Source organism: Odontesthes bonariensis, chromosome 3 (assembly GCF_027942865.1).
Source record: "Odontesthes bonariensis isolate fOdoBon6 chromosome 3, fOdoBon6.hap1, whole genome shotgun sequence".
NCBI classification, from domain to species: domain Eukaryota; kingdom Metazoa; phylum Chordata; class Actinopteri; order Atheriniformes; family Atherinopsidae; genus Odontesthes; species Odontesthes bonariensis.
This window is the reverse complement of record NC_134508.1, coordinates 21,067,144-21,138,139: the sequence shown is the minus strand read 5'-3', so window position 1 is coordinate 21,138,139 and position 70,996 is coordinate 21,067,144. Positions and strand designations below refer to the sequence as shown.

The following is a 70,996-nucleotide window of genomic DNA, read 5'->3' as shown; positions in this document are numbered from 1 at the left end:
CAGTTCAGTATAACCCAACTCAACACTTGTGTTACACAGACAGACAAAATACAGACTTGCAGTGTTTAATGCTGCAGCCACAACGGAGAAAAAGTGACCATCTACTCAAGCAAGAGCAAAAATACAACAAAACATAAATACATACAATATATATACAATTTATACAATATCAAGATAAAGATATTCAGAGTTATATTCTCATGTTATTTAAACAGTTACCTAAAATTAAATGGTGCAGTTGGTCAAGCTGGTGATAAATTTAGTTTGAACACTTTTTATGTTTAAAAAAAAAAAACTCTTTTTTTTCAAATAAAATCAAATTCCTTTACTCCTAATTACATCCATGTTTTTTTTTTTTAAAACAAAAAATAAACAATCTCTGATGTCATTGAAATAATGTTAAAGAAATTCAATAAGACTTAATATAGCCAACAAATCTATTTCTTTGTTTTAACTCAAAAATGCTGAGGTGAATGTGCGAAGCACTATCGTATTTCCCCTTTAATTAAAAATTCTACAAAAACTCTCTAAAGCCACACATAATATGCTGTAATGTAATAATATGGCACCCAAAAACACACATCAAAGTGTTCAGGTCTTCATCAGTTTTTACAAACAAATCTAAAAATCATTCACAGAACATGTAGAATTCAAGCAAATGTCGAAACACAGTTATCTAATCAGTCTGGGCTCTCAAACAGCTGAACTTATCATTTCTGGTGACTTGTAAAAATGACTAAAGTGTCAGTGTTAATGGGCTCCTACAACAAAAGAAATACATTTGTTACCCATGTTGTACCTTACAGCATTTCTCTGTTGAAAATACGGAATTAACAGAACACCCTGAAACTAATCAGAAAAAAAATGTAAATAGAATCTGTGTTCTCCCTCTTTCTATGAGGTCCTGCAGCACACGCACACAAAAAGATACCAACATCACTGGTCTGACCAAGCTTAATGATGACCACCCCCTAGAGGTTCATAATCCTGCACAAGAATATCTTGAGGACAAAACGGAGGTATTGCTGAAACAGTATAGACGATACACATAGATTGAAATAACAGGACCTCCAGCCCGAAATCTGTGTTCTCTTTGGCTATTATATAATAAGGCAATTACACGAATCATAGCAATTTACAACCAAATTGAACTGGAAATGAAAGTTGATATAATAAAAGTTCACTAATTTAATATATTATAACTCATATCAGCTGGAAATAAGTTCGGAAAATCCAGTAACTGATTTTATTAGATTTTTCTGAAAAAGTAACAAATTAACAACACAACAAAGTCTATGTAATCTTTTTAAAAATAATATCTGAGCTATATCATATGAAAATGAGTAAAATAACCTATGTGGGTCTGCCAGTAGCAGATGACAGTCAGCACATAATGTTGAGTGTTGTCGGTGTGTGTTGGGGCTGGACTCTGCTATCGGTGTGTTATCAGGACATTTATGCTCCATTGCAGTAAGGCGTTATGACCTCCCAATCCGAGGCGGGTTGGGAGATAAAGGCCAATCAGAGCTCAGAGAGCTGATTAAAGCCAACCACAGAGGTAGAAAGTGATAAGAAAGCAGACCTGGCCACAGAACGTACATGCAAACACACACAAGCACATTTTTTTTCCTACTATATATAACACTGTAGGTACATTTCTCTTGTCTAACTCAATTTATAAGGTGAACATCTGTAAATATCACTTTTCAGAACAAAACTTGGGTAAAGTACGTATGTAAAAGCTGGTTCTATGAATACTGGTCTCATTACAATACAAACCAGAATACTAAACTTGCCAAAGAACATGCTCAATTAGTCTTTGAAGAATTTGAGTCATAAGAAAGACTGAATAAAAAGGCATACACCCGTCTCATCAGACGAAGCGGATGTAGTGTGTTGTTCTAGGCTTATCAAACTTGCATTGCAAGCTTAGAGTCGAGTTTTAAGTGAAGTAATGTGAACACTTGTCTCACGTGACATTTAACCAGTTTGTAACTGAAATGTCGATTAAAAGTCTAAAAAATCTTTCTGGAAGCACCTGTTGTTTTCATTGTTAACAGAGAAATAACAAATGAGCAAGGTAGATAGAAGACACAGCTCCATATTGAACAATGACTTTGTTCAATGACTTTGTTCCATATGTATAAAGTATATTTTAGATGCATGGCACCAGTGCAACCTTAAAGCAAAGTGTGTTTTCTCTGGAAGACTGTGAGACTATGTAACAAAGCATCTCAAACACTCTTCCCACGATATAAAAAAGAAAAAAACCTGTGATATGGCAGCATTCAACAGAATAAAGACATGTCAAGCAGAATAAAGCCCTATCAAACCACACTGCTGTTAGGTTGGTGTCATTTGTAAGACGTTCACAATTAATCACACATGTAGCTCTGACAAAGTTTAGTTAGTTTGGCTTTTTTCAACATCTGATTTTCTTTTCAAGTATCCAAAGAGAAAGGTTAAGAGTTGACTGAGGAGGAAAACATTTAAAAGACTTTCAAAAATCTCCGCAGAGGAAAATGAAAGCTCGTCCAGAAAAGGATCAGAGGCTGCAATTACAGCAGCGTGCGGCAGTGATTGAGGAGATAACACAAACTCCAGCCTGAACGCAAAGCTGGCACTCTGAACCTCAGCTCACCCCGTCTTCCTCCACCTCCAGCTTGGAGCGTCTGAGCAGGAGTCCCTGACTTCTTTCAAAGGGGGTGTCCCTTAGGTCAGGCAAAAGTCAAGTACAGGAAGGAGTTGGGAAGTGCACAATGCAATCAGAACTTCTCATCTAATGGTAAGTCTGCTTCAGTTTTTTTCATGTTTTTCTTTTTCTTGTGTCCTGCATTTTATTGGGGGTGGGGGGCTGAGACTTTTGGCAGAGGTGTTTCATGCAGGCGTGTACTGCACAGTTAGTCACGCTTGCTAAAACAAAACATTGCACTGTGGCTGCTACATCTGTGTTGCTTTACAACACAAAGAGAGCAGATTTGCATATTTACAGAAAGCCGTCTCTGTGAAAAACATGCTCTTAATAATGGACTCTATGTACGTGTGCAAAACAAACAAAAGTCAAAGACCAACTGAGGATGAGCGATGCCATTGGCTCTGCTGCCATGGTACAATTATGGCCTTAAATCTCACTAGTAGCGCCCATTGTCAATCAGCAGGCTGCCATGAAATCAGAAACAGTGAAGTTCAACTTCACCTATCGCACAACTGCGGTGCACAAATCATTGCTATATGTAGTTCAAAACACCACAATATAAGTAAAAGGCAACATATCACTCCAGACACAGCGATACAATGCATGTGTAGTATATGCATGTGCATATACATGCAAACACACACCTCTATGTGCACAAAGTCACAATTCACCTCCCTCTCACCCCTCTTCCTTGGGTGGGAGCCCATTTCCGTCTCTTGATACATAAATAAATAAAGGAGTATATAGCGCCCCAGGACTGGGGATGGAAGAGACCGTGTTAAAGCAAGACAGAGAAAGAAAAGACCAGCCCTGGACAGACAGCGGAGAAATGAGGAGGAGGGTGAGGATGGGGGAAGTTGTAATTGTTTCCCAGCTCGGGGAAGTTCAGTCCCGATGCGACTGAGCCGTCTGTCTCCACGGAGCACACCTCCTCCGTCTCCCAGACACGAGAGGGAGGCCTCAATCAAACACATGAGCCACAGAACATGACCCGGCAAGTTCAGCAGGAAAAGAGGGGAGGAGGAGAAAGTTAGTGTGAATTGATTGAATTACACTCAGCCAAAAACACCATGTGTGGGGCTGAAAGTGGAGAGACTGACAAGCAGTGGTTTGTAATGATGGCATACACTGATTGAGACTTTTGTTTCAGCTACTTATTCAACAGTAAACCTCCACCACTATAGCAGCATCGAATTAAGAAAATTAAGGGGGACAAATAAGGTTAATTGAGTTTGTTTTGTTTGGTGCCAATCTAATGATGGGTGAGAAAAATAAAGTTATGCCTGTTGGCAAAAAGAAAAGGGTGACTAAAGAAGTGAGAGATTGTGAGCAAATACATCTGCATTTGTTTTCTAGGGATCATGTATCCCCTCTTTCTCTCATCTCATCCCTCACTTTCTCATAGAGATGAATAATAGCTTACAGCATCAAAAATAATTAGGCTTCCAAATTTATTCATCTAATTTAAAATGGCTGTCTGCACAAGAGCATTGGTAGGAGGGTGCTTTTTTTCAACACTAATTCTAGCTGTAAGTATTAACTGCCATATCTCCCACAGCCATATCATTATATGGAACAGAAATAAACTTTTCCTGCCAATCATAAACAACCCGTAAGCCACATTAATTACAGGCTGACATTAATGGAAAATAAAGCATTTGTGTGAAAACAAAACCCGCTAAAATAAATGTTTGGTTTAGAATTGTGGACAGTTTGGGCATCAGTGTAATTATCAATGATAAAAGTTTTACATATTTTTCTGCACTAACTCGCTAAATTGTTGTTCTCCGTGGGTTTTTAGTTTTTGATGCAGACCGACAATATTGTTGACATGGTTTTACTGGTTCTATATATGTGTGTGTGTGACTGCTAAAATGGTTAAACCCACTGACACCAACAATGGTGGTGACTTTGGAAGTGTTTTCAGCAATGGTTTAGGCACTCCCAAAAGACTTTCACATCACGATTAAAATGGCAAGTTAACAAACTGATGTCACAGGAGTTTAATCAATAATGACAATTAGAAAAATATTGAAATATCATCTAGAAAAAAAAGTATGTGTAACTTTGTGCCAGTATGATCTAGCCTGGCTAAGTAGCTTTTGTTTTCGAGGAAAAGCTGGTTAACCTACATTCTTACTTTCCACTCGGTTGAAATTCACTTGATTTGGAAAGAACCTTTTAGTTTCCTGAAAAAAGTTCCAAGCTTTAAAAGATAACAGATATTTTAGTTGGCATGCAGCTTACATGAGTGTTGTGCATTTTGTCCACACTTTTTCCAACATAATATCTAACAACTGTGTGGATGAAATCACAAATGAAGAGTTTGAAGGACGGTGTGGCCTGACAATTGTGTTCAGCTGTGGATATGTATAGTAAGACTACAGGCAACCTCAAACTAGTATCAAGAAAAGTACTGTAGCTGTTTTTACTGGCATATCCTCTTCAAGTCCACTTGTAGGACCACGTTTCATACTTGAGCAGTAGATCGGTATCTACAGACTGAGATACAGTACTCTGTGTGTGTCCATGCAAGTCTGTGCTGTCAAAACAAATTGATCAGTAAGTGGACATGAACACCCTCTGATGACCATAATTAGGTCACACAGACCCTAATGGAGTTTTATGTGCTAGTGCACTGGAAACAAGAGGTCAAGAAGCCATTGCCCCCACCCCACTCCCACTTTTTACACCCCTGTCCAACAGTATTTTTAGTTAGTAATCTATCTGTAAATTTCAATGTGAAGTTTGAACAAGTATACTTGTCAGGTTTATAAAAATGCTTTTGAATATACTGGTGTCTGCAAACTCATTGGTATTGCAGCCGATGTGATCGCAATGCATAGAAGGTCTTCAGTTCTTTATGAAAATATCAAAACATTCATTACATCTATTTATACAACTAGAGAGTATTCAAATTTCAGTCCATTACTTTGCCTCTCCTATAGCAATACCATAAAGTTGAAGCCAATCAGGGATCGCGGTTCACCATCAAGGCCAGTGACCAATCTCAGTTTCACAGAAAGCAATCCAGAACCACCTCACAATTTACTCACAAGTCAATTCCTCCCTGTTCATCTCACCACCAAGTAACACAAAATTTGGACTTGCTGTGTTTGCATAATCCTGAAAGAGAAATACACAAACTGCAATTAAAAAAATAAACCAACTCTATCAGTTCAGTCGGGAATCTGTGTCGGATTTAACGTGACATACATTTGTTTGACAGTGACTCTGCTTTGATGCTCTGGAACAATTTGAGCAGGCATGACACCGACAGTCCTTTAAATCACAAACACATCAGGAGAGCCTAGGAAAGGACTCCTACCAAAACCTTAATCTAAACTTGAAAATGCTTAAGATGGAGGCATCATTGCAACATAGCTGAGCAATTCTAAGCATGTGAATGAATGCAGTGTGAACGAATGAGAGCAGCTACAGTATACTGCACAAAGAGGCTGGAGTGGTGAGGGAGATCTTTTTTACTACTTAAAGCACCAAATGGGGGAGCAATGGGGTGAGCACAGATCACGCAGAATGAAATTATGCTTTCACTGTTTTAAAACATTCTTACCGGGCGGGATAGAGTGAAGTTAAGGGGGCCGAGAGGAACTTTTGATTAGCACTGACTACAGGCTTAACCAAGCTCCATTAACAGAAATACAATGGAGGACAGGGACAAAGCCTGAACAAAAATGCACAAACATCATGGAAATACACTCAAAATAGAAAAACACAGGCAATTTTAGATGATGAGTGGCTGAGTCCAATGTAGAAATGTCCTCCTATGTTTTTTTTTTTTTACATACCTAAATAAGGTATATAACTGCTAAGTTTTTTATGGTTGATAAGAGTGTGTTAGATCATTTGAGGTCATGAAGCGATTCCACCTGTCAGACCAGTTCTTATAGACAAGCGCCAATAGATAACATGATGACTTGCATTTGCTTACATTTGCATGGGGCATGTTTTGTACTGGAACATCCAGAACACATGAAGCCTCTATTGTTCAATGACACCTCGGGTCATCTGAAAACGTATTTTACTGCAAAACAGAAACTACCCTAAAGCATTCTCCACAAGATAACACGACGAGAGGTTTGTTGGAAGTAATATCCAAAAACTTGAGGGTGAACTAACCAGTGAAAGAACTAACTCGGCCCCCGGAGAGTGCAGTCAAAAGCACAGAAAAATCATTAAGGGACACTGCACCAGTCTAATCTGAAACTGGGCCATACAAACATTTTTTGTCCTGCAGCAGTCATCCACAAATCTCCAGCATCAGTGGGATATTGGGGTTTGAATGTAATTACTCTATGGCGCCTTAGTTCAGGCTGTCACTGCTAAGGTCACATGAATAAGCCTCCATATTTGTCTCTAATCGAGCTACTAATCTCAAAGATCTAAGAGCCTGAATCAATCCCCTATTCTGCTTCTATTGATCTCATCTCCTCCATCTACCAACTTCACTCCCGCTCTTTCCTCTCTGTCTACTCCTCTCCATGCTCTTTGCAGTAATAGACACTGAAGATGTCAGGCAGATTTAACATTTATTGCTTATTTAAAATGGCCTCTGACCCACACATAAAACCCTCCACCACATATCTGTAGACATGACTTAAAAGAGGAAGCTGTGAATCTTAGTGGGCGTAGTTAAGGGGCTGTCACTCTTATTGTTGCGGCAGCCATGAAATGATCAAGCCTGGCTAATGGCTGCCTTATCTCTACAGCAGGCTTGATAATAGCTGCTCAAAGACTGCCTCTCCAGGTGGGAGTTATGTCATTAAACCTCGATATTACTCATTAGACTAACCACAATAACCATATGTTTTGAGCTAAGAGCAAGATACTGAAAGGTTTTCAAAGCCTCAAGGCCTGGACTAATGGATCAAAGTGGTAGAAAACCTGATTGTAAATGTCCACATGTGTCTGTCTCTCCTGTGTTAGCGATTATGTGTGCGCCTATTTATGGGAGCACGGACAGTTAGACTCACGTCGCTTCATACCTTGCCTGCAGTCTTTTTCCAAGCAGCAGAAGTGAGTGACATTACCTCCCTTTTCCCTACATGTCATAATAAAAGAAGTTGCCATGGTTGTATGATTGCAATTGCAAACATGGTCTGTGATTTCCTATGTGAAGTAATGTCACAAGTCAAGAATGAGGACCCTAAGTAAACTTTGAAAATAAAAGTTTGTCTCTTCAGTTTTGCCCATGCCCCTGGCAGTATTACATGATTTATCCATCAGTTAATTGATCTGCCACTTTATTCAGAATGAAACATATCAACTCTTGTATTAAATGGTCTTTTCGTGGGGCTGCACCATGGTGTGGTCATTAGTACAGCACGAAGGTTTTTGGTCCAAATCTCATCCGGGGCCTTCCTGTGTTCTCCCGAATAGAATAAAATCAGTATAGAAATGAATGAATGGTGTTACATGGAAATTTGTACAGACATGCATGATCTCCAGAGGATAAAGGCTCATGACTGAGGATTCCCTGTCTTCTCTTTTGACTGGGCAATGTGCTTTTAATTGAAATTTCTCTGCAAATAATGGATTGTCATGACATTCAGATTCATTCACGAGCCACTAATGTCCTTTCCCTGCTGCCTTAGTGAAAAAAAAAAAACAACAACAAATGTCAAAATACCAAAGCAAAATGATTATGTAAGGATTAAGCCTACCAAACATCCAACCAGATGAAAAGTCTTCAGTTGAGTTTGCATTTGGAGAGGTGGTGGACAAATAAAACACATACAGTTGGATGAAGCTTTAAGTCCCATGTTAAGTTAAGTCCCAATTGCAAGCATGCAATTCACACATGACTTTACCCAGACTGGGGAATAAAGCATAACAATTTTTGATACAATACCTCAGTTTGAACGGTGTGTGTTTTGCTTGAGGACAGACGGCAAATAGCTGACAAATATACTTTTGGAAATCAACTGTAAAGTTTGTTCAAATGTAGTTTTAAGAAAATCAACATTGGATTGCCAGAATAAAATGCTTTCAGGAGGAAGGGTTTAACAGAGGCTGCCCTGTAAAAGAAAAAAGATCATCAGAACAAGAGTGGCCATGTATGAAAGCAGTTTTTGCTTCATTAGTAAGAAGAGGAATAGAAAACAAAAAAAATCAAGAAAATGAATCAGTGAGTCAAGATGTGTCTTCCATAAAACTACATCCAGATGAGTGAGCCAGTCAGCTAACCCTTTCCATATGATATCTCTCTGCCTGCTGAGTTCACAAAGGTTTCAAATCAACTACGTATTTTCTTAAACAAACACTAAGATCGAGTTGATAAATACACAGAGAGAGCTGTTGATGAAGAGGAATCAGACAAAGACGATCATAGTTCTGGTGTTTGGGCCTATTTACATCAATTCTGGGGAATACATTTTACTGTTGCAAAAATGAACACTGCAAAACATAAGCATTGAGGACACTAGTGCCAAATGTTAATGTCTCAGCTCTGAATCTCCAAAATAGACCAACAGAACATTTTCCTCATCAACTGTTTCTTTTCTAGAGTTTCTAGCGTAATTTGTGTGCGTGAGTTTTGTTATTTGGGTTAGCATTCATCAAAAGTAGCAACCGCAGGTGGGGCTTTATCAAATACTTAGTTTGAACAATGGGTTGAAAGTTTTGTTCTGTCTGACAATAATTTCCTTGTCATGCAGTCAGGATGCCGTCTCTGATCCTTTTGAAAGCTTAAGTTTTATAAATGATGCGTTAAAACACGAAAGAATAACTGAAAAAATAAAAACTTGGATAAAAATGTTTCAAAAAAGCAACTTTTGCTAAATTAACCGAGAATAATTAAAGCAATATCAAATCTAAGTAATTTAGGCTAAAAGAAGAACTGCTGGAAAAAAAATTAAATTGAATTGAATAATTATAGGTATGAAAAGGAATCACTGTATTTTACAGTGAATAAATGTAATTGAATAAGTCAAACTGTGTGTAATCGGTCTTACAAAAAGAGGGTCACCACACAACTCAGTGTGTGAGAAGTATTACAATAATCACCTGGGATGAGTCTTACTGGAGATTGATGCACACTGATTTACACAAATCATGCTATGTTTATAGCATATTCAAATTATAAGCACAAAACGTTGTCTTTAAAGGAGTGTGAAAAGCACATCATTATTTGTTTGCTGTATCATAGGGGTGACAGCCAAACAACAGAACTGCTGAACCAAATGTGTGCAAAACACATACAAGTAAAGTCCCCTATGTCTAGATTTTCTGACGCTTGTGATTTTTCAGTTGCTTGAGTTTCTGTGCTGTTCGTCTGTGTCCTCACGAGGCCTCCTTTCTTCATCGTCCCTCATTGCTGCCGTTTGAAAGCTCACCTCCTCGCTGTCTGAACCCCAGTTCACGTCAAAAGTACGCTCAACACGTCAGTCCTGGTCTGGTTCCAGCTTATATAACAGTTCCTTATCTGTACCTCCAGCATAATTCCTTTCTTCTGTGCTATCAGCCTATCAGCTTAAAACCAGCCTGTACATGTACGACTGGGGCCCATTTTCAAGAATACAAAACAAAATGGCTAAAAACTGCTTGCAAGTGGAAAGCTACACCAGAAAAAATAGGGGACCACTCAAAAAAACAGCGGTGTGCAGTCTTAACTTTGCAGCACGGCCTGATGAAGACAGGAATGGATCAGGTTACTCACTTTAAATGTCTGAGCAAATCGGAAGCACATAAGACACCCAACCCCCTTCCAGATATTGCTGATGAAATAACATAATTCTGCTAATCGAAGCCGCATTTCCATTTATGAAATCTGACTAATGGCCTGGACTTCATATGAGGGCTGTCTAACCTGTCCCCCAAATCATTCCCAAACAGCCTGTCTGCGTTCGGCACCCTGTGCCAAATGCAGACAAGGAAAAGGAGACGAGGAAAAATAAATAAATCCTCAATTATAATGGCTCATTTCCATGGGAAACTACCCTTAAGCCTTGGGCCTGACATCAGGGTAGAAACGACTTCTCAACCCCCATCCGCCATTAAATCTCAACATCTACACACAGTCTGAGCTGGAGCAAGTGAGGAATATGTCTAATCTTAATCTTTAAGGTTTGGCCCTCCTCCCCAGAGAGCAGACGGTTGGCCCTGCTGGTGGCCAGCTCAGTCTCATGGCAGAACATGAAATATTCCCGCCACAGAAAACTTTGTATTTACGCTAATGAAGACGTTAACTGTGTTTTTTGTGTATTAGTGCCTTTAAGTGACTTTGAAGGTAATATATTCAAAGAAGGCTGTTTTGCACTAAACATGCAAATGGGTGAATCCTGGCAAGATGTGCCAAGAGGAAAGAACTCAGCAGCCAGTGATCGAGTACCCTCTGCGCTACTTTTGATACGGTCAACTTCGCCCACATCCAAGTCTTTTGTCGTTTTACTTTAGGTTCTACACCCAGTTGAGTTCGCTTTGGGTGGTGTTGGATGGCCCAGCAGCCAAGAATAGGATATTTTGATGCAATACATTGTTTTACAGAGTTTGTTTCAATGCAAGTTGTGATGTCTTCTGAACCTTAACCATTTAGTTTGTCAAGTGTAAGACGGTGACCAAAAAAAGCAAGGAAAAGCGCAAGAAAACACAACCAAGCGCAAAACGACATTTCAAAGTAAATTTGCTTGAAAGCACAAGTGGACAGGTCAGGACTCTATTTTGGCTCTTCCACTTGGTAGCTGTGGCACCATTCTACAACCCATTTGACCCCCAGCTGTGTTTTTTTTTTTTTTTAAATGTGATGTTAAATGCGATGAAACTGTACGTAACAATTTGCTGTGACACTGTGTTACTGTTATGTGACTATTTCATAGGATATTCATTTCTTCCTGCAAAGAAGTCACCATGATGGAGATAGTCAAAAGCGCACTCAATGTACGTCTCAAAATTGAATCTGCAATTTTAGGAAATGTAAATGATCCTGTGTCCATGGCATGATGAGGATGGTTGAAATGTAACACATTGCGAAAAAAAAGAGACTTTAAAATTCAGAAACTTGAGCTCTTGACTCCTTACAAAAGAGTTATTTTACTTTTATTTGACAGAAGAGTTTATGTCATCTTGTATTTTCAAAAATCGAACTCAGAAATGAAGAAAGATTCGAACTTAGAAATACTTAATAAACTGATGACATTCTTACATCTTGAGTAACAAATATTCAGATTTAAGCTTATCAGTGTTGGAAACTACTATCTGTCAATAAATCTGACTCACTGTGTGGCTTTATACGGTGAGGGGATGATTTGTGTACAAAATGAACACATTTTCAAATATTTGAGAGATTGATTGATTTTTTTTTTTACATTTTTGGAACTGGAACAAATGCTGATTGAAGAAGCAGACAAACCTATATAAAAAAGACTTTATTTGTGATTTTTACTGTCTAAATTCAGCATCTTAAGTTGTGAGCTGAAAACCGTCCTTTTCCAGTAATACTACTACTAATAATACCCATATACATTTTTTGATTGTACAGTGGCACTCGATTATAAACTGTCATTTGTATTTTTACAACTATGAACTTGAGTCAAGGTTTGATGTTGGTTTTGAGTTTTGCTTTTTGTTTGTCTCTTGAATAGTTTAGCAGTATTTCCAACTACTTAACTGTAGCAGGATACAGTGACTCATGGAGTCTGTTTTGAAGATGATAAATATTTAAATAGCATTTAAATAGATAACCAACCAGCAGAAAACCAGAAGTTATCTTCAATTGTATGATAATTAAGCATGCAGTATATATTGCTGCACCCAAACTGGCTCATTCATCATTCACAGGGATTACAATTACCAGCCCCTTCAATGCTTCAAAACATAGATGTCGAGTCGGATGACTAGAAAGAAAAAAACTAAAATGAATTGGATATTCTGCTCTGCATTATCAGTGACTATATCTCCCGTTTACTGTCACCCTTTAATGGTCTCTGCTCCTCTGTTGTTTCCACACTTCTGTGTGTCTTTATGAGAGCTGTTATGTACACACACCTGATGATTAATATGCAAGGAAAAGATGGACGGCGGATAAAAGAAAAGCAGAGGCGAGAAAGGCCTGATGGGAATCTTTTCAGGACAGTAAACATTGCATGAATTAATTCATCAGAGGTCTGACAAGATGCGACGTGAAAAGAAAACGAATGATTGAAAGGGTGAGAGCAAATAGTATACAGTGTGGTACAAAAGTTTTTAATTCTGCAGCATTATCAATGACCAAAACAGAGACACTGAGACAGATGGTCTGACCCTCACAGAGACCTGATCTTAGTTTGATTGAGCCACTCTGGAACATGTGAAGAGACAGAAGACACTGAAGAAGTGTGAAGAGTTCACAGAAATACTTGGATAAAACCAATGTGGTCTTATCAAATACTGATATAATCTAAGTTTTTCCACTCTATCACACAAGTCAGAGGTGTATCTTGCTGTATCACAAAATGCTTATGTATGCAGGTGTGTAGAAGTTAGTTTAGTGTATGCTCAACGTCAATCACTGGTTTCTAATTAAGAGTAGCTTTGCAAGGTTAGCGATAGTTGCCAGGGAAGGAAATCACTATCAGCTTCCCATTTTCATATGAATGAGCTTATTTAATTAAACTGAACAGCTAATGAGAGCCTATATCAAAATAATAGAATGTTTTACCAGCTATGTAAGGAGTGAACAAAAAGCCTAAAAGGATGACATATAAGACAGAGAAGCTGAAGAGAGACACAAACAGAGTGAAACGCTCAGAGATTAGCTGGTTCTGAGCAGGAAACAGATAGCTGTTGTCTTTGAACCTGTAATGTTATTTTAGCTCCGACAGAAGTTCAAAGAATCCGAAGGCTGAGATTGAGTTAGACTTTGGTGCACAAAAGAAACGAGGAGGAGGAAGAAAGAGAATAAATGTCGACTCGCATGTTGTCTGGTATGTGTGAAAGAAGCATGGAGGGAGATCTCAGATGAAAAGCAGTGGAAAAACTCCCCTCCATTGTCGATTGTGAGCGTGTGTGCTTGTGTGGTCGTAGAACGTGTACGCACTGGTGTGCCAACCGTAATTTCTCCATTTGAAGGTTAATTAACGCTTGGAGTGAAAGCTACGGGACTGCGAATCAAAGACAGTAAACAGTCTTTCAGCTGCCTCAGGGGATTATTAGAAAAATAAATGAAAGCTGCATAAAACAATTAAAATTTTTGAAATGTGAACTTTGAGAAACAGCCCCCCCCCCCTCCGACTTTGATATAACTAAAACGATCAAGGACAAGTGAAATAAACTTCGAGCACAAGTGCGAGTGTGCGATTGTACAGAATCATACAAAAACTAAAAGCTCTGGCATATCCTGCCCAACATATTCTGTACACTAAAATAAAGGTGAACTTAATTTCCAACATCTTATATGGCAGTATTATAGGCAAGGCAAGTTTATTTGTATAGCACAATTCAACAACAAGGTGATTCAAAGTGCTTTACAGTAAAGAAAGAAATAAGAACAATAGATAAAATCAGATAAAATCAGTAGTTAAAATGTGATTAAGTTTTGAAACTCAAGCTTCAGATTTGGAGTATTCAAGTGGCTCTGAGAACCAACATAGAACAATGGACAGCTGCCACAGTTTGCAGCAAAAACTAAAGCAACGGTCACAAAAATGACTATTTCAACCCCTAGAAAGAAACAGAAAAAAAGAGAACGAAACAAACAAAAATTTGTGTATATGATGTCAGTAGTTAGGGCTGTGCTGTGTGCATGTCAACACCCTCAGCCTGGTAAACCAGAGGGATACCAACTAATTAAGGAGGAAGACAACCGAAGGGGCATAACAGTGGGAAGAAATCAAATTAAACACAAGAAAGGATTAGTGAGAAGAAAAACTACTTTCAACTATTTCTACAGTTTGGGAAAACACGTGGAAGGAGAGGACGGGACTAATGGAATGGATAATGAACAATAAGAGATAAAGAGAGAATCTTCTAAATTTGGGTTATTTGGGACTACATCCGTGACAGATGAATCCCCAGCTCCTCGACCTGTTTTTAAACGTTCTATTTCTATGTGTGTCTGTTGCTCTTTTCTTTTTCTCTCTGTCTGTCTCTCTGTCTCCACTTTCTTCTCTCTGAGGAACTGTCCTTGTCCCTGCCACAGAGCTCTTATCTGATGGGCAGCGAGCCGCTGTTTTCATAAACACGGTTTTTGGATGGCGGGCTTACATACATATATAAACAGCAGCACCACAGGCAGCAGTGTCAGATCTCCTCTAAACCTCCGTCACTCACTGGGCTCCTTTAAAAGCCCCATCAGCTAGTGTTTGTGCCAACAGGACAGTGCCGAGCTTTCAGACGGGTCTCAGACAGAACCAGAGCCTGAGCTTATACAGTGACTGTCAGCCCAAGATTGTTTCCGTATACACACCAGCCCATTACATCACACACACTGCAGGCCTCGAGGCACAACAAGCATTTCTACATCTGATAACCCTATTTTAGATTAAAAAAGGAAGTCATTTAGAGAGGCGCTTTTTTTTTTTGGTTTAATATGCTATGTTAGTTAATTATTCGATAAAGAACCGCTGAATGAGTTTTAGTTGAGATGCCCAGGACCTCAAGCTTTTTTAAATTTATTTCATGGTTTTCTGTTGTGCCAAAATCCCTCATTCAAATCCAGCTGAAAGAATAACTTAAAAAAATTAACAAAAGCTCTAGCCGCATCGCACTCCTGCATCTCAGTCCCTATTTTCCACTACTTTCTTCTGATTAATATATTTCAAACACCATTTTAGGTTTTTTTTGGCAGGGCAGTCACCATGGCAACTTGAACTTATGAAATGCCAAACTGTACGCGTAGCAAGAAATTGAAAAAAGGCTCGTGCAACAACTCTGTGATCAATTGAGACAGTTTTCTTTTCAAATATCATACACTTTCATATCAACACCCATTACCGTGTTCAATAGGAAACCGTTCAGTCGTTCAGATGATATTGCAGTGTTTAACGGCCTTTATTGACCCCAGCTCTAATGGGCTCTGATGTAAACGTCACACACACATTTTTACAGTGTGCCACACTTAATATTTAAAGGTCAGATGTCTGATGCTATCTGTTTGCATAAAAGGCAGAAATTCAAACAACTGCATGCCCCCTACTTCACTCTCACTGTCCAGATGTTCAGGAAAACAACACCTGGGTACACAGGCTACTTTTCATTGAGTGTGCTGCGTTTCGGGTTTTCTTGAGAGGAACACATTTAACAATGATAACATTTCACATGGAGGCTCTGACACTCAGAGACAAGACCAACAAATGTTACCTATTTACAAGACAGCTGGCCTGCATTTAAAGGAATAAAACATTTTAAAATGCTAATTTTGGAGTAAACGCCACTGGACTCCCTTTCACTTAAAATCTTAATTTGAGTCAAATGAATATATCTCTTTTTTTATCTACTTAAAGGTAGGGTAGGAGATCCTGGATTTTGAGTCCAGCGAAGCTGCATTTTGAAAATACACAGGTAAAAAGTCCCAACCCTTTTCTTCACTTTCCCCCCGAAGCCACGCCTCTAGAATACATGAACGTGCACGAGCACGAAGGTGCACGAGCACGAAGGTGCACGAGCGCTGTTCTGACAGCAAGCATCGATCGTTGCCGTATTTAGTATTTAGTATTTAGTATATGATAACTATACGTTTAATAATGCTAGGTGCTAGCCAAGCTGGCTCTAGTTTAGCTTCCTGCCAAGCTTCTGGACGCGTAATTCGTTCACGGAGCAGGGTACGCGTACAGGGGGAAGGAGGGGGAGGGAAGAGCAGATTGCAGTTTGATAGACGGCATCAGTATCCAATCATTGTGAACAGTCCGTTCACAATGATTGGATACTGTTTTTCCTAGATTGTACGTTCTAGAGGCCACTAAAACTTTTCATATTTGTGTCAAAACTTTTAATTAATTGGTTGCAATGGGGGTGTGAAGAGTATTTCAAGCAATATGTAAAAAAATGTTCCAGAAAAAGATCCCCTACCCTGCCTTTAACCTGCTAATAAAGAATCCTCATCATGCAGCCATTGAAAGGTGACTGCTGTTGCCTCAGAAAAGATAGCAACATTTTTTTCGGCTGTTTATAACTTTTTTTTGTGAAAATAGTCAAAGTTCAAGGATTCTGTCATTCAAAATCCAAACCCATTTATCTTCTTTAATGTGAGGCCATGAACATTTGAATGTAAGCACTACTCTAATGCATTTCTCCACTGTTTCTAAAAAGATTTTCAGTTCAGTGAATACCAAAAACCTAGCAACATGAGTTGTGTGGCACATGAGGAATAAGTTAGAACTGTGTTTTTTTTCTGTTTAGGACTCTTTTGTTTGTTGACTAATCTCAGCATAACATCTACCTCTGGGTTGTAGAAGGTCAAATGGACTCCCCAAGGCTCCCTGAAGACATTTCATTTGACTGTAAAACAAGCATGAAGGTCCAAGAATAGTTGACATGTCTTTGACATCTTTTACAAGGTTATCCAGAGTGTAAGTGACTTTTCACATGACCCTACACATCACATGACCCCATCAGCTCAATTTCACTGCTGGACCCCTCATTTCTGAACCCTCCTCCCTGCAGCATGAAGTCCACTCAGCAGTAACAAAATGCTAGAAAGGGAACAGCTTCAGGCCTTTCCTTCAAATGCATTACTGTGTTAGCTTAACATGATTATTGAAAACATTTTTGTGTCTACACGGTATCCGAAACCAAAATCCTATCATTTTACAATAGTTAAGCTGGATAGTGAGTGTCAGCCATGAGTTATTACACTTAATACGTTCGTGAAACAATCACTCATAAAAACAGGAAAAACTAAAACTGACAAAAAATGGAGAAAATAAATGTAAATTAGTAGGAAAAGTATAGCAGTAGTTGTCTGAACTGTAGGAAATCGATGCTGTTGCTAGTCTTTGTCATTAGCTTTATTTCCCTCAAACTGCCATGCAAATGTGAAGAAAAACATTTTGAGGTGTTTCTGAACAAAACAAATGCACAAATGTCACTGTATTTGTACTGATGCTTTTCATGACATCCGGGTTATCAAAATATTTCATATCAGTGGGACTTTTCTACCGGGCTTCACAAGAAAATAATCCTAACCTGCAAGAGACATTGTGACAAGACGCTTTTAAGGCACCTTTTGCCATTTAAAACTCTGAAACCCTTTCTTTGTGACATTACAAGGAAATGTCATCTGACTGTATTCCTATGTTTAGTTATTTTTGTGTTCATGTACATAAATGAAAGGAGAAAATTGTCTTCTAAGACACCAATCAATAGTTTACATTTCGTGATAGCTTCATGAACTGATGTGAGACTGATGTGCTGTATCAGAAGGTAGTGGAATAGACAGCATTATGCATGGCCTTAATAAACAGGGCAGTGCTTGTTTACTGGAAACAAGACACAAATAACTAGTGCTAAAAAAATACTTGAATGGCAACGCAACAATTGAGAGCTTAAACATAAGACACGTGGAAATCAGTTTATAAACAAAGTATGAATTTGTTCATTTCTTGTTGTCTCAGATTGACAGTGTGCCTCTTAACACAGCTGTTATGCTAACTTTGAAAAGATAATAAACACCTTTGTACTCTGAGCATGATGTTTAAAGGGTTATGGCATATCTGCAGTGGGAGAAATGGTAGAGTAGGACCGTGATGATCATTCAAATAATTTCTATGCAAAAATTAGAAATATTCCCCATGTCTAGCTACAACTGATGATTTCATGTATGTATGATTCACTGATCAAAAAGTGAGTATAAGTCAATACCTCTGTAGGCAAGCTGCACTTGACATATATGTCTGTTCAGACTTATATGATGAACGTATGGAAACTTTCTCTATGAATGGAATAGGTGGAAAGCCATGATATACCAATAATTACAAGCCCAGTTCTAAAAAAGTTAGGACATTGTGTACAACGTAATAATACAAATATTATAATATTATTAATATCATTCACAGCACAGTGAAGCCACACACAACAGTCCAACCCTGTTCCACCACATGTGCTGGTTGTCTCCTCTTTCAACGCTTGACATAAATCATATATTCTATTGTGAATGAAATATTGGTTTATGCGATTTTCAAAACCTTTACTTGAGTTTTTATTTTACACAGCATGACGACTTTGTAACGATCGGTCAGTCTCTCCTGCTCCTGTGTCGTGGTGCTGAATGATGATCAGAAAAGAATATCAGCAGAACATTTAGTTGACCTTTGGGCATAAAATATTGCCACTTTATCGTTTCAGTCTATATGACCTTTTTCTAAAATGTATCCAATTCTATCCTCAAGTCAATGTGAGAAAAATGATTTCCTCTAGGTATCATGCAAATAAAGAGACAAAATCACAGCTTATTTCAAACATATGGCTTTCTTTATATGCTGAGGTGCTGAAGCTGTTACCGTTAGTTGTTCTATATGTGACAATACTTGCACCAATGAAAAAGCAGGGAGGCACTGTGATGAGCGCTCGTGTACGGAGGATGAAGCTTGACAAATGAATTCCTCCTTCCTCCATCATGTCAGCTTCCTCTGTTTTTGCTCCTCCACTCAGCCTCTGTGTCACAACTTCAGGTGTTTTTCTTTGCGTTCCTCACCCCTGTGTATGTATAAAGGTTGACAACGTTACATCGATGGCTGCACAGAAGACTGGCTGACATTTTTCAAGGTGATACTGCTGGTGGCCTCTGACCTGGATGACTGGACTCTGCTGAGCTCAGCTCCCTAATGATCGACTGTTATTCTTCAGCCGTCAGCCACTGCTTTTCACTGATCGTCCCTTCATTCCGAGGTGAAGAGGAAGGAGATGGGAGGATGACAGCACTGCTGAAAACACACTGTTGTTTCTGTTGTGTGTATACGTGTGTGCACGATAGTATGGAAACAGTACATCAATACGTTTCTTTATTTAGGTGCCAGCACTAATTTGCATGTTTTTTTTCTGTGTAAATGAGAGAGGAAGAGATATGCAAACAACTGAGTGATGATAGGAGAACAATGGTGGGTTTAAAGGATTTTTTTTTTCATTATGGTGTACTGCTTATGCTGTAAAACAGTTTTGCAGACAAACCAGCTAAAGGGCCTCTTTAATATGCTGAAGAAAATTGAGGAATTTTTGTGAGCTGATTGCATGAATTCTGGTCCTTTCTAAAGCTAATTAGCGCATTTGAAGACTTCAATCACACACAAGATCTAAAACTCTGTGGTCACAAGTCAGCCATACAAGCTCCTCTCGAACTATTCTTGGTTTCACTGCGACAAAGCAAAGAAGCTTGTCCACAACAATAAAATATTTTATTTTCTATAAGCTTCCTGAGATGAATTGTCAGAGACTGGTTCAGAAATATGCATAATGGCCGGAAAGACCAGAAATGAAAGCTTTTACAGAAGCCAAAGCTCCTTGATGCAACTGGCCTGGGTTTGAGTTAGAGCTCTGGCCCTTTGCTCTACGTCATCCCCATACTTTTAAGGCCAATAGAAGTATTGAACAAAAATCCTTAAAAAAATTATTAGTTGCATTATTACATTCCTTTCTCTAAGAAATAACCCATTGAAGTACTTTTTTGGGATTCCCCTTTACAATCCCTTGTGCACTTTGGTTAAAAAGTCAGAAAACATTACATATCCTTTTCTATCGTATATAATTTGAAGCTCTGCAGACAAACAAGACGAATCACAGGCCCAATGTCACCTTCATCAACATTATGTTTACAAAAGAAAAAACACAACTTCATGCATTCAGGTACATAGTTTAAAAAGTTGTGGGCATCATTTGTTATGGAAGATGGCAACTCAGCATCTCCTTCACCACAGCAGCTTTAGACAAGTTGAAAGCTGGCGCTTGTTGTTTTGTAGCTGTTGCATAGGTGACATCCCTGGTGCTGTTGAGCTTTGCAAAGCCTGGAGGTGCTTCTTCAAATCTGAAGTGAAGTTCTTCACAGCTGAAAAAAATATCTATGATCACTCGTACACAGTATGTGTTTCACCACGATAGCTCTTGTCCTTCTCACCAACGGATTCAAAATAAAGTGAGAGTGAGCTAAGAACTGTCTGCCTGCTAAGAGGAGCGGAAGAGACACAGAACAGTCTGGATTTTCTTTTTTTTTTTATTTGGAAAAAATGCATTGGCTGATATGATAAAATGTCAACAGTAACAACAACAAAGTAACTACAAGCAGAACTAACTTCTTAAAGTACATACGTACTTAGTATTTGAGTTATAAGCACTCAATGTGTTTGGGTAAGCAGCTGGTATTAGTGTTTTTTTTTTTTTTTGGGGGGGGGGGGGGGGTAAATCTTGAAAATGTATGTTATGTAATTCGGCCAAGCCATATACTTCTGAATGTGTGGATAACTTGTCTATTTCAGTATGTGTGTTGAACTCCTCCTGATCAGCTGCATAAAATGTCTGCTTTATCAACATATTAACACAAAAACGTTATCTTTAACTGGGGCAGGAGTAGCTGATCCCGATTTTACCAGAATCATAAAGATACTCACTGGTCTTCTTCGAGAAAATGATTTCATAATACTCTTTTACCAAAACATCATAAACTAATTTCTCCTGTTTAGACTGAAGAGTATTAAATAAGAGTATTAATTCACAATGATATTGTAGTTTAAATATTTCTAAATATCAAATATTTGGTGTTATTTGTGAACTTTGTGCATTTTGATTTACAATAATCGTGATTGGTTGATGAAAAAATAAAAAAATAAAAAAATATGATCAACAAAGTTTCTTCATTAATATAATATAATATTTTAATAATAATAACAGAGTTTATACTGAAGTTCACACAGAAAGAAACTATTATAACTAACACTGTGAAACCTTGTAATTTATTCGAACACCACAATATTTGACTGCTCCCTGTAATGGAGCAAGAAATGTTTGTTTTTTTGTTGTTGTTTAAACCACATTCTAAGATCATAAAATGATCATTTAGAAACTCAATATTATTGAAAACACTCAACCACATAATTTCATGTAGGTGGAATATGCAGGCTTACTCTCATGTCCATAATTTCCAAAGCCATTTGTCAAGAACAAAACACCCTGACAGACTTATGCAGCTGATGGGAGGATTGGAGATAAGCCCCACCGGAAATGGAAAAGTCGCCTGAAAGAGGGTGCTGAGGTATTAATTAAACAATGCCCGTTTTAATCATAGCTAATTATATTTGCTTGCAAGGGTTGAGAGGAGTGAGGGGGCTGAGGGTGATTCTATCTGAGTCTGTGCTCATTAATACGGTTGGGTTGTCTTCCCTCATCAAAAAAATAAATAAATATCACTGCTGTCTGTTAAAGCAGTGACTTTAATAGGTTTTGTGTGGTAAAGCCAACACTTGAAGGATAAATGTGAGACATTAGGGTAGAAAAAGGGCTGTCAAACAATTACAAGACTGTAATAATGTATCTGAGCAAAAGAGAGGATGTTAACAGTATAACCATTGCCCCACTGGTTAAAATGTTAATTAATGTTGCATCCATTTATCAGTCAAATGGGTGCTAATTAGTCTTTTTAAGCTCCCCTGCCCTGAACCACTTTTCTCCTGTGCTCCTCCTCTGGCTTGTCAATAACCCAGCCGCCACAGGCCTCTTCCCTCTGTTACTTTCTATGCCCGTTATCTTTGTCCATCAGTCACTATTTCCCATCTATAAACATTTGGGAGCGCAGACAGTGACCCTCGACTCCTGGTTGACCTGGAGGTCAACAACAAAAAGGATAGGCTTATTGAAGAGAAAACCATCAAGGCTGTGTCTTATCTCTTCAAAGGAAGGGCAGGGAGGGGGGTTGTCTTTTGGGAAATTGTAGTCAATAAATATGGGGCCACGTATGCGGGTCAAAATGGGGCATTTGTCGTAGAAAGAAGGTGTGATCAGTGTTCCGTATCCTGAGGTGAGAGCTGCTGTCCCACAGCCTTGCTGAGTGTTCTTCTCCGGCCAAGATCACCGTCTAAAAGTAGATCCCAGAATCCATACAAACCACCTCACCCAGTCCAATATGGCACCGTTGTGTCTCTCAGTGTTAGGGTTGGTATTCATTTTAAAATATCGTGACACAAATGCAATGCACTCTCTCTTGTGTCTGTATCAGTCAAACTAAAGAGGATCTTTATCAAAATGAGATGAAAGCAGTCATCTTCGGTTACAGCATCATTATTTTCTGAATATTGAATGTTGTGATGCAAGACAGAACAATGGTTTGCTGTTAATATGATTTGTTTTTACATTTTAACTACATGCATATAATGAAACTGTTAAATATGGCCCTGACAAACATGAACACCAACCAGTGAGTTTGAAAAAATATCGTCACACGCCTTTCCAATTGATTACACAGCACCACTGACTAAGATGTTAAAATATAAATTCCACTATTGTAATGATAGACAGACGAAAGGGTTTCCATAAAAGAATGGATGGAGAGTGAAAAAAGGGCTGCAGCAAGAAATCGAAACAGAAAAGACACAAGGAGTGAAAAGCAACTGATTTTTTTATTTTTTTTTTCCCCCAGTCTGGTTTTTCTATAAGAAGAACGAGGGGGAGATAAGACTAAAAGGACTGTCACTCAGAGAAACAATCCTTCCAGTGTCCCCTCATGCTCCTGCTGCTCCTCCCTCCTCCTCGCTCTCCAATTTCCACAGATTCCGGCTCAGATAGAGTCGCTGTTCGCAGGGACAGTTTGCTGACATCATCTGCCACATACAGAGTGTTCTGCACACTCACTGCCCCTCCCCACAACACCTGATGGAGGCATGTGCACAATAATACTCACAGAGAAGTGACTATTTTTCCATCATTGTTGTATGATTTTCCTTTTAGAAATCCTTCAAACGTGGATCATTTACAGTTAAAACCCACATTAAGTTGGAACATTTGTCGTGAGTACAATATTGTACAGCGTAACTATTCACAAATAGTTTTTTTTTTTAAACAGCAGTAAACTTCATTTATTGCTTCTTTAAGTCGATTTCTGCAGGAAATCTGATCGATTTCATTCAGGGATGCAAAATCTGATATGGCAAAACTCTTTTTTGGCCACGTGCTGATGTCAGTATTAATATATGCACATATGCACTATTGCATTACGAGCGTTGTCCGACATCATGAAATGTGATAGTTGAATAATTAAGATTGTAAAACTGTGGGTTTTATATGGATCTGTGTTTATGTCACATAGTTGTCAATACTTCCTTTTTGCAAACAGAAGAACCCCCAAAGTTCTCACTCTAATAAGGAGGTTGGAGATGTGGCAGAGGTGTAAATCACAGGTCCAAGTTGCATTTTTACTCACCAGTTAAGTTTCCTTTCCACATTACATAACCTGAACAGCTCAGAGTTCCGTTAATTGTTTTAACTGTGCTATTCATTGGTTATTATTCTTTATTGTTGTGGATTTCTTTTCTTTTCTGTGGAGATGCTGCGCTGCCTCGTTCTCGTGGCAACGACAGCAACGGTAATTTCAATTTCAGTTGCTGCATGCTGACATTATTCATCCAGTAAACTCATATTTGAACTTTCAATTGTATTATATTTTCTACACAATACGCTTACCTGCTGGGTTATGGAAAAGATCCCGGGTTAGGGTTCCTACAGACCAGTCCCGTCAGATCCCATAACCGGCCTGTAACTTCACAGCCTTTCATATAAAAAATAAGTTTTCCCAGTACAGAAGTGTTTCTGTGTACTGAGCTGCAAAAATGCAGACAGCACGATGTCTCTGCTTTGTTTTGGTTTTTTTGGTTCAGATCTAAAGGTTCTCAGGAGGACAAGTTGGCATGACTGGCTTTGGTCAGATTACAGTTTCTGTTAAATTTTTCTTCACTCGGTTGCCTCTCTCTTCCTTTGCAGCGATTTAAATGGACTCTTCTCACTCATTTCTGCTATTTGAAACAAAGAAATAAATAACTAAATATTCGTTTAAATTAATAAAACTCAAACTATTTTTACATGGTAAGATTAGAAAAAACTTCTTAAACTTTCATGTAAAACTATTTTATTTACATTTAACAGTGTAAAAAAAAATAATAATTATACGATGGTGACGCACAAAATCCTAATCGGGTAACACCAATGACACGCCAATATCATCTTTAATGCTTAAATCACCACATCGGTAACTGACATCTTGGTGTTGAAAATGTTTTAGCAACACAAATCAACTGTTTGCTACATGACGGGGAACATTTCTTATTGTTATTAATTACAAGGATTGTGCACAGTACAGATTCTGGAAAAAAGCAGGACAGAAAATCACATGATGATACTTAGCTACTAAGATACAGCAGGCACAGTAGGGATAACAGCTAAATCATTTGACTTAACTGTGTATTTGAGGTGTAAATTCTGTTGTGGTCATTATGAAAAAACATGCTAGCGTGGCCACAGCTAACGTTGCACTGTTTTCTCAGTTTATCTGTAAATGTAACTTTATTGCACTGCTTACTTCATGCCTCACGGACAATAACAGTCGCCACACCCACGTTAAGGGTCAAGGCAGAAGTTTGAGTTTGTTTTTTTTTTGTTTATCTTTCTCAGAAGAAAGATCAGTGTCCATTTCAAACCTAGCAAACAACTCATAAAAAATTTAAATCAATAATCATCTGATAAAGCAGGAGCCATAGAATTCCAATCAGGAACACGGTGAGCTGTCAGATTTTTTGCTAATATGTTTCTGTCAATCGGGAATTCGAAACATGGTGGGAAAAAAAAAAAAAAAAAAAAAGTTTGTTGCTCGTCAGAAGAATCCATTCAGATCTTATCTCCTAAGAAGAGCAAAAGTCCAGATTTTGAACGATAAACCACATAAATGAAGTGGAAACAGCAGGGCAGCTTTCACCCTTGAGATGGAGAAAACGGGATTACGTCCTGCTCCTTAAATGGAGATAAAACACTCATTGTTTCACATGCGTTCAACATTCCACAATCATTGCATTTAAGCAGACTGTCTCCATTCCCCTCCCAAAGAAAAAAAAAAAAAAAAAAGGCAATGAAAGTTAACACAGCCTTCGTATCCAGGGCTGTTGGTGACCTGACCTCTATGAGACCTCTGAAGCGGTCCTCTCTCTGGGGCCAACGCTCCAACGTAGCGGAAGTCAGAAAAGTGTGCAGCGGAGGTCAAGACTGAACCATCTTTTTATGAGGATCAAAGACATATCGCTTAAAATGCAAGTGAATGCCAACAGGCTGGGAGTCTGCTTTGGGCTCCTCTTCACTTGCTGGTGCACCTTTGTTCCCACTCTTCCCTTTCTTCTTTGAGGAGGACGTTAACAACTGCTTGGTCTCTGGGCGAAGACCCTCTGAGGAAAAGATCAACATGTAGGTCAAGTGAAGAAGTTGATTATCTGTTATTAAAGAAACACAACCAACGATGCAGATGTATGTGATAAATCTCAATCACATTCTGTACTATCCTGTGCAGGACTTAGGTCGACTTAATCAGTGTAAGCGTATCTGCTGCATGATATGGATCTTTCCTTCTCTGTTACAGTGTGTAATAGTTGATTTATCAGTACTGGAGCCGGTTCAGTGTGCTGAAATCAAGATTCAACTGATGCTTTTAGCCTCCTCGTGTAACTGAAAAGCACATCCGGGTTATTCCTGGAGTCTCTGCCTTATGGCCACTGCTTGAGTCCTGACTCCTGACTCAAATAATGCGTCTCAGCTTCCTGTTCAGACTCACAACCATCACTTTTCTTTCTGTCCTGCATCTCTCTCTGTCACACACTGAAACTTCTTCCCCATCACATCTCCCCTTCTCGTTTCCCTGTGTGATTCGAGGACAGAGCTGGTGGCTGATTTGCTTCCAATTTTGCACACGGAAGGTAAGAAATGTCCTTAAACTTTTTAAAATTTAACGAGAAGAAGACAGAAGTGATGGTGTTTGGTCCCAGTGGCTCCTGTGAATCCCCTCCTGTTGACTTGGGCCCCTTGGTGCAATACAGGAAGCCAACAGTTACAAACTTGGGTTTTAAAGGATAAGACCGGTTTTTTGACATTGGGCCCTTGATTTCACATTATAACATGATGTTCTACTCACCCCTGCTTGTTGTTGAACATTTGGAGCTGTTCCGAAGATATTCGAGAGGCGTCTGGCTGCTCTCTTGAGATATTCGGCCATTAAACGGTTTCCTATGGGCAAGCTTATACAGGCACAAACTATGCTGTTTATAATTTATTAATTACTCTACACTAGCACTGATAACGAGGAGGTGCGTCGCTTACTTAAAAAAATCCGGGTTACTATAATTTTGAATTTTTGTCGTAAAGTGGGTGTTACTGACGTCCTCGTCGTGCTACTGCCACAGACAGCCCACAGACCTGCTGCCTATTTATTCATTCGGCTAAAATTCAAAATTAGTAACCCGGATTTTTTTAAGTAAGCGACGCACCTCCACGTTATCAGTGCTAGTGTAGAGTAATTAATAAATTATAAACAGCATAGTTTGTGCCTGTATAAGCTTGCCCATAGGAAGCCGTTTCATGGCCGAATATCTCAAGAGAGCAGCCAGACGCCTCGCGAATATCTTAGGAACAGCTCCAAATGACCAACAACAAGCAGGGGTGAGTAGAACAACATGTTATAATGTGAAATCAAGGGCCCAATGTCAAAAAACCGGTCTTATCCTTTAAGATGGACAGTGATTTTAAATTGGACCGGCAAATTTGTGCAGTAGTGAAGTCCAGCTTTTTTTATCTCAGGCAGCCCTTCCTCGCACGCACGCACTTTGAGACAGTAATCCACGCCTTCATCACATCACGGCTGGATTACTGCAATGCACTTTATCTTGGAGTCAGCCAGTCCTCCCTCACACGTCTCCAGTTGGTCCAAAACGCTGCCGCTCGCCTCCTAACTGGAACACCTAAGAGGGAGCACATCACTCCCATTTTAGCCTCCCTCCACTGGCTGCCTGTGCATTTTAGAGTCCATTTTAAGATTCTTTTATTTGTTTTTAAATCTTTAAATGGACTCGCCCCGCCTTACCTCTCTGAGCTGCTCCATCCGTGTGCTCCTGCCCGATGCCTCAGGTCAGCTGATCAGCTGCTCCTGGAGGTACCGAGGGCCAAGCGGAAGCTCAGAGGAGACAGAGCCTTTTCCACTGCCGGTCCAAAACTGTGGAACGACCTCCCGTTTCACATTAGACAGGCCCCTTCACTGCCCATTTTTAAAACCCGTCTTAAGACCCATTTTTATTCCCTGGCTTTTAACCCAGCATGAGACTCTGTTTCTAGTATTGTTTTATTGTTTTTATTATTTTAATATTGTTGTTGTTTATTGTTGTTTTTACATTGTTCTTGTGTTTTAAGCCTTGTTTTATTTTGTGTTGTACAGCACTTTGTTTCAGCTACGGCTGTGTTAAAAGGCTATATAATAAAGTTGATGAAGTTGATGAAATGCTTTGGGTTCATTGCTTTTCATGCTGGCTGTCTGACCTCATACACGACGGCGCCAGCATTCTTCTTGTTATCGTTATGCCAGGGTGAGGGCTGTTATGGTTGCAGCGCAGCCAGAAATCTCAACCCCTTATCTACGATCAGCTGAAAATGTTCGTTTTCCACCACAAAACACGCTCACAGGCAAACAGCAAATCGCTTGAGTTCAAGCGGCACATGAGCATCGCCGTTTTACACGTTGGTCCGCAAATGCATTTCTTTCTGCATGTTCCTGTGCATAACAAAACCAAAACTGCACAGATAAAAGGGGTAATGGGAGAGTTAAAATATGAGCGTCCGCGAGGCTCCAGTGGGGCCCGTCTGATGCAAATGTCATTATGAGACCGTGTGTGACGTCTACAGACAACCTGGTGTACTTGAAAATTTGTTGTGACAGTGCTGACACACACCAGTGCACCTCTTTCCGCTGATGTAAATCCACTTGTTGCACATGCTGTACATGTGCACATCCACATCTTATAACAAGGGCAGTTTGACGTGTTACTTGTTGCTTTCTAGTCTGAAGTTTATTTAGCTCAAAGTGAACATTCATCGAGCAATACGGCTACAAATTGGCTTTGGTTTACTAATCACTTTGTTTTCTCTGCTTAGAGCAGATCATTTGATTAAGAGTGATAATCCTCCTCTCCTCCCATAGTCATTGAAAAACTGTAACATAGTAATGTGAGTGAATCAATTCTGCATTATTACAGCAGAGGAGGCCAGTGACCGATGCATTTCACAGTTCTTCGGGGCTTGAATATCAAGAGAAAAGCGGCATAGGATTGCAGTGCATGTGCAGAGGAGCACGCGGTGGCAGATCCCGCTTCCTTAGAAAAGAAGACATAAACAGAGAGTCTATTACTGGATCAATACACGTGCGGCCGGGGAAGTTTTTGGTGCAAAACTTTCGTGTATCTGGTAGAAAGCTGAAGATGGAGAGGAAATGCGTCGTTCAGAACAACGATGACCCAAATATACATAAATAATAAGCAGCTGAGGAGCGGCTTCGTCCAAGAAAACCTCGGTGCTGTGAATCAGCCAGAAACCCAAACCTGAATCCCACTCAGAACGTGGGGTGACCTGATGAGGGCTGCACTCGGTGAAAGCAAAAACCCAAAGATTTCAACGGGGGTCTTTAGCCTTTTCTAGTTTTTTCAAGCAAAATTGACAACATGAACAAGACACCTGTCAAATTACAAGAAAATGAAGCCACAAGCAGCATCTCTACAAATAAAGCCAGTAGAGGCAGCTGAGTAAGAGAAGGCGTTTGTCTGTTAAGTCTACATAAAGGCAGACGCACTTTCATTCATCCGCTTCACCTTTGGGACGTGTCTTATGAGAAATGGCACATTGAACATTCAAGAGAAAGTAAAGCAACTGGGAGGAAGCACAGCAGTGTGCCAATACACCTTAACCTATGGTGACACTCTGACTGAGACGCCCCTGAATGTCTGCATTATGTTCGTGCCGGATTATGAGCGGGTCAGTATATCTGAGACATTTGAGTATGCAGGAACAAGGCAGTGAAGAGGATGTAGGTGAGGTTCTCTTTCTAAAATGTTTTTGTTTTCTCTTCCCCCCCCAGTGTGGAGTCGTGGGTTTTGAGCAACAGAAGGTAAAATAAACACTGATCAGACTTCCACCGGAACACAGGCAATCCCCAGAGGAATCCTGGGAATGTGGCTCGGGATGTCAGGGCCCGCCGCTCTTACCACATCCTGAAAACTGTCTGCCAAGCCCCAAAGCTCAAGGAGAGCGCGAGTGTGAGCCCTCCATGTGTGCGCCGATGATCAATGTGTTTTTGTGCAGCCCTTATCTAACTCGAGTTTTAAGGCTGATTAGACTGATGCCGCTGTGAAGCCTTACCTTGTACGCGAATCTTGAATTTCCCGCTCTGTCCGAACCCGCCCTCGATGACACCACCCTCACCTGTCGACAGTGTGACCTTTAGCCCCACGAAGAGCTGCAGGTTGGTCTCTTTCTTGAACAAGCTGCGGCCAATCACGGTGTAATCATCAGTCACCTGAGCACAAGACAGAAAGAAGGAGTCTTGTGAACTGCAACGAGTCCCAAAATGTCACAAACTTTATTAGAAGTAAGTGCTAAATTGTGTGATAATGTCTGCATGTTCCTCTGGTGTGTTGCTCTTGTGCCTTGCAGCGATTTCATTCTGTCATAATGACAGCCCTAATCAACTGCACTGTTTGCCATCGGCCACATTCTTTGAGGCTTCCCGCCTGGCTGTCTCGCACTTTCTCTATCACCGTTCTGCATATTTTATGGTATATTTGTATTTCTTGCTTATCATCCATCACTAAGTCGATCTAACCCGCTACTAATCTGATAACAGGAGGGCACCGCTCTGTCTCCAGCTCACCCCCACCGCTAGCTCTTCTTCTCTCCTCAGCCTAACCCTCATTCATTCCTGAACATTTGACCCTGGTGTCCCTCAAGCGTGACTGATCTGCTGATAAAGACAAAAAAAAAAAAAAAAAAAAAAGCCAACATACAGGGACTGTATACGTCTGACAGACCATATGAATTGTGACTGGACGAGGTTGTCATATCTCAACAATGACAGTAATGTGCTCTTTCTGCAAAAGGGAATTCTTCAGTCTTGAAACATAACCGCCTCTTGCTGGGAGATGGGATGAGCGACAAATGTAACGCCACATGACCACCATCTGACCTCACGCACTCGCTGTTCTACTCCTGAGTAAGTGAGTGGTGCTGTCAACAGCCTGAGGTGCTAAAGCAGGAAACTAGTTCACAAACTTGACCCCTGAACTCAGTGTGACCCTGCACAAGGGTCCACACAGAGAGGCCAAACTGTAACACCCGGAATGACAAGAGCCGTCATCATCAACATCTGCAGTATGCACGCAAATTAAGACAACATCCAATCGATGGGTGTTAACCCTGAGATACTCTCAAACTCAAGTGAATTAGAAAACAATCACAGTTCTGAATGAGCTCTGACTCCGAATTCACCGGAGCGCAGGATTTAGGACAGAATGAAAAAGCAAAGACACAAGAATGAAAATCGAGACAGAAAGTATGACGGAGAGAAACGGCAATAAAAGATAAAGTTGCTCAGACAGAATGGAGAGAAACTCGCAGTTATGTGGATATTCCTGTGTTACTCAGGTGTGTCCAAACAGCGCCAGCCTCTGACAGCTAGACAGAACTGGTGACTGGCGTCAGGCGGCCACCCACGCACACCTCTGTCACAGCACATGCTAAGGCATGCGTGCCACCCATGCCTCTAACGCTGCTCACCAGGGCTGCATATGCATGATTGTTTGTGTGTACGTGTCTGTTTATGAATATACAATAGGGGCTCTGTCTGAGAGCCACGCTCCAGTGCCACCAGCAATGAGAAACATCCAAAGAACTAGAGCCAGAAAAAAAAAAAAAAAAGAGCACAGGGTGATAGTGAGGGGCAGAGAGAGGCAGCAACGCTCAAAGGTAAGGCCGAGAATCGCAGGACAGATCGTTTCATACAACAGGCACACTGCTGGACATCCACTCACCCTCTCCACCTGTCCCTCCTTGTGTTTGGTCTTGTAGATGCGCAGATGGGGCAGAGCAGTCTCAGCGTAGCTTTTATCCTCAAAACCCTGTAGAAGGCGCCCTTGGAAGGCCAGCCGACATGCGTTGGCGTGAATGTCCGTGTCCAGCTTGGAGCCGATTACCAGACAGAGTGCTGGACATGTGACGGGACGATCGAACTCCAATAAGGCCCATTGGTCAGGGTCCGGCCCCGGACTCCCTTCTCCTTGACCAGTCACGTATTCGTCCTGATAGAAATACTCTCTGTCAAAGTTAAAGGCTGTCTCCAGCGAGCACGGCTCCGACTGAGTTGGTGCAGTGTCGGATGGGGGCAGGCCGAAGAAGGTCACCCTCGCCATGACCGTCTCGTGGCCCACTGTGATGTGGAACTTGGCACGGGTGGCAAGAGAGCCCTTGAAGTAGCCGATCTTCCGCACAGAGATGACAGCTCCAAAGAGGGTGCGCAGGGACCCTGGAGTGCACACCACACCGCGCTCCAACAGTTTGGGGTCGAACTGTGTCACGCACACACCCACACGATCCCCCTGCATGGCCCCAGACACTGGCTTCCGAAACATCTGCACCGACTTTATTTTCTTGGTCACCTGATGTCAGCGAGCGTACAGATTCAATAAATAACACAGCTAAAAACACACTCTCCCACAAACAACATACTTTTCTAACATAAATCTGATCATAGACCGAATAACAGATAGCAGATAACAGAAAGTTATACAATTTCAGAAACAAGAGAGGGTATATGGGGACTCAGCTGCCAATAGTTCAGAGACGATAAAGTTATCTTTTTGCAAAGAAAAAAAAAAAAGAGTTTAAATTGGACCTTCAAACATATTTAAGGAAAAATATGCACGTCTGTAAGCAAATAGGTTCGGAAACATTAACAACTTCCAGCTTAACCATTCAGAGCTGGTTTGCAAAATATTGCTTTACCCTGCACAAACACATGGATAAGGACAGTTAACAAACCAGATTCTAGATTTTCATTGACACAAGCTTTAAAAATGTCGGAGTAAAGTGCAAACAAAAGCAATCTGTGCCTGCATACCTTCGCCGAGGTTGGATGAAAAACTCGGATCGAGAGCCAGACTCATACCGACATCAAAAGTCGGTTTCTTATAAATTGGGGCGTTCCCAAATTCTGGTAAAACTCTAATGCAGATCAAAAATTTAGCGTAATCCTGCTAAGAGGCAAACAAACAAACCAAACTGACCTCCGTCCTAGAGACACAACTGTAACTATTAGACTTCATTTTTTTTCAGCAAAGTCAATTTAAGAGGTGAAAATCTGATTTTTAATATATGTTTAGTTAATAGAAATTAGTGATAAAAAAAAAGGAAAAAAGATTGTGTGCTTTTTTTGTCTCTTTAAAATGTATACTTTTTTAAATGTTAAAAATTACAGGTGCATAAACTGTCATTTTATAGAGGACTATTTATCTGAGAAGCTGTCTATATGCAACTGACACAGCAAGGTGTAGACTATATGCTTGACAATCTGGTTTTTGTTGTCTTTTGCGCTGACAAAAATCTCCACCTTCCTCAGCCAGATTGTGGCTCTTGGACGAGTGAAATTAGCCATCTGCTGCCACCAAGAGGTGAACCTGAGTACTGCAGACAATCCTGCAGAGCTGGCCCAAAGTCTGCATCTGGTCCAAATTACCCAACTTCTGTGTCTCCAGTCCACCCACCAGGTCCTTCATCCTTCCCTCACACTAAACTGACACATCCTCTGAACCAAGATGATCGTCCGCTCCTCTGTCTCTCCACCGCCAACTCAACTTCTGAACTTCCAAAACTCTATAACGTTAACCTGCTTGTAAATCTAAATCCTCACCCATTTCTTGGAACATACCTTCAGCACTGGAATTTCCACAGTATCGTTAATGGCCAGCGACCCCTGCAGGATGGTCCCGGTCATCACTGTTCCCTGTCCACGGATGGAGAAGCAGTGATCCACAGCCATGAGGAGGTCACCTTTGGGGTCTCTTTTAGGGAGGTATGTCTGCTTCTTCAAAAGCTGGATAGAAAAGGAAGCATAAATACATACAGCAACTGCTGCGATGGAATAGCAGCCTCATAGAGACTGCGACGTACATTCAGGTATTAATTAGATCCACAACTACTCCCCACAACCACTTCTGTTGCCTAAACAACAACCCTAACCCAAACATCTTTACACGCTGTGTACAATGTTAACTGACTACCCACACTTGTTTATACATGAGAACTCACACACAGCTTTGAGCTTAATCAGTCCCAACTATGGGGGACCAGTCTGTTTCCATATTTTACCTCTATTAGCTGTGGCACTCCCTGTGGCTCCTCCGTGTCAGAGGCCTCTGGGCCCCCAGGCTTCGCTGCCACAGCAATCACTGGACATTCCTTGAATCTGGCCAGCAGAAAAACAGTCATATTGGGAAGGTTTCATGATGTGATGTTGAGGCATTTTCAATCAACACAGAGGAAAGGAAATAAATGGGCCTGACAGACTGATTCAGGTATCACACCAACTAAAACAGAATGGGGCAGATTCTGACCGAATGAAGGTGCAAGCGATGCCCGTACCAAATTATCTATCAATATTTACATTTCAAAGCCACAACCTCCACTCATCTCCCAATGAATTGTTTAATCTATAAATGTAGACCTGGTGCTCTCCAGTGTTTTGTGCAGTCTTTTGGTCATTTTCTCGATGGCACTTTGTCTCTTGTTGGGAGGCAGTAGGTCGATCTTATTCAGGACGACCACCATGCGAGGGCACGTCAGCTCTCCTATTAGCAGACACTCTGCAGTCTGAGTCTGCACGCCTTTCACCACATCCACCACCAGTATCATCAGGTCAATGATTTGGGCACCTGGAGAAGGCGGATAATACAGAGGTGTGAGAGAGGCTGTGAGCCGAAGCGGAACAATACCGCTTTCTTGTTAAAGACGTTTCAGCGTTCCTGTTCTTTACGGAGAAACAGATCTATGAAAAGATGCTAAGAATTATGAGCATGAAGCTGACAACAGCAATGCAAACAGGAATGCACGCAGACACCCAAAAATAACAGTAGAACAAGAAGAGAAATTAGGGGAGGAGGGGTGCACCAAAGCAAAGAAAGAGTAAAGGGCTAGAGGGTTGAAACTGGAGCTGCAGCTCACTTGGTTGTCTTCCCTTTCACTCTTTTCTTTTCCTGACTTTGGCAGTCTCTCTTTCCTGTGCTCCACACTTTTCTCTCCTTTTATTTGGCTCCCCTCTCTTTCCTGTGTGCTCCCCATTTGGGACTGGAGGGGAAGTTTAATACATACCCAATCTACACTCTTTTCTTCCTCCCTAATCTTCAGCATGTGCCACCCCAGTGACTCACAGCCTCGGTTTACTGTGTTAGACACACAGTACAGTGTTCAGTGTTCGATGTGCCTCAAAAACACAATCGCATCTACGGCAATCTAGCCTACTTGTTTGTGCTGAACACTTCAGAGTTAAAATAGTCAGAGCTTTTGGGGTGCGTTTCCATGACATTTAGGCTATATGACACATTATATTAGAAAATGGTTGTTACAGGGAGTCACTCTCAGTGAACATCCCGACTTGTTTGCCCAAAACTACAGCAGCAATCCAGCTGTTTCCCCTTAATATTCCCAACAAATCATGACGTTTCCTGCAACCAGGCTTGTTGCAGACACATTGCGCCCCCTGCTGGATAAACTATTCGAGTTTGAGCACAGTGAGGTTGTAGTTGAGGAGAGCCAAGTCAACAGAGGTTGCGAGTCCTGTTAAAGGACCTTGTTTGGTGAATAAAATCTTTAATATTTTATGTTTTGTACCCTGCCATTAATATACAAATCCGAGTTGAGTCTTTACTCCAGTTTGTTGAGCTCTGATTCATTCATTTAGATGATGATAAGATAAATGCTCTTCATTTATCATTCAGGCACACGCAACTTTCGGTTTGGTACTTTGGCTAAGGGTCGAGGAGTAAACCACCAGTTTTGAATATAGTGGATGAGCCCTGCTTCTCCAGTCACATTCCCTGAGGTGTATGCCTGCAGAACACTTCGTTTCATTGGCTGTTGCACACAGGTTCATTGCGTGTCCACCAATTTTGTGTCGTAATATGACCGCATTTTGCAAGCGAGTCTCTTAAATAATCTCGTGTCACGTTATAGTTGTTTTTGTATAATTTTGGTCACCTTTTACATCCATATCGTTAATAATAGCACCCCCATGTCGCTTTTTTGGAATTTTTTTGTCTTTCTTTTTGAGATAGATAGGATTATAGTTTTATAATGACACTATTGAGGCCCCTGACTCCTAAAGCTCCTTGGCATGTGCCCGGTAGACCCGTTCGGTCACCTGTGCAGGTATCCTGTTGAGTTGAAATCAACGTCTTATAGTTGTGTCGTATGGTCCGACCAGATCTACCCACCGCGTCCTAAACATCAGAAATTACCTCCGATGATGGTCCGAATCAGAGAAGCGTGCCCGGGACAGTCCACCAGGGTGAACTGAAGGCTGTCATATGGCTGCGGTCCTCCATTGTCCCGCAGGTGATCAGGAAAATCCACCGTGAAGGAGGAGAAGCCGAGGTCCAGCGTGATCCCTCGCTCGCGGGACTGCGGGTTCTTGTCGAAAGCAGCCGTCGAGGCTGTGCTGCTCAGCGATCTGGCGAGCGAAGTCTTCCCGCTGTCAACATGCCCGAGCACCCCGATATTGAAGTTGAGCGTTTTAGTGCGGCTGTCAGGAGACTCCGACATTTTGTCAACTATCAGATGAAATGTTATCTAACATGCGTGTTTTCCTTTGACGCTGAGCTGAACCCTGAACTCAAACTCTTCCGTCGTTGGTGTTTGTTCATCAAGAACCAACACCAATTATTTTATAAGTTTTTGGCGTACCATATGTAGTGAGCCTCGAACTCTTGAACTTAAATTTGCTTACAGTTGCTGGACTCGTCTTCCTGGGTGTCAGTGCAATCCATCCGCAGGACAACAAGCGAAGCGGAACGTATTTTGATTGCGAACAAAAGCAAAAGAATGGCAAATAATTATCCGGTAATGTTTTTTGATTACAATATAACTCTAAACGGTCTATAGAAGCACCTCTATATTTAATCTTACAATGATTTGACGCTTTTATTATCAAAGTGTCAAGTTTCTTATTGTTTCCACTACGACCAATCTAGTCAAGCACAAACGGAAATGAAACTCCTATAAAAAATGATTGACACAATTTTAGCCAATCAGATGTTTACATATTTTGACAAGGCCAAATAATGTTTTATGTTAGTCCAAGTAGGCGGCACTTCAGGGTATCACTTCCGCTTATTTTCCCCTAGTAACCCACATGGAAACCGACTTTCCTGTGTTTTGAGTTTCGGCGCCGATTGCGGCGGGGAGAAATAATCAAAGTCATAGGAGTTATTTATTAGTCCGTGGCGCGTCTTGCCATCTTTACATCACACGTTAACATAACTAGCACAGCTATGAAAATCGAGGAGGTGAAAAGCACCACGAAAACTCAGAGGATTGCCTCACACAGTCACGTCAAAGGACTCGGGTTAGACGAGGCCGGGATTGCTAAACAGTCAGCATGTGGACTAGTGGGCCAAGAGGCTGCAAGAGAGGTAATATTATTTTTTCACTGCGCTTGTTTCATTATTCTGTTCCTAAAATGAATTTCTTAAACTGGAGTGTTTTATTTGTACGGATGATTTAGTTCACTGCAGGAAATCCAGCCCACCAAAAGCTAATTCCGTTAGCACTGTTGTGTCGTTGTTTCATCCTCTGCTCGGAGGTAATCCGAGGAAGCCACAGTTATTTAACATTCCTTCATTCGTTTTGTTTTAATGTAAATGTTTCATTATTCACATGTTTGTCAGAACAGAAAAAAAGGAAATTTGATCTGTTAATTACAGACTAAAAGTAATAACCTGTGGTGATGAAGTTTAAACATAGGAATGATTTTTTTTTTTCCCAATCACAGTTAAAAAGCATGTTAATGCCAATGTATTATTTTAAAGTAGGTCATGTCACGAATTCAACGACGAAGGACCTTTTTTTTAAAACTCACCACATATAACAGCTTCACTCTCCTCATCTTTACTCTCTGGATTTCTCTATTTTTACCCAATCTTTTACCATCCAGTTTCGTGTTTCCCATGTCAAGTTTCTGGAAACAGTGTTGTGTTTTTCTAGATGACATGCCACAATATAATATTTAATAACTGTGTGAAATTTAAAACATTTTTCAGGCTTGTGGCATTATTGTTGAGCTGATTCGCTCAAAAAAGATGGCAGGAAGGGCAGTTTTACTGGCAGGACCACCTGGAACAGGAAAGGTAAGGGCACAGAGTTCATAAGGTGGCAAAATAACACTAAATTGATTGACTGGTCCTCTCAAATTGTCTTACTTCCCTCTCTTTTCTACCCTTCCACCATCAGACTGCCCTCGCCTTGGCTGTTGCACAGGAGTTGGGAAACAAGGTGCCTTTCTGCCCGATGGTCGGAAGTGAAGTTTACTCGTCTGAGATTAAAAAAACAGAAGTACTTATGGAGAATTTCAGAAGAGCAATTGGTAAGTGCAACTTGAATTGTTAATCCCAACTGAAGTTGTGTTTCCTTGCCCCCAACATTTCACTGTGATGGAGATGATTGTTTTTTGGTTGAGACCAAAACAGATATTTAGATTTTCCCCTTTTTGATATTATGTTAGTAGTATAAATTTCTGGTGGCTTCACTGCATGCAACTTATTTACTCGAGACTCCGCAGGCATAAATACAACAAGGGTCGCGATACAGAATATTAGTTTGCTGAATCAGGTGAACGGAAGTATTAGTTGTCCTCGAGTTGTGGTGAAAAACAAACTGCAGTTTTGGTGTATAAAGATATTATATTTTCAATGTTACTTCAGAGAAGAGTCCCTTGGACTGAAACAACAAAGTGTCTTATGCAGTCCGCTGTCATCAGCTGAAAGGCAACAATCGAAAGCGGATTTATGACTATGGTTATTGATAGAAAGGAAAACTGGGGAGGGGTTTGTTCTAGCCCTAGAACAGGTCCTCCGGCAGGGAGTGGGTTTCATTTGAAGTTTGTCATCACCTTGTCAACAACAGTTCCGCAACACAGTCCCTGCCTTAAGCACTGCGCTCTGACCATCAGCACTGATGATCGGGCACCTGTGTCCCGCTCATACTCAGGTCCACAGGCTGTGTGAAAGAGTGTGATCATGTTACACCAACTGATGCTCTGGCATTTCACGGGCACACACACACGTTCTTCCCCGTAATAAAATATTTGGTTCGGGAATATAAAGGGCTGATTCAGTTCTCATTCTGAAGTGTATGTGTGTGTGTGTGTGTGTGTGTGTGTGTGTGTGTGTGTGTGTGTGTGTGTGTGTGACTGTAACATCGACCATATTCAGGACTGCGCATCAAAGAAACTAAGGAGGTGTATGAAGGGGAGGTGACAGAGCTGACCCCCTGTGAGACGGAGAATCCCATGGGCGGCTACGGAAAAACCATCAGCCACGTCATCATCGGTCTAAAGACGGCCAAAGGCACAAAACAGCTCAAGGTCAGACTGGGAAGTTTAATTTGAAACTGTAGTTCATGCATTGTTGAGTGCAAAGAACTTTAACCCACTCATTATTTCATGTATGAACAGTGAGATGATTATTCTAATAGCTAAAAAGGGAAGAATGTCAATTCACCAAGAAATGGTTTGTTGCAGGTTGTGTCTTGGCTTTTTTTTCCAAATGCAGGTTTTCTGCCTCTCATTTGACAATGTATGAAATATTTGGTTTCTGTTCTCTCTCTTTTTTTTTTTGTAGTAGTAGTAGTAGCAGCAGCAAGGCTAATGTTTCTTGGAAACAGCGATGCTCAGATTTCATGAATACTTGGCAAATTAATATTGAGCAGGTAGTGATCGGTGTTCACCTAAATCAAGCCGTTGTATTTTCTTAGCTGGATCCCAGCATTTACGAGAGTCTTCAGAAAGAGCGCGTGGAAGTGGGAGACGTCATCTACATAGAAGCAAACAGTGGGGCTGTCAAGGTAAACTATTTTTTATATTTGTGTGGTTTGACTGACACGGTTTAAAAATGTTTAGAAATGTTAAAATGTGTAAACCAGGCACTGCAGGGGCTTCCCTTCTTTGTCATCTCTCTGCTGCTGTCCCTTCCCAAAAATAATATCTTGTTTATTGTTTTATTTATATTATTATTGTATTACAATGAATTGGATGATGATTGGCTTGGATTGGATCTTTGAAGTGCCTACAGGTGACAGTTGCCGTCATTTGCTGCTACATAGAAAAAACTGTTGAATTCGAATATTGTGTCACTGGTTGCCATGGCACTGATTATTGGAAAAGGTGTACCTGATATTTTTTTATATTGAGGGTGGAAAACGGGAAAGACATTGAGACCTAATGATATAAAAATTCATTGTTGTCACATTCTGTTACTCCAGCCAACTGAAACCTGTTCATAGAAATGACTAGAATTTGCTGTAAATCAAAAAATGTAATGGGTATGAATGAAGTGTTCTTACTAGACTTTAATAGAGGTGGGGGAAATTTCCGATTTTTAGATTAATCTAGATTCGGCCGTGGAAGAATCGAGAACGATTCACAAACATCCAAATTCCGATTATTCAAATATGCCAAGTAAAGCAGAACTAATACAGCAAGTGCTGTCTTCGAGATACTACAGGGAACGGACCGAGAGCACACATCCACCGCACACGCCCCCAGAAAACAAAAACAACAAGCATGGCTGAGCTAACCAACCCACCTCGTCGTGAGATCCGACCTGCTCCTAAACATTTAAAAGCAGATGTGTGGAATAATTTTGGATTCTACAACGTTGATGGAGGAAAAGAATTGGACAAAAGCTACGTTGTGTGCAAGATTTGTTGCGCTAAAATAAAATACTTTGGCAACACAACAAACATGAGAAGTCACACAGCACGATTCCACCCGACGGAGGAGGTGGGAAAGCCGGCTGCTGTTGCTACTAGCAGCCAGAGAACAATTGAGGACGCTCTGAGTAAGCTGCCACCCACATCGGAAAAGGCCAAGAGAATTACGAAAGGCATCATGGAATTCATAGCCATGGGTTTGCAACCTTACTCGGTTGTAGAAAATTGGTGATTTCGGCGAATGATGGAAGCAACGGAGCCGAGGTACGTCATCCGTTCTCGATTCTTCCACGGCCGAATCTAGATTAATCTAAAAATCGGAAATTTCCCCCACCTCTATTTGTAACTAACATTTGCAACACTAAAAGCAGCAAAAAGCACCTTTGGCTGTACACTAAGGTTCAAATGTTCATGAATTTCCATTGGATATTTCCATAAAGGTTAATAAAATATAATGGAAATGAATTCAACTCTTTGTTTCTTATTACAAATGCACTGTTTTTTGAACTGCAATTGCTCATTCAGTGAGACAAAAAGAAATGTGGAAAAAGTGCATCAATATACATAAATTAAAAATGCATCAATAATCGTTTTATAATCGAATCGTGAGGTGCCCCAAGATTCCCACCCCTAGACTTTAATCAACCAAATTGTGTTCATTTCACAAGTATTGTAAAACACAACAGGGAATCTCTTTGGAAGACCGAAGCTGAGTGCTCTCTGTCTTTCTTCCCTCCCGTCTGTTGTCCTGAGTCCTTCATGGTGGCATTCGGCCTTCATCTCTCTCAGCCCTGCATGAAAGCTCTGCTGCATTTCTGCTGTACTTTGGAATGAACTCCTCTCGTTCTTGCAGCTCTTCATGCTCCCTTTATCTTTCCATCTCCCATAATTCCTCTCTTCCAGCAGCGAGGCTTGCGACCTGTGTTGACAGGCTGTGATGACGGCTCTTTTAATCAGTGCAGGTGGGCTGGGGGGCCCGGGTCGGCTGTAGTCGGAGGGCTGGGTGACACATTTGTTACTGTTGACAGCAATCTCATGACTTGCCCTCTCAAACTCTTTCATCCCTCGGCCACATGCCCTGTTCTCTGCGATGAGCTGGCAGCAGGATCAGTCATACACCTGCTCTGCCGCCCGTTGCCCTTTGTTTCATTGTAGATCGCAGTATTGCGAGACATTTTTCTGTTTTCTGCTCAAAGCTTCTTAATGAAGATGTTGTTTGTTATGGCATCTCTGCAGAGACAAGGCCGCTGTGACACCTTTGCGACAGAGTTTGACCTGGAAGCAGAGGAATATGTTCCGCTTCCCAAAGGTGATGTGCACAAAAAGAAGGAGATCGTCCAAGATGTAACACTGCACGACCTGGATATCGCAAATGCCCGACCACAGGTACATAACTGCGCTTTAATGGCAACACCACATATTAGTTAACACACGTGCTAACATTCTGTAGAATAAATATATTAATCAGACATTTTCTTTTTTCATCCCAGGGAGGTCAGGACATTCTCTCCATGATGGGTCAACTGATGAAGCCCAAAAAGACAGAAATCACAGGTAAAGAAAACCCGACGGCTGATCTGACCTAAATATCGCAAGCTGGCTGTGATCAACCGTCGACTGTTGTTTTCCAACTCCAGATAAGCTTCGTGCTGAGATCAACAAAGTGGTGAACCGCTACATAGACCAGGGCGTGGCCGAGCTAGTACCCGGGGTGCTGTTTGTGGACGAAGTGCACATGCTCGACATCGAGTGCTTTACGTACCTCCATCGCGCGTTGGAGAGCAGCATCGCCCCCATTGTTGTGTTCGCCTCGAACAGGGGAAACTGTTTAATCAGGTGAGAGGCGTGAAATGGGTCTCGTGAAGGAAAAATGCACAACAGTGGTTCGTAGGATTAAGAGTTTGTTGTTTTCCAGGGGGACAGAGGACATCAGCTCTCCACACGGGATCCCTCTGGACCTGCTCGACAGAGTCATGATAATCCGCACCATGTTGTACACACCACAGGAGATGAAGCAGGTGAGTCTCCAGTGTCGAAATCGGTGAAATTACATCTCGTAATGTGTCGCTAACAAGCCCATGATTTGTAGATCATCAAGATTCGTGCTCAGACAGAGGGGATCATTATCAGCGAGGAAGCTCTAGCACACCTGGCGGAGATTGGCACCAAAACCACCCTCAGGTATTCGCATACATTCTCCATGGTCACAGATCATACTTAAATTGAGTTTAAGAAGTGGTCCGAGTGTTTGAGCTTCAGTGTTTTCAGGCCTTGGCAGGTAGAAGCAACAATCATAAACTCATGAAAAAGACAGAAATCATTTAAAGGCAGGGGGGAACGGCGTTAAGATTTATACTAAGCGCAAGATCGGGAGCCTTGTGGTGAGAAACGTCAAATTAAGGAGGTCTAATAATTCAGGTGCCCGCACTGCTCATAGTAAGAACTGCGTTTTGATCGGTTCAGCAGCGACGGGGTGATGGTTCATTCCCTTTTGCAACACTGGAACCCGGTGATGAGTCGGCATCTTTAGTCAAAACAGCATTTGATAAAGTTGGCATCCACATTATTTTATCTGCAGCAAGATCTCCGTAGACATGTGAGAAAATATTTTAGAGACTGGCAGCTACTCTTAATTTCCTTAACATCCCACACTGATGTTGGCCACGCTGCTCATGTTTCCTTTTTTCCTCTCAGGTACGCCGTACAGCTGCTGACACCAGCCAGTCTGCTGGGCCGTGTTCAAGGGAAAGAGAACGTAGAGAAAGAGCAGGTCGAGGAAATCAACGAGCTGTTCTACGACGCCAAGTCTTCAGCCAAAATCCTCCAAGACCAGCATCACAAGTTTATGAAATAAAACTGGATTTCTAACATTTCTGTGACAGTCCACTGGACCGTGGTCACTTTTTGCTCCATACTTGTTCTATGTGTTGATGCTTTGCATTTTTCCATCTCTTCTCTCCATTCAAGTGTCCCACTTCATTTACTGTAGTTGTTTTGTTCTAACAAATCTAAAGTTTTATTAATTCTGTAAGTTGTTGAGCATTTTTTTGAATAAAAGGGATAAGAGATAAGCTGATTGCCTCAGTTTTTGTAGATTTGTAACATCTTACATTTTTACACACGCTTTATTATTGCCTTAGCCTTACTGTGCAGATATTTCACCCTTTATTCTGCATTTGTATAAAGAAAATGATATAATGGTATGTTGTTTCAAGTTCAGTATTGAATATGTTGCTTTTGTTGTCTTGTGTCACTGCTCTAAAGCTATAGGTTTAAAGTTTGATAGTAAGAGACATCATCCAGAATTTAAATGAAAACATTTTTTGGTGGAGGGAGCACGCGTTTCCTTCACTGTAGATTGAAGTCGTTACATATTCTGTTCTCGAAACGTTACTGTCATAAAAAACATGCTATAACACAGGAAACAAGTATTAAGTACTAGAATACAAGTAGATGCATAATTTGACTGTTATTCTACTTTAAGTTGATTATTAGAATGTAAAATCAGGATTTCACCGTTGAGTTGGAGTTGAGCCATTTTATATCGACACATGAAAAATTATTTTAATCATAAAAATCTGTATAAAAATGTCTCCATTAAGCAGTTGATTGGTCGAAAACACCTGAAAATGGAGAAAACAGCAGTCGCAAGTACTGTTGGTATTTGTGAATGTAGTTGCTATTTTCCATCAACTGGTGCATAAATAATCATTCCAGCTGTACTTGTATAAAGTGTTGGGTAAGTTTATTACTAATGACTCATAGTATGTCACGTGTTTGTAACAAATTGTCAGTACAGTTTCCCTTTGAAATATAGTGAAGCAGAGGAAGAAAGGAGGATGACAACAAAAGACTCGAGTACAGTGCAGTTATCACTGCTTTGTGCTTAAAATGCTTTACTTGTATAAGTGCATTTAGCTACATTCCTTCACTGGAGATGACAGCTAATTCTCTGAAGTTATTAACTGGTGTTTTTAAAGTGCAAATTTGTGCCTTATTTGTATAACTGCATATCATTTGCAACTCAAAGCCAGGAACACACAAAAAAAGCCGTAAGCTAGATTTCAGAAGAGCAGGAGACTCCTTAACGTGGAACAGCTGCTGTCCAGCTGCAGTCAGGAAGTTTCCCTCTACTTCCTGACTGGTCGAGCTGAGCGTGTGTTGAAAGCAGTCTCTGCTCCTGACCTCGCTCCACTGAACACCGAGGGAGCAGCTTTACCCTTTTTCTCTGCAAAGAACCAAACATTAGAATATTTTACTGTATATGGGGTGCTAGAAAAATGATGTAAGCCTGCTTATTTCTGCTTTATATAAAGTACACACACACACACACACACACACATATTTGATCCCAGTGGGTAACAGGGAGCACTGTGGGAATCTCTCATCATTACAGCTTCTCTTTTCCTCTCTGTATATGGAATGGAAACTTGAGCATCATGAGAAATGCCCCTCACACACACTCACTGCCACAGTGTGATCTTAGCTTAACCAGATACAGAACACAAAAGTTGTTTCCTTCTACTATCATGTGCAGGCCTGATGTCTAGTTAAGTCACTGTACCACGAGTGTTCATATGCATGTGTTTTTCCTCACCGCATTCCTCCATTACTTCAAAGGTCTTGCTCTTTGCAGACCCACCAGTACCCAGCTTGGTCTTTGCTTCAGTCAGGTCCTCTTCTCTCATTTCAGGACGCTGCATTTGTTCATCTTCCTGACCAGGCTGAAGGGTGGAAACAAAAAATATTTTGCAGTCCACCGTGTCCTCAACGATAGATTTCAAAGGTGTAAGAAAAACTCAAACAGTGGTCTTACTTGAGACATGATGATTCGATGGACTGAAGAAACTCGACAGCAAGAAATTCTCGTCTTTCTGTCAGCGGTCTGTTTTCCTCTTGTTGGTTCCACCCAACACACACTCTCATATATACACACAATCTGGCAATGATTCTCAAGTGGACAATAAATCTGTTCTTAAGACTAACAAATGATGTAATGAGTGAGCAGACTCCTCCTCTTTCCTGTCCCTCGGCCTCTGGTTTTAGTCATTGGTTCATTGAGAAATGATGAGAACACAACAAGAAAATTCTGGCATTAGGCTTCAACTAATATATTCCAGATACACAGGAAAGATGACATATGTCCGTTTGCGTCACCTCCCCCACTCATATGCACCGAAAAGGCTTTTTTGGCAGTACTGGTGCAGAGCACGCCAATGAAAATGAACTCAGAAGACAGAAAACGTCTTCAGACATCAAACCTCCTGGCAAACGCCACTCTTGAGCCTTACAGCTGAGAGGAGAATAAACATAAACATACATTGTCCTGTTGTAAAAGATTTTTTTTTAATCATAACTGAATCATAATTAAGCCCTTTGAGACCAACAAATAACTGAAAAGTATTTCCGGGCAATATGTGACGCGATGACTGGTCCACTGTTCCAAGGCATGGTTTAAGACATGAGAAATTCTCTTAAGTCAACGACGGTTAGCAAATTACAAAGTTTTGAGCCTTGGACTTTGCCAACAATCTTTGATTTATCTTGGCCATGATCTACTTATTTCGTGTGTATTACTAAAGTGACCTCCCAAATAAGACAAGTATTTCTTTCTTTTTTCCTCCCTTGCTTCCTTATTTCCTTCAATTTTAAGGAAACATCATCCATACAAACAGGAACGTGATCAGGATTTACGCAAAACAAGTCAATGAATTCTTGTTTTTGCTGATATTCCACCAGATTTAAGAAAATTCGGCTTGGTCATTTTTTTCATTAATTTGCTGACAAACAAACATTAACATTAATATGCGTCGGATTTGAACTGTCAACATTTCATACTTTTCTCATGGAAATAAGTGTAACACCACTAAGAATTGTATAAATAAAATATGGCATACAAACTAAGTCTCCAGCAAAAAAAATATTAAATCACTGTATTTCTCAAATACATTCAATCCTTACACCAACAGTTGGATATTAAAACAGTAATGGCATGTATCACACTCGTAAACGGGAATGTTACAGTGAAAATACAGAAAAACACTCTTGTCCCATCAAAAAGAAAAAAGGTTCCCTTCTTCCCCTCCATCTTCTCCAGTCCTTCACAGTCACAGCAGCTACTGATCAGTAGCTTCTCTGTTTGTAGATGGAACAGGTTTTTTTTCTTCTCAACAACCTTTTGTCTGATTCAAGCATGTTTTTTTCTGTATCGTGGCAACAGCTGAGTCCTCACAAACTGAATCAGCTGGGTCTCCGTGAGAAGAACGGCCACAAGCACGACAAGCAGACACACTCCTCCCACACCGATATGGACCAGCCTGAACAACCAGCCGCCGTCACAGCAGAGCTCAGCCTGAAAACCAACAATCGAGAAGCTCAAGTCAGGCTCACGAATATGTACAAAATTAAATTCAGAGCTATGATATAAGCAGATACATAGATGGAATAAAATACCAATGTACAGTAACTGCTAATATTGAAAGGTGAAACATCTTCTCTGGTACCTCAGAAACCGCTGTAATAACTGCACTGACAGCGAGTGCCAGTAGTAGGTACGGGGAGGGCAAGAGACCTCGCAGAGGTTTCCACTGACTGAACTGAAAGTAACGGTGTATGTAAAGCAGACTGTGTAAGATACGGAGGCCCATGTTGAGACAGTTTGCCATAATAAAGCCGACACCTCCAGCCCACCATGTCAGCATGTAGGACAGGACGAGGAAGGACACAGACAGAGCCAGCATGACCAGGTTATACCTGAGGAAAAATCATCAACACTGTTAACAGGCAGATTATGTACTGTGTAATAACTATTATGCCTGCGTCTACATTCTTACTTGTCAACCTCTTCTTGGCTCATGGCAGCAAATACAAAGCACTCCGTTACACCATTTACAGCGAGCAGGAGGACATAGCAGCTGTAGTATCGCAGCAAACGGGGCCCTTTCAGAGGATCAACAAAAAGCTTGTACCCTAAGAACATCCAGCAGAAAAGAGTAATATAGGTTGCAACATGTTTTTTGGGGACTGTGTGGCACATATACCTGCTCCGCTACTCAGCAGCGAGCCACCATAAATATCCAAAGCCAAGTGTGAGTAGGCATATCCAAACACTGTGATAATCAGACCAATCACCAGCACCAGTTTCAGCAAACACTCCAGGACGTCTGCTACGATGGCAACGTCTTCCTGCATATAAACACACGAAAAGAAATTAAATCAACAGCCCCTGCCTTGTCTTTCACAAATAAATTATTACATTTATTCCCACAATCCAGACCTGTTTTTGACTTTTGATGTTACGTCCCCTCTGTAACACTTTGGCAAAAAAAATATAGAAACTTTCCTCGATGGGCAAGAAGATAAAGCGTGCCACCATGGAGCCCAAGTTGTTGACAATATCATAAACACCCTGGTCTCCGAAGCTGAGGACATTCAAGAAGGTCATAACATAGCGTTCCCCCTCTGTCAGGATCTGCTTCAGGAAGGACTGCTTAAAGAAGCTCCATGTAAGTCGGGCTAGAGTCCAATCCACCAGTGGCTGTAACCACAGAAAAGAAGGGGATTTCAGTCCAACCACAGCAAATGTTTTAACTCACAGTATGATATTGTAGGTATGAACAATTTGTAATGAAAAACGATATGCCAGATCTACAACCTCGTCATAAAACCTGCGAGGCAGCAAATCTGTTACACTGTAGAGTGGGAAATTCTTCTTTTCTGCCTCTTTGGACCCCAAGAAACGAATGAAATAAACAGCATAGCACAAGACCAGAAACCCTGTATACACCAACTAGGAGAGGCACATGAATCAAAATCAATATTTGTAAGTATTTACAGAAATAATGCAGTGGACTTATTTCCTTACATGGGCTGCAGAGAAGATGTAAAGACCCCATTCTCGGGCAAACATCACCAACACCACAGTTACACTGCATTTAGCGATCATCGCTAAGCTCTCAGCGACAACTTTCAGTCTGACAAACATGTGAGCTTGGGCCAAGACCCAGAGGGGCTCGGCCAGAAGCTCCTGAACTCCTGATAAGGCAAACAGAACCACAGCTGGACCATAGTAAGGGACAATCTGGGCATCTGGGACCTCTAGGAGCCACAGCCACACACCGCCAAGAAGGATGGCCCATAATACACCAAGAGGCACTCTAAAATGATAAAAAAAATTATGTAAAAATTCATAAGTGCATCAAAGCTTGACATATAAACCACACTTGTTATATTTTACTCAACTCACGTGAGCCACAGGAGATTAATAACTTGTCTCCAGCTGCGATTTGTCCCCGATTCCCCACTCAAACAGGCTCTACGGAAAGCCTCTCTGGATAAAAATACTACTGTGGAATACAAAAGTGTAAGCCTGTATCGGGAAGACAGAGAGAAAAACGCAAGTTATACCAGGTGGAGCAGTAAAATCTTGTAGCCTGCTCTCCGTGGGCTTCTGACACTCTGATCCAACCTGTGTTTTCTTTACCTAACATTGACGACCCCGATCAGTTCTTTGGACACAAACCGTAGTGTGAATGCGTTCAGCAGGAAGGTGAGCACACGAAACATCACCTGAGATTAAAACAGTTTAAAAAGTGCATCAACAATTAAGACACTGGCAGAGACGTGTAAGGCACAGCTAAAGCATGTGTTCATCTACCTGTAGTAACACATTGTACGATGCTAAAGTGGACGCATTCTCAAGTATATCCTGAGAGCTCATTTTGGACTCTTTTCAAACTTCAGCCAGGAGTTAACGAAGTATCCGCCGTTTTTTTTTTTTTTAAGGTGCAAAAACATTATAGAATCATAGTGAGAGGATTGTAGGTCTGAACCGTCCAAAACTGATGACAGCAGCCCTGAATTCACGAGGAGCGAATTAAACTTCAGAATTAACAAGCGGCATTGGTAGGCTAAAAGCAGCAGGGCACTTCCGTACACACTGTACGGAGACACGTTGCGCGATGACGTCGAAGAATATTTTATCCAGTGGCGCAGCCAGAGGGCGTAACTCTACTTTGGATAATATAAGGCAGGCGACTGGTCCTGACTTTACCACAGATGTCTTTTACATTTAAAAATGCCCTATGAAATATTCTAATGTTTTACAGTATAGTAGTTCAATTAAAAGTTAAAAAATATTAAATTCCAATTTCTTAAGTGACACAGACAAAACAAATTTCGAAAAATAATTGACTTATTTGCAATTAAGTGACACTCATTTAATGAAAATGGCCCACCAACAATGAGCCTTTTTGCGTCTCTACCAGATTGGTTTCCTGAATTTAGTTTATTTGGCCAAAAGAAATTATTGACTATATGAAAAGCAACTTTTTCCAATAAAAATAGGAATTTCGTCAGAAGAAAGCTTTGGTTCATTTGTGGATCCAGATTATCTGCTCTCTTTGAAAGAGATCTATCAAAATGACATTTGTTTTCAGCATGTCATAATAAAGTACTAAAAACAAAAGCCAAATATAAACTACAAAATCTTAACTAAAATTAAAATGAACAGAAATCCAATGTATAACCCATCTCCAATGATACGGTCTGTCTGTTTAAAAGTTCCACAATTTGTGAATTTAAACGGTTTTGTTTTGTTTTTCATTTTCAAGTTAAGATTCTTAAATAACTGAGAACATAAAAAAGGAGCACAGGGTTGGGAGTTGATGTTTTTTTTTTTAATCAGATGTAAAATATGGAGACAGTAAAAAACAAACTAAAATAAAAAGTACATCCTCAATGAACCAATATACATGTTACAACAATATACATCTACAATGTTAATGTACAGCATTTAAAACATGTTCCACTCTGTTAATACACTTATATAACACTACTGAACTCTCCAGCTACATTCAATATTCCCCAATCTACAGACAGGACCTTTCTGTACAACTGAAAAAAAGCTGTAGATGTTTAGATTTGATCTTTATGCGTTCAGCTAACCATACAACCACATCTTCTTAGTACTGTTACAGTTCTTCAGATTTATCAAGTCAAACGCAGGAATTCAGATGATTCGATGGATAAAATTAATCTATACTTTCAAAATGGACATGTTATTGTTGTTCTGACTTATACACATGCAGTCATCTCATTTACATAATCAATATACACTTAAAGTACAGTTTATTCTACACAGTACAGTTTATTCATAGCTTTTTCCCCCTTCATGAGTTTCTATCCCAAACAGAGTTAAACTGCATGTAAAAGGGACAAAAAAATGGCTGCAAATGATAGCAGTGATGTCTGGTGGAATGTAAGGATTTTCAGCCTCCCACCATAATATTATTATTCATATAGGCATTCACAACCTCCACAAATGAGCATGCACACAAACACAATAACATTAATATATACAATACAAGGGCTTGTTTCTATGTCTATACGTACCCAAAGAGAACAGGTTGTGCTTAAAATGAAGTTACACAAATACTAACTGAGGAACAGCCAATTCATCTGTGAGTATGTGAACTGTCCACAGGAAGATCCCCTGAGTCAGACTAGCGTTACAACAATCACTTTTCTAAAAGGTGCTCCATCTCAGGGTTCATGAAGGAAAATCCTGCAAATGCAGACTGGTCCATGGAATCTATGAAGTTCTTGTCGCTGTGGGAGAGCCGCGGCTTCTCACTGAGGAACTCCCGATCAAAGTTACTGCAGTCATTTGGTGCTTTCTGTAAAATAAATAAATAAATAAATAAAAAATCTCAGCAAAAAAATGGTAAAAAAAAAAAAAAAAAAAAAAAAAAGTGACAATCGCACGATTACAGACATGCATGGACATGACCAATAGTTTCAGTGCTCAGTGACAGGAATGGAACATACCACTTTGGGTTTGAAGGGGGGCTCAACCTCTTTCCTCTCCAGGGCCTGCCAGGAAATGGTCTTGAAGAAGGGTTGCAACTTGATATTCCCCACAACTCCTAGCCTCCGTGTGGGGTCTCTCTCAAACAACTGCAGGGAAGCGAAGCCAGGAAAGATTAAATAAAAAATATGCCCCATCACATCCCAAACATGTCCACTATAGACATTGCCATTATCCAGTTGAGTTTATATTCATTTGATCAACTTATTACAGAATGAAATACTCAAATTTAAGAAACCATGGAAATAAGTACTTGAAACAGAAATGATGTCCTATTACGACATATGTAGAGTGGCTCTAAGAGGTCTTCATATGCTTCAAGCTATACTTAAAAACAATAGCTATACATTTAAAAAAATAAATTAAAAAAAACATATCTGGACATAGAGTGGCATGACTAAATTTCTCAATTAAAATGTTTGAATTTACTATCGATTTGCCTCGACTCCTGCCTTAACCCGACTCTTTTGATTTCCTCTTCTTTCTCCACACAAACTTTTCAACATCAGATCCTCGTAGATTGAATTTGGACTTATCACAACAACACAAAGATGCATTTCTCTATGCATGCTCTTTGTTGTTTTCACACAATATACACAACTGGGGGGCCAGATACAATACAGACCTGCTCAAGCAGGTCTTTGGCCTCCTTGTTGATCCAGCGGGGGTAGTGGGGAGTGTCCATGCGGATGGACTCGAACAACTCATCCTCGTCATCTCCGTGAAAAGGCGACTGACCAATAAGCATCTCATACAGCAACACCCCAAATGACCACCAGTCCACCGAGAATGAGTATTTCTGTCCCAGCAGGATCTGTGTTTGAACATAAGAATAAGAAATATTTTACACAAGCACTTCAACACGTTTGCATGCAGAGTGATAAAAAACTAAATCGGGGGTAAAAACATTCCGACTTTGGAGCACTATACCTCTGGAGCGATGTAGTCAGGAGTACCGCAGAAAGTTGTGGCGTGATCTTCTCCAAACAAATTCTCCTTGCACATGCCAAAGTCAGCGATTTTTATGTGCCCCTCGTGATCCAGCATCACGTTGTCCAACTTAAGATCTCTGGAAGCAAAACAGTGGGAGTAATATTGTAAAGAAATGGCAGATTCTTTGGATACAATAAGAGAGTAAGTTTCGGAACAGTTTTGAGCGTTCTGAACAGCACCCACATTCAGTTTTCTTTACAGTCACTGTTCAGCATACAGGTGTCAAAATGTGTGGGATCACCTAACCAGGCAATTTTAGACTCTCTGAATGTTCATTTTCACATTCAACAGGCAGCTGAACTGAAATCATTGGTGTGTATTAAAAATATATATATATATGTGTGATAAAGAAAGTGTTTGTGTAGCGTACAATCGAATGTACATCATATTTTTGTTCTGACCTGTAGATGATGCCTTTGGAATGCAAGAACTGAAGACCACAAATGATCTCAGCAGAGTAGAACCTGGAAGAAGAGATGACAGAGACGGACAGATGTCAGGCATCCATCTCTGATGGAGAAGCGGCACGTCTGCTCTCTGGCTATCTCAATACATATCTCACGAGTTGGCAGCTGAATGCTGGTGTCACTGAAGACTCGTTTCAGCGTAGACCTGAATTATTGAGGAGGACATTTGTATGGAGTCTGAGACAAGTGAATAACGCTCTCATAATGTGAAACCCAAGAGCCGAAAGATTAGCCTATTCCTGACCTGCTTCCCTTACCATGTGTCAGATAAAACGATTGAGTGCTGAAAGCAGACAGAGCAACCGTCAGTCTAAAACCCTTTCTGGTCATTCACTGTGAATGACTGAATAAACGGTCTGGTTAGCTGCTCAACAACTTCATTAATCATAAGCATAGCTCTCATGTAACAAGTAAGAAAGCAAAACCTGTACATACAACAAAACAAGAGAGAATGTCAAATGAGGTCTAGTTTAAGTAAGCCGAGTTAACTATGTGAGAAATGACAGACTGGACTCTCTTTAATGGTTTAACAGATCAGTGCTATCTACTTTGTGTTGGCAGAGAGGTCATCTAAAAGTCTCCAGTTCAGTCACTGCCAAAGGAAAAAATGTTGCATAACCAGTTACAAAAGATACACTCCTTTCGTGTGGCAGCAACACACAACAAAACAATGTATAGAACAGAGACTAAACTGCATAAGTGCTGAGTAATACTGGAATGGAGTTTCAGCCGCTGGTGCACTGCAACTTGTAGAAAAAAAAATGCACACAGCAGAAATTACATATAGAGTTAATTTGTGTTTAAACCACTTATCAATGACGGGTTACAGACAGCCTCAGGAAGGATGCAGTGTCAGAGAGAATTAAAAAACAAGCGGAAAGAGTTCAAACTCAAAATGTCTTTCCACAAAATTCTTTCTGAATGACTTCCAGTTGTTTACTGCATATTAACAAGATGTAGAGAAAAGAAAGTGCGGCTACATATTGTTTGGAAATCGATACAGCAATACTCCTCATACATCATTTATGAATGCAGTCTTTTAGGACTCATATAGTGATATATCTTAACACAAGCTGGATGCTTCAGCTACCATAATTTCCAGTTAGTTAAAAAAAAAAAAAGAAAGAAAGTTAACTGTCTAGTTTCTGGCATTATAAAATCCTAAGTAGGTGCACTGCAGAAACATGTGCAAACACATAAATGAATGCATTGTGTGAAGGCCTCGGTCTCACTCAGTGAGGATAAACTATCTAGGATGAATACAGTCACTGAGTGAGGAGTGTTTGCCAACATAAGATCAGGTATCGGTGTTTACAAAGTAGAGAATTACTTCTGTTATCTCATGAGTCCAAGACACATACAATGGTTTAACTACAGGAGATGTAATGGCACTGTTAGAGCAGTGACTGTGCACACGGGGAGGCAGACGCATAAAACTCCATGTAGTTTAACAACCAAAACTGTTTATACGCACAAAAATGGATATAAAATGTGTCTGCACATTGTTTTGGCCAGTTTTATAGTCTTGCACACAAATGGTTTACTTTCATAAATCTCAGTCCTTGTGAAACTGTAAACACATGGATGGGCCTGATTTTCACTCGCTTTTCAGCTTTGACTGGTTGCTGGCACTCCCCTAATTAGTCTATTTAGTTTGGCTATAGGAAAGAAAATACAACTAATTAGACAACAATGGCTGCGAGGGCAAAGAAGAAGTATGATTTTCCCACATGTGAATATGAGTCACTTATCAGTGAAGCAAGGCAGTTAACCAGAACCAAAACTGCAGAGTGAAAATAGTAACAAGCGGTCGGCTCTGCAAGTACAAAGCAAAGGCAGAAGTAAAAAACAAAAGGTCTGAAAAGGTCAAGAGGCCATGTGGATGTTCGCACCGTCGCCTCACAGCAAGACAGTTCCTGGTTTGAATCCCAACCGGGGTGTTTCTGCGTGGTGTTTGCATGTTTTACCCATGCATGCACGTGCTCTCTCTGGGAACTCTGGCTTCCTCCCACCATCAAAAAAAAAAACATGCAAATTTGTTCATTTGCGACTGAATTGACCCTCGGAGTGAGTCTGACCATCTCTATGTTGGCCCAGTAAGGGGCTAGCAACCTGTCCAGAGTGTACGCTGCCTCTCACCCCAGTTCTTAACTGAATCAAGCATGTACCAAATGATGGTCCGATTCCAAACGAGAGGCAAAAGTGAATCAGTCCATACAAAATCGCATCAGGGCTATGGGCAAAGGACAGACAAACCCTGCCTCATCTACAACAGATGAACTTATAACATGGACAATAAACAGTCTTGTACCAATAGTGCCTGGTATGTTGGCTGTTTTCTTAAATGGCCTTTTGAAACTTTGAGGGTCAAATCTACATTAATGTTTTTTTTTTCCAAATCAAAACACAGAAGCCTACATTGTGCGTTTTCCTCTTGCCAACACACATAAAATAATAATGACTCTTCCATCTATCTCTAACCTTGATTTGTGTGTTTCACAGCACCTGGTAAAGAAATGTTAGCAATGTAATTAACGAGAAACTTTTTCAAACCTCACACTTTCTTTGGCCAGCTTGGCATTGATTTTCTGGAGGAATTCCCAAAGTGTGATAAGAGGTGGGTGGCAGTAGCTGATACCTCCCCATAAACACACAACAGTACACAGGCGCTAAGAGTTGTTCTCTCCTTACAAGGCCTGTCTGTATTGAACAAGAGCTAATGGATACCAGCCAGCCTTTAGTGCATCTAACTTCAGTACATTATGTACAAGAAAAAAAAACATGATGGGGGGGAAAAAGAAAGAGTAAGCATGTCCTGTTCTTTACAAGAACCACCTTTCAGTCAACTCATTGATTCTGTGTCTGAGTTACTGAGCAGGCACATGAGCATGTGAGTGCTCAGCAAAGATGGCAGGTGTGACTCACGTGGCTCTGTAGAGCTCAAAACGCCCTTTCTCCTGAATATGAAACATCAGATCACCGCCATTCAGATACTCCATCACAAAGAACAGATGCTCCTGCAGAGAAAATCCACTTTTAGTATCTCTGACATAATTCAGGTCAATGCTGCTGAGTGTACGAAAGACGCAGACAAGGAGCACCTTTGTCTGGAAAGTGGAATAAAGGTGTGTGAGGAAGGGGTTTTCCCAGGCTAAAGCCAAGACTCTCTTCTCGACCATAGTGCACTCCACATCGTCATCCATCAGCACAACATCTTTCTTCAGAGCCTTCACTGCAAAGTACTCCCCACACCCCTTCAGCTCTGCCAGGAGAACCTACAAAGAGAAGAGAACATTGTGGACAAATACATGCATATATGCTGCAGCTCACTGTTTGATAGAAGGCTCTTAGAGGCTTACAGTTTACATTGCAGTTACAAAAGCTGACAGGTGTAAGCTAGAGGGTACCTTGCCAAAGCTGCCTTTTCCTAACACCTTGTGCAAGATGAAGTTGTCTACGTTGATGCGGGTCAAATGGGTAATGCGAGACTGTGGCCGTGGGCTGGATCCTTCCCACAGTCTGCCATAAGTAGGCCCATCTAATGAACAAACAAATTACCAGACATAGCAATTACTGATGCACATAATTACTTTAAACCTTGCTTTATTATCGCTTACAGAGCCTAGACGAATACATGCAAGTAAGAAATTTGCAAGTGCATAGAAAATTGCTCACTGACCATTAATGTCAAGTCCACCAAGTTTGTTCACTTCGTCATATACTCCAATATCAGGCAGATTAGTCAGGTTCGGATCTGAACGGTGAGTGGATGACTTCTGATGACAGACATAAATAAATTTTTTAAAAAAAGAACACAAAGATCAAATGTCACACTGAACAATCTGTCCATACACAAGCTACGAAATTGAAATTTAACTTTCAAGATCGATGAAAAGTCTTTTCTTTATAGTCCCAAATGAAAAAGGAACTTGTGATGAAGAGATTCCAGTATAATGTGTTGTGTGAAACTGTCTGATTAAAGACTGGGTTTATTGTTAAAACAATTATAGGAACAATGTTCGGCCAATGAAGGTAACCCAGTTGGGAACATGGTTAGTCAAAAATGATAAAAGAAATCTTGATCCTTTCAACATGTTTAGTAAAGATCTTTCTCCAGGTCTCTTTAGTCATTTCCACACCAAATGTACTGTATTCAAACCCACTCAAACAAGGCATTTAAATCCTTTCCCAATTCAGCGGTAGCTTATTATCCTCAGCGTTCTGAGACCTAGAGTGTATTCAGAATGGTTCCTGTAACTAAAACTACCTCCCAGGGGACAAGGCTGTAACTACAACAACGTGATGGGATGGCATTACACTGCAGCCTTGAGGCTGCATTGAACAACAGCCCCTGATAATCAATACTTTCTTAGATAATTAGACTTGTTTATCATCCCTTCCTGGACTGCAGACGTCTGTCTGCACTGCATGACTGAGAATGCACTGCCAGCCGTTTTGCAGACAGGTTAAATCAAATAATCTCGTATTTTTCCGTCCACCAGCTGTTGCAGTGAGTTTCAGAGCTTCCATGTGTCACACATGCGTTTCTGTAAAGAATTACAGAGTGGTGCCTGATCTTGCCGCCCTGAGCGCAGCATCCTAAGTGAAAATATTGTGTGCACCTGGGTGTTGCTTTCCCATCAATGCAGATGGGAGCAGGAAACTGATAAATACCAACAACAACTGCTGTGTTATTTGAGGTGGGCCTAAATGCCAATAAAACATTTCCCATTACACTCAAAAGCCAGATGTTAGCAGAGGTTAGTGGATTTTTTTTGGCTGCAGTAAGAAAGGGCTTTTGAGATCTGTCGTGCAATGTCATGCCTGCATTTGTTTTCCAGTCAAAACAAAATGTCATGCAGCTTGATTTCCACTGATGTAAATATTTAACTGTATTTTCAAATTCACCTGAGCCGATCAATATCATGCAGATACGTATGTGTGAGGATGTTTTGATTGGCATTTTTCCCACACTCGTTGTTATATTTTTTTGGCACGTGATAGTTCAGAAACACTCTTGGACAACATCTAAATTAGTGAAACTAAACTTTAGACTCACCTCCAGACAAATAAGCCCTGAAGAGAAAACAATGCAGTTTTGTAGGTATGAATATTTTTTGAAAGATTAAAATCAACTTGAAGCACACTTTTTCTAAACCCATCGTAGTATACTAAATCACGCTATAATAGATAGATAAGAGTCTTAAAGAGATTTACATAGGTTGCATGATACTTAAGACATTTGTCATTTCAATTTTTTCCACTTTACTTTGACTTAAACAACTAAAGACGTTTGGGTTTGACCGAGCAGTTTGTGACTTGTGACCATGTCCGTGAACTCACCTGACTGACTTGTGTCAGTGCTTCGGCTAGTAGTTTCTGATTGATACCACAAAGGTTGGCTACTTTATCTTGACACTTGTGATGAACGTTCATGGCACAATCTACGAAAAGACCAAAACAAATACGTCAAACGTGAAAGCACACTTACACACCAGTAGCCATCTGTTCGATTATATACATCTGCAATCTACCTTCACACTTCAGGCCCTGTTTGACCAGGCCCCACAGCAGGCTTCCACAGTGGTCGCAGAAGGTGGGACTCATGTAGTTGTGGGTCTTGAAACGGTGCGGCATGTCAATTTTAAAGCGCTCCTTCTGGAACTATGGGAGCAAAGACACGAATCACCTCCATGGATAACTATGGGCAGGCTGGTTCTGTACCAACATGGCTCCTGCCTTATCTTCCTTTTAGAGGAGGATTTGTCTTGTTTTGCCCTCACTTAGTTTGATCAGTCAGACGTGTCTACAGTGCTGATTACAAGTCGCTCCCAAGTTTAATTCAAGACCACGATCATTGCTCTTTGTGTCTTACATCTAGATCAGTTGAAACATTCTCCTCTATCCATTAATATCTGCAGTCAATAAAAAGAACTTATATGAATGCAAAGCATCTGTCAATGTAGTCTGACTCAGCAACACAAGATGATCTGATGAAACAACCACTGCTAAGAAGGGATAAAGCAAAGACGGCAAGAAGAGCCCACAAAGAGCTGACAACCAAACACTGAACTTGAGACATACGGACAACGCTCACAGCACATGGCGTGCTGTAGAAATGAGTGTTGCATACCACAGTATCCCGACTGTTGGCTGCAGTACCAGTACATCTGCCGATGATTTTGTCTATGCATTTCTTGTGGATGGCCGCATTGCACTCTGCAAAAAAAAGCAAATTTTGAAGTGATTTACTTTGATTCACTGCTTGTGTGTTCTTCATACACACAATAGTAGCAAAACAGTGAAGAGGTATTTCTTTTCAGGCTCAGGTACACCATTTAATATACACCACCAATATACAGTCACGTGAAAAAATTAGGACACCCCATTAAAGAGTCAGCTCTTTATTAAGAAATGTTCACATATCAATGTCCAAAATTGTTTTTATTTATTTCTCAAAAAGAAAGTTATTTAATTGCAACTAAACAACCAAAATTAACATCGTTTTAGTCATGAAACAAAAGTTATGAACAAAAATGCATATTATAATGGAGGAAAAAGTTAGGACACCCTACCCTCTAATAACTAGTGTTGCCCCCTTTGGCTGAAATGACTTCAGTGAGACGCTTCTTGTAGCCACCTACCAATCTCTGACATCGATCTGAAGAAAGTTTGCCCCACTCCTCAATGCAGAATTCTTTCAGCTGTGAGATGTTTGAGGGGCGTCTGGCATGTACAGCTCGTTTTAAATCACTCCACAGCATCTCAATTGGATTAAGATCTGGACTTTGACTTGGCCATTCCAGGACTCTCCACTTCTTAGTTTTTAGCCAGTCCTTGGTGGATTTACTGGTATGTTTTGGGTCATTGTCATGTTGCAGGGTCCAGTTCCGCTTCAGCTTTAATTTTTTTACAGATGGTTTCACATGTTCCTCAAGCACCCTCTGATACACAGCAGAATTCGTGGTGGATTCTATGATGGTGAGCTGGCCAGGTCCCGCTGCAGCAAAGCATCCCCAAACCATGACACTTCCACCTCCATGCTTCACAGTTGGTATGAGGTTCTTTTCTTGGAATGCTGTATTTGGTTTACGCCAGACATGTCTTGTTTTCTGGTGTCCAAATAATTCAACTTTGGACTCATCTGTCCAAAGAACATTATTCCAGAAGTCCTGGTCTTTGTCTGCATTCTCTCTGGCAAACTTCAGTCTGGCCTTAATGTTTTTCTTAGAGAGCAAAGGTTTCCTCCTTGCAAACCTCCCATGAAAATTAAACTTGTGTAGTCTCTTTCTGATAGTTGAGTCATGCACTTTCACATCAACAGTAGCTAAAGCCTGCTGTAGGTTCTTTGATGAAATTTTAGGATTTTTCATGACTTCCTTTAGCATCTTACGGTGAACTTGCTTGGACGGCCAGACCTGGGCAAGGTCACAGTTGTTTTGAATGTCCTCCACTTGTAAACAATTTTTACGGATGGTGGAATGACTGATGTTAAAATCTTTGGAGATAGTTTTAAATCCCTTTCCAGACTCATAAGCAGACACAAACTTCTTTCTGAAGGCGTCAGGCAGCTCTTTGGATCTCACCATGGTGCTCACTCTTACTTCAACAGTCAGGGACACACCAAACTAAATTTCTGAGGTTTAAATGGGGTAAGCCTCATTCAACATGCTGGGTAACGATGTTCTGATCATGTGCACCTGATATGATACACCTGTGTGTGATCTTAACTATTTTAAGTGGCCCAATATATAGGGGTGTCCTAATTTATTCCTCACCAGAAATTGCATTCTTTTTGAATTACATTTTACATAAAGTTGTAAAAAGGCGTTTCTTAATTTTTGATTGTTTAGTCATATTACTTGGATATCTCACTACTGTTAAATTTAATATTAAATATCCACATGTCCAAATATGTTAAAGAATATACAGGTTTTCATAGGGTGTCCTAATTTTTTCACGACTGTATTTTTTCAGCCGTTTTTAAATATAGCACAGAGCACTGTTTTTTTCCTTTCATCACTGAACACTTACGTCTGCATTTATAGCCTTGCTTGTTGAGTCCCCTGTGAGAGACAGAGAGATAGAAAGGAGTTGATCATCATGTGAATAACATTCTGATCAATTACTTGATGAAGTATAAAATAGCTGCCCTGCCAACCGACAAGCAACTATAAGCAGTAACCAACACTAAAATTCTGAGTGGGACAAACTTTCATTGGCTTTCATTGGTTAATTAGACGAAGGGGAATATTTTCACATATTGTTAATCCATTGGAAAAGACAGAACACCTTAATTCTTTTCTCTCACATTCATGTCTGCCACTCGCTGAACAGACTGCGGTTGAGCAGACATCTGCTATATCTATTTGGTCCAATTAGCTGCCGCACACCCGCATGATCATTACATAACGAAGCAATACTAGTTCTCCTTGAGCCCAAAGCCGAAAGGAGCTGAGAGGGACTGTTTTAGAGGTTTTTAACAAAACATAGCTTCATTTTTCTGTAGGTGCTTTTTCTTTAAAAGAAAAAAATGCCAAAATTATCTGAAAAAGTCACAGAATCTAGTTTAACGTGTGTCCATGGTCAATATTGATTTGGTGTGTGTGGAATTAGAGGGGAAGGACAGATATAACACGTGTGTGTGTGTGAGAGAGAGAGAGAGAGAGAGAGAGAGAGAGAGAGAGTGCTGCGTGAGGCTAAATCAAAGAATTGCATACAGCCAACACTGTGTGGGAATCCAACAACAAACATTTGACTCTTTGCAGTAACTGCTGGTCAACCAGGAAATGTTTTCGTTGAGGGCAGCCTTTAAGTAGATCACCCTGATCTCTTCCTCAGTGAGATCAAATTGGTGACCAAAACAGAAAACTGATATCTGCAGCTATCAAAAGATACATTCTCTGGGTTTTATCATTAACATACAGGAAGTCAGTCCTTAAAGGATCACTTCATGCTCTCTCAGAACCAGAGTCACGGCCCACCAACATAAGGAAAACAAGGTGGTTTAGATGGTTGTTCCCATTTCTTTTAGTCTGGGATAACGGCACACATCTTCAGTTCATCCCTCTATGCGTCACTTCACTGTTTGTATTGGAAGTGTCACAAATAGATTTTGATGAGAAAAAAAAAGAAGGAAGAAATCCCAAAGCATTCAATAAAAAAACAATGTTCCCTGACCGTCTGACATAAGCCGCATTCAGACAGAGCAGTTCTAAGAACGCCGTTCTAAGAACGGTCCTCCTCGAATTTCGTTCTAATAGCTGTCCTTCCCCAGCGGAACTGTTTCAGTCTGCATTCGCACATGAGTCGGGACTGATGCGCCGCGCGGAGCCGTCTGCGTCAGCGACGTGTTACTTTAGCGCCACATTCAACATAAGGAGTAAGTAAGGAGAAAAGTAAGGAGATAAGAAAAAAACACCACAAAGAAGCTAACATGGAGAGCCGGGAGGCCACCGTGTTCATAGTCTACATGACGGTGATATTAATCATGGACAATCACATCAGGCGTCTAACATGGAGGCTGGAAGAGCTCACAGAGAGTCAGGAGACGAAGGATCGAGCGCAGGCGATACTTCTTGGTTTCATGAAGGAAGGAGAGCAGAGCGCCGCAGACAAAGGAGACGACGTGTGAGTTTAACTTTTTAAACACGCGCAGGTTGTGTCCGTGTCATATGAGTAAACATTTCAGCTGTGACAACATGACAAGGGGCGTAGCTACCGACCACCAAACACCTCCATCGGATGTGTTCCTATAGAACCCAGAAAAGACCCAGCTGAGGAGAAGGAGCTAAAATGGTTATTGGAACTGAGGGCCATGGTGCCGAGTTCCTGTATGTGCGAATGCGGGAAAAAACGGCCCCGTTCCTGAAAAGGTCATAGGAACTCCCAAAGGTTCCTACAGTGCGAATGCGGCTATACACTCTAGACAGAGTGTATCATAAAATGTCAGAAATCACACTCTCAGACAGCGCTGGATGTTTTCACATATCAGGAAGGTCCTACACACAAGGTTTTTAATATCACTGTATGATTCTGAAGGTGTGTTTACAGGACCGAAGTGTAGACCGGACTGACCAGACAAATTCTCTGCACACAGAGCAGAAAGTGGGCTGTCGGAAGAAAGTGGCGATGAACTCATGGTTCTTTATGAAGTGGATCTTGGCCTGCTTTATGGCTCCTCGTCTACGGTTCAGGGTGGGAGCCTCTTCCTCCTTCCCAGCCTGCTTACTCTCTTCAAGATACAGAGAGAAAAAAAAAAACTGATTAGACATTGTGCAACACTTGAGAGGAAGAGCAAAGGTCAGTACATAGATACAAATTGATAGCCTTAGTGATGTCATGTCAAAGCTTGGGAAGGATCAGAAACATTATCAAAGGGAAAGCGAGGGTAAGTAGCTGGCAAGTTTGCCTACTTGAGAATGAGAAGGGTGCTCTTATGGTCATGTTTAAATTGATAATCAGAGGCACTGAATTTAAGAAACCTACAAGTTGGCATAAAAAAAAAGGTCAGAAAAGAAAGAACATTTTGTTTAATTTCACCTGTATCCGCACCCTCCAAAAAATACTGCACCGCCATCATCACCTTCCCAGAGGGATGGAGATCCACCTGAACACAAAACAAACAAAACCAGTCAAACAAGACCCTCAGACATCGCTCTAAGGGACAGATAATATTTCATGTCCTACCCAGAATTCAGCCCGTCCATTGGCTTTCTTGCAGCGCTCTGCAAGGACAGAAACACCGACCGAGACCTCAGCCAGAGGCTCCTCTGCTGTTTTCATCAGCAAGACCTCAAGCACACGACCCTCATAGATGTGTGCATCAAAACTGGATTTCCAGGCCGGGTACATGGTAGGTTTCCTCTGAACCAGCGTCTTACCTCGTTCTGTGGGGAAGAACAAAAAAACATATATCTCTTGGTATTAGTTTAAGGACAGGAAATGAGAAGCAGTGACAACTCGGTTTACGGCAACTTCTGTAAATGAGAGGACAACTGGTGCAACAAAGGATTCTCACCAGTTGTCAAAGCTTCCTTCATCTTGATCGCACAGAAGGGTGTGTCTGCCGGTGGAGGCAGGATACCCAAGTCGTACGAGTTAAAGGCTATCCTCAAAAAAGGAGCCATGGCGACGAGTACCAGGATCACCTGTTCGAAAAGATGGACAAACACGGTTTTATCCCGGTTGCATTCATACGTTACAAAATACCATTTATTTACACACACACATTCATGGCCAGTCTTTTGTCCAATTTTCCTACTGCACACGTTTCATAATCCCATGCAGCAAAACTGTTGGGTCCCATCTGACATGTGCACCGTGAGACCAAATGTTAACAGAGAGAGAAGATAAGGTAGCACTTCTTTAGTTGATGTCAGAGAAACAGATTCAACACCTTCCTGTCTCTGTGACGCAGCAAGAGCCACACATAAAATCAGTAGATGGCTGTGTCAGCGGTGACAATACAAGCTCTGCTGAAACACAGTGAAACTAACAGAGAAGACTCATGTTGAGACATTTAACTTGAGTGACACCCAAAAGGTGACGAAAAGGAGTACGAAAAGTATTTCAACCTTTCGTCAGCAACACCTGTTTTAGTGTGGAGGACTGTTGCAGGCTTTCTTCATTCAACCTCAAAACTGACTGATGGACACACCAATAAACTAAAAGAGTGATAATGATAATAAAGACATGTATTCTTTGACCAGCTAAAAAAAAGAGGTTACATTAAAAGATAGCTGCATCCCTCGTGCTTTAAAGGTGAAACACATACTTGGTGTTAAAACACTGGTGAACAATCGATAACAACCTCTGCTCAGGGCACCAGTTACTGCATGCATCATTTGCTGCTTGCATAAGCTTACACGTGCTACAGACACAGCCACAACTATTTCTATTTCTAAAAGAGCCCATGCTCCACCAGCTTCTGTATGTGCAATTCAAAAGGTGATACCCATTAATCTCACATGTTGGCGAGGAATGTACATGCGGCCTCTTAACTTGTTTACTTCCCTGTCGCCGTGCTTTTACAGTGCCTAGTTTTCTGAGAGGTTGCAGCAGCAACAGTGGAGGTGTTTGCCTGTACTTCAAAAGAAGAACAGGCCTCAACACGTAGCTAATCCAAACACAAGCATGCTGTGCTCCACAGTCGGCCTAGATGGTATTCAGATGTCTAAAACCATAACCGCCCACAGTGAGACAGGAAAAGTAAAGCAAGTCAAGAAAAAAGTATGTACAAGGAGGGGAGGGTGATGAACGACAATGTTCACCCACTCTCTGCAGCTGTTAGCTGTGATGTCAGGGTTTTTGGAATAAATGGATCAGAGAACACTGGGCAGTAGGGATTGATTGCCAAGCACTGTTCATGTGAGGTTTCAATTTGTCCCATCTATTGAATTAACTAGTCCTTCCCAATGTACCAGCATACTCCAACTTGTAAACTTCTTAGAAAGCCGCAAAATAAAGTCTACTTCCTGATATCCTAATTAATGAACAACCCACAAAAATAAGTTTTTGTGGTGTTGCCATAACAGCACGATCACACACACAGTCTAAGCTCAAAGACTATGTAATTATTACTATGTAATAATCAACTACAACACTAGGTGTATGATATAAAATAATACAGTTGTACTGGTGATGTTTGAAATCAAGTGATGCATGACGGGCAGAGTAACACAGGAAAAGAGAAATAACGAAACGGAGCTTGCGGAGTAAACTGCTGTCAAATGAAATTACAAAAGTCATCCTCTTTGGAAAGTTTCAAGTTAGGACAGACTTTCTGCATTCAAATTCACTCTCACTGCTGATGGCAAGCTGTCTGACGAGCTCCTCCAACCCAAGTGCCGCGGGTCTAACACCGATACATTTCAAGGAGGGATTTCAGTGAGCGCGCCTGATTTTTCTGAAGTAACAACGGATGTGGTCGGTTGTCAGTAGGCTCAACGCAGATGTCACTTTGCAACTGACTCACACGGCAGCTTGCAGCCAGAATGTCTTTATGACAAATAATTGTTTTGTTGCCCATGTTGGCCAGACCTGCTCGCGTCCCTCTCCACGTACCAAGTATCTACATAATCTGTGACCGAACCGGAATCCCACACCGCCGCCACGGCGGCACGTAATGCAGTCTGATACCCACAGTTAGGTTACCTGCTGTATGTGTAGACCGGGCAGCGTATTTTTGACAGATGTAAAGTGGCTGCCACCAATGCCATCGATGAGTGTCTGCTGTAACCTCCCCTGTCAATGTCTGTTATATTTCCCTCCCTGATCCCGTAGCGCCATCAACTTTGGCAGGTCACAGAATCCGCTGCAACGTTTCAGGTTCATTAAAAGAAGGTACACGAACGACTTAAAAAAAAGTTGTTAATGACAAAACTATGGTGTCTTTGCAAACACGTGGCAACATACTGTCATTACGACGAAGAACAGTTTGCTTTCAACAGTTTAGACCGCAAAGAAGTAGTTTAGTATGGCGCCAACGGTCGTGAGCAAAAGCGTTAACGTTACAGTTTGTTCCTCAACGGATGAAAGACGAAGTAGAAGAAAGGTACATTTGTTGGGGTTTTAGAGCAACAATCTGCAAGCCGTAAAACGTGGACGTCTGAAACTCATAAAGTACAACTGAAGAGAATAATAGTAGCAGTCTCACCTCGTCCTGAAAAGTCAATGCTGGTCCTTTTTCACCGCAACCCAACGAAAGTTACTCTTTTTCTTCCTCTCCTTTTTTTCGCTCTGTGATTCCGTCGATTGAGGAAGTGTGGTGCGCGCTCTCTGTGGCTCCCTCTGCAAGCTGTGACGTTTACCTGGTATGCAGCACGCACACACACGCACACACACACGCGCGCACACACGCGCGCAGGGTGCGTCTGTGACACCCAGCTGCCCTGATTTACATAAATGTAGTTTTAGTTAATTTATCTTTTTTTTTTTTTTTTTTACACATAGTCTAAACTGTTCCGAGGCCCTAAAATATAGAGCTGTTTCATTTAATATTGCCCCCCCCCTCTCTGAGTGGTGGTGTGGGTTCATCACTGCAGACCTGTTGATCACCTGAGCTGAAAAAAACCTGCCAAGTTCACTACTTCTCATAAACATCTGCATTGCTGGTGCATGTGCCCTAGATTAGCCAACATCCTGGTATGCGGGGAAGAGTTTTTTTTTTTTTTTTTTTTTTTTTTCCACGGCATTTGAAGCGTTTGTGTGACAGGGGGTGGAGTCACGTGGCTGCGACTGTAGGCTGAAGGAGTAGTTTTGAGGCTTGAGCAGAAAGGTTTTGCTGGTGAGGAGGTGGCACATTTTGCTCCTGCAGCCAAAGTTTGCTATCTTGTTCTAAAGCATCACATGCAATCAAAATGATCCATATTCTTTATATGTCTCCAGTCTGTATCCACCCCCTTACTCTCACATACGCATCCAAAAGTGTGTACAAATGAGCATGAGAAGAGGGCGACTTATGCCAAGTGAGCTATTTTGATATGATTATACAAAAGAAATATTGGCTGAAGTGAAAAAAGACCTAAATGAAGAATGATAAATTCCTCTAGGATGGCTCGTAATTTAAGGCACAGTTGATTAAGAACTGAATTTGCTGCTGTAAGTAAATATAAGACTGAAAGTGTCAGGAAAAGGCTAACAAGGGGACAGGTGTGCCGGTATTCCCCTCTTGCATCTGAAGCCCTCCATTACAGGCGGACTCTGACTCATGGCAGATGCAGGAAGTCTACAGTGGAGAATAGGTGCGTGAGATAAAGACTTATCTGCACAGACATGCCTTCAAAACTCAAGAAACATGGTTCTTCTTACTCACACCCACACGCTCATCCACACATAACCACTGTGGGATGCATAAGCTGGAGATCTGGCGGATGTTAAATCTAGCCTACAGAGACTGGAGAGAGCCTGAAGATCTACAGTGAAACTCCCTGTGCAATGAGATGATACATTTGTTGTGGGTATGGTTTGGGAAAAGTTTGCTTTCATGTAATTTTACAGTATGAGAGGTTATGATTTTATTATTTAGGATTTTATTAGGGCCAAAGGGGTTAAGAAAGGGAGAAAGAAATATGTGTTTCTTGAGCTCTTTATGTGTTGACCCGAGAACAAGAAACCAAAGACAGAAATTTTAAGGGTGGTCTTTAATTTATGGCAAAAGCCTCCTGGATAAGCAGCTAAATTTGAAGCTGAAATTAGAGTCTGGTGTTTTCAATCAATGAGACAGCAATCAGGTGTGAGTGGGCGCCCTGTTTTATTTTAAGAACGGCTTCTCTGAGCTCCACAACACGTTTCTGCAACTGTGTTATGGCAGGAACAGAGGAGAGGTTCGAGGATATACATTTTTTATTTGTTGTGGTTGATGCTCATTAGGTTTAATAAAAAAAAAAATTAAAATAAAGGGTTACAGAAGTATGTCTGAAGAATTTTGAACTCCACCAGTCCAAAGTCAGAGAGACTTTGTACACAGTCTGAGATCCCTCAGGCAATGGTGTGCATGGCAGAGCAGCAGGGAGAAGAACAGCATTTACAAAAAGAGCATTACTGCTTGTCTGCTGTTTGCCAAAAATCATGTGCACATGGCAGATGGCTGTGAGAGAAATCTTTTGTGGAAAACGAGGCCAAAATAGAACTTTTTTTTTTTCCATGTAAATCAGATGCATTATGTTTGGAGAATGAAAAATTCTGGATTCCACCACGTAAATGCTATCCTCTGTTGGAAACATGCTGGTGGAAGTATCATTTTGGCCTGTTTGGCTGCATCTTGGTATTTATGAACTAGGTGGTAAAACCAGATTCTGAAAGCCCAAGTTCCTATATATTTGCAACTCACTGACAGCTATAGGTTTATATTTTTCATAAATAAAAATACTAAACATTTTTTCATATCCTTGAGAAATTTGTTGATATCCTTCCTAATTAAAATTACTTTTTAAAGGGGGGAGTGTTTGTCTTTTATAAACTATTGGCTTTCTTGTAAAAAGTGTCAATAAATAGCTCTATGTCTGTAACTGATACATTTCTTCACTGCAAAATCTGTATAAAAACTAAATATCAAAAGCAAGAGTTCCTGATTTTAATGGAGGTTGTACGCTTGCATGTGTCTTTAAAGCTGCAGTCTGCAACTCTTTTTCAAGCATAATGCCTGGAACTGTCCGGGGATTCTGAAAGTAGTACATTAAATACCCCAATACAAAAAAAAAGAGTTCTCTAGGTCCCCTATATGTCCCGCTAGGTCCCTCCAAAGCCAGCAGGTTTGTTTACAAAATTGCAGACCGGACCGGTAAAAGGTAACCAATCAGGTTATGAGCCGGGCTCTGCTGCCTGTCAATCACCGATTGTGCACGCGCGATACAAGGTAGGCTCGTCCCCACGCTTATTTATCTAGACTATTGAACTTCATTACGGGCTAGTCTACTTACTGTGTCTTCCATGATCGCAAATGACAGGTGAGTTGATGAATGAGGAGTCGTGTAGGCGCATCTGGCGTGCACGTCTACGTGCACGAGTTCTCATGTGTTTTGAAGGGGCGGGACAGGAAGTTGAATAACTTTTTATTTTTCGGTTAAAAAATAAGCATTTCTTGTATTTTGCGACTACGGAGGTCACCGTTTTCAACTTCAAGCGTTCTGATAGATCATGTAAACTCTTAAAATGCCAAAAAGTAGGACTTTACGTATGACAACAACAAATCTTGCAGACTGCAGCTTTAACTGAAGCAGTGGCTTCCTGGCCTCTAGAGGTTTTTTGGCAACTGTTCCCAGCCAAGAAACACTCTTTTGCATACCCCAAGATAGTCATCAGAGAGCTATAAAGGTTTTAGAGGGCATCATTTATTAGCTGTGAATCCAGCCAGGTTAGCAGTTTCCCACAGCATACACCTCTTACATTAGGCTAACAAACAGATAGCCTTAAGTTTAAAAGTAAAACGAGAGGGCCTCTTGAAATCAATCTTCTATTTCAATTCTCAGAAACTAGGCTATAGGATCCCTAAATATTTGGCATTTTACTTTTTTTCTTAATGTTTTCCAAAAACAGCCTCAGATGGCTTGGTTGCTTCATTCACTGACGGCTTCTGGCCCTGCAGAGAAGTGTTTGTATGGACCCTTCTGCAGACAGTTGTTGATGACTGAATATTCTCAAGAGGGTGGAAAGCACAATGTAGACTCCCTGTTTAGGCAACAGGGATAATAAATGTTCTGTCTGAAGTGCAGAGAGTGCTGAAGGCTGTGTGTTCTGTTGAGGGAGAGTAGGCTATTTAAAGCTTTAGGGAGGTGGAAAAGGTGTAACATTGACTTGACAGTATGGGCTGCGAAGAGTTTGCAAAGTGGGACAGAAGAGTGTGTCCCTCCATTCTTTCAGGTTCCCCGCTTCTTATTTTTTCTCCCTCTCTCCATCTCTGAAGGATGCAGAGAAACACAAAGTGAAAACCCAGAAAAGTCAAGTCAATGTCAAGTGGACTTAGCCGTTTTTTCCGTCTTTTTTTTATTAAATATCAAGCTATTGCATAATTTCCTCCTAGGGATATGCTGCCCACACAGTAGAGTGAAAGATGAGAAGCAATGTTGTTGTATACTTGAACATTGCATTGTCTTTTCAGACAAGCACTGATGGGCCGAACGTGTCTATTAAATAATGTCAAGTTACACACAATTGTGCCGCTATAGGATCATGAGCAAAAAGCCACAGAGGAGGAAGTTCAGTTCAGAGCATATTTCAGCCTTTTTAGCAACAGTAGGTAATGTTTCCAGGGCTGTGCACATAACAGGACTGAATGCATTTGACCTTATTGAGTAGGCTGTGTGAACGATTGATTATTTTCTTCTCTCTGCATAGCTTCTGCCTGCAGTCATGTAAAAGAAAGACTGGATTATGACACTGCTCCCGATGCTGTGCAAAAGAAGGCTTATCACTTTGAACACATAGAAACCGCTCATGACTTGTTTTCATAGTTAATTAGCACATCGGGAGTGTTTCAAACGGGAGGTTATTGGGAGTTGTGGTTTTAGTTCAGAATACTCCAGTGTC

At 40.9% G+C, this 70,996-nt stretch overlaps 5 protein-coding genes across 5 annotated transcripts; 1 reads left to right on the top strand and 4 right to left on the bottom strand.

Moving 5' to 3' along the window:
* Positions 1–24,708: 24,708 nt before the first annotated feature.
* On the bottom strand, positions 24,709–36,692 carry eefsec (eukaryotic elongation factor, selenocysteine-tRNA-specific). Its single transcript, XM_075460936.1, has 7 exons — positions 36,175–36,692; positions 34,386–34,593; positions 34,031–34,127; positions 33,591–33,755; positions 31,699–32,322; positions 30,032–30,188; positions 24,709–26,028 (listed from the first exon to the last, which is right to left on the bottom strand). Exons 1-7 carry the CDS (start codon positions 36,476–36,478, stop codon positions 25,847–25,849), a joined length of 1,737 nt encoding a protein of 578 aa, XP_075317051.1. The 5' UTR covers positions 36,479–36,692; the 3' UTR covers positions 24,709–25,846.
* A 349-nt stretch (positions 36,693–37,041) lies between these two features.
* ruvbl1 (RuvB-like AAA ATPase 1) lies at positions 37,042–43,713 on the top strand. Its single transcript, XM_075460935.1, has 11 exons — positions 37,042–37,347; positions 37,975–38,061; positions 38,165–38,297; positions 39,145–39,296; positions 39,686–39,775; positions 41,879–42,028; positions 42,133–42,196; positions 42,280–42,478; positions 42,558–42,660; positions 42,732–42,823; positions 43,337–43,713. Exons 1-11 carry the CDS (start codon positions 37,207–37,209, stop codon positions 43,494–43,496), a joined length of 1,371 nt encoding a protein of 456 aa, XP_075317050.1. The 5' UTR covers positions 37,042–37,206; the 3' UTR covers positions 43,497–43,713.
* A 798-nt stretch (positions 43,714–44,511) lies between these two features.
* On the bottom strand, positions 44,512–45,598 carry mustn1a (musculoskeletal, embryonic nuclear protein 1a). Its single transcript, XM_075460934.1, has 3 exons — positions 45,459–45,598; positions 45,240–45,366; positions 44,512–44,870 (listed from the first exon to the last, which is right to left on the bottom strand). The coding sequence occupies exons 1-3, from the start codon at positions 45,465–45,467 to the stop codon at positions 44,773–44,775; spliced, it is 234 nt and encodes a 77-aa protein (XP_075317049.1). The 5' UTR covers positions 45,468–45,598; the 3' UTR covers positions 44,512–44,772.
* Positions 45,599–45,982: 384 nt separating this feature from the next.
* Positions 45,983–49,556, bottom strand: rft1 (RFT1 homolog). The gene is made up of 10 exons (XM_075460932.1): positions 49,299–49,556; positions 49,125–49,210; positions 48,888–49,010; positions 48,507–48,798; positions 48,297–48,431; positions 47,919–48,179; positions 47,683–47,827; positions 47,476–47,581; positions 47,146–47,395; positions 45,983–46,994 (listed from the first exon to the last, which is right to left on the bottom strand). Exons 1-10 carry the CDS (start codon positions 49,359–49,361, stop codon positions 46,830–46,832), a joined length of 1,626 nt encoding a protein of 541 aa, XP_075317047.1. The 5' UTR covers positions 49,362–49,556; the 3' UTR covers positions 45,983–46,829.
* A 741-nt stretch (positions 49,557–50,297) lies between these two features.
* Positions 50,298–66,771, bottom strand: prkcda (protein kinase C, delta a). Its single transcript, XM_075460931.1, has 18 exons — positions 66,627–66,771; positions 63,990–64,119; positions 63,659–63,858; positions 63,512–63,578; positions 63,047–63,203; positions 61,004–61,035; positions 59,103–59,188; positions 58,504–58,633; positions 58,313–58,413; positions 56,649–56,745; positions 56,377–56,507; positions 56,071–56,244; positions 55,895–55,986; positions 52,904–52,966; positions 52,440–52,578; positions 52,135–52,323; positions 51,470–51,598; positions 50,298–51,318 (listed from the first exon to the last, which is right to left on the bottom strand). The coding sequence occupies exons 2-18, from the start codon at positions 64,096–64,098 to the stop codon at positions 51,160–51,162; spliced, it is 2,055 nt and encodes a 684-aa protein (XP_075317046.1). The 5' UTR covers positions 64,099–64,119; positions 66,627–66,771; the 3' UTR covers positions 50,298–51,159.
* Positions 66,772–70,996: the final 4,225 nt, after the last annotated feature.

Bases quoted from the DNA above. Each gene is read 5' to 3' on its own strand.
- eefsec (XM_075460936.1), bottom strand. From the start codon at position 36,478: ATGTCGGAGTCTCCTGACAGCCGCACTAAAACGCTCAACTTCAATATC. The intron at 33,756-34,030 runs GTAAAATATGGA...TTTTCTATCCAG, and splicing joins GAGTGCCACAGCTAATAGAG to CTTTTGAAGAAGCAGACATA. The intron at 30,189-31,698 runs GTGAGTGGATGT...TCTTGTGCTCAG, and splicing joins AGGAGGGACAGGTGGAGAGG to GTGACTGATGATTACACCGT.
- ruvbl1 (XM_075460935.1), top strand. From the start codon at position 37,207: ATGAAAATCGAGGAGGTGAAAAGCACCACGAAAACTCAGAGGATTGCC. The intron at 38,062-38,164 runs GTAAGGGCACAG...TTCCACCATCAG, and splicing joins GACCACCTGGAACAGGAAAG to ACTGCCCTCGCCTTGGCTGT. The intron at 42,197-42,279 runs GTAAAGAAAACC...TTCCAACTCCAG, and splicing joins CAAAAAGACAGAAATCACAG to ATAAGCTTCGTGCTGAGATC.
- mustn1a (XM_075460934.1), bottom strand. The intron at 44,871-45,239 runs GTGAGGAAAAAC...GGTTCTTTGCAG, and splicing joins TGAAGTAATGGAGGAATGCG to AGAAAAAGGGTAAAGCTGCT.
- rft1 (XM_075460932.1), bottom strand. From the start codon at position 49,361: ATGAGCTCTCAGGATATACTTGAGAATGCGTCCACTTTAGCATCGTAC. The intron at 49,011-49,124 runs GTAAAGAAAACA...TTCCCGATACAG, and splicing joins ATCGGGGTCGTCAATGTTAG to GCTTACACTTTTGTATTCCA. The intron at 48,180-48,296 runs GTTGTAGATCTG...CTGTGGTTACAG, and splicing joins CTCGCAGGTTTTATGACGAG to CCACTGGTGGATTGGACTCT.
- prkcda (XM_075460931.1), bottom strand. From the start codon at position 64,098: ATGGCTCCTTTTTTGAGGATAGCCTTTAACTCGTACGACTTGGGTATC. The intron at 58,634-59,102 runs GTATGCAACACT...TTGCTCCCATAG, and splicing joins CCAACAGTCGGGATACTGTG to TTCCAGAAGGAGCGCTTTAA. The intron at 52,324-52,439 runs GTATAGTGCTCC...GTTCAAACACAG, and splicing joins CTGACTACATCGCTCCAGAG to ATCCTGCTGGGACAGAAATA.